At 40.2% G+C, this 54523-nt stretch overlaps 2 protein-coding genes across 2 annotated transcripts; both read left to right on the top strand.

Moving 5' to 3' along the window:
* The first annotated feature begins 11707 nt into the window (after window positions 1–11707).
* Window positions 11708–32667, top strand: LOC117299451 (gamma-aminobutyric acid type B receptor subunit 2-like). Its single transcript, XM_033782989.1, has 14 exons — window positions 11708–11769; window positions 16985–17176; window positions 17802–18035; window positions 18649–18793; window positions 20455–20611; window positions 22294–22429; window positions 22548–22655; window positions 22897–23019; window positions 23931–24041; window positions 26479–26703; window positions 27098–27262; window positions 29174–29315; window positions 31433–31517; window positions 31842–32667. Exons 1-14 carry the CDS (start codon window positions 11746–11748, stop codon window positions 32278–32280), a joined length of 2286 nt encoding a protein of 761 aa, XP_033638880.1. The 5' UTR covers window positions 11708–11745; the 3' UTR covers window positions 32281–32667.
* A 2737-nt stretch (window positions 32668–35404) lies between these two features.
* LOC117299062 (flap endonuclease GEN homolog 1-like) lies at window positions 35405–52939 on the top strand. Its single transcript, XM_033782464.1, has 10 exons — window positions 35405–35597; window positions 37007–37289; window positions 39745–39834; window positions 40968–41054; window positions 41716–41953; window positions 44073–44271; window positions 45408–45528; window positions 48294–48492; window positions 49724–49852; window positions 50766–52939. The coding sequence occupies exons 1-10, from the start codon at window positions 35443–35445 to the stop codon at window positions 52853–52855; spliced, it is 3591 nt and encodes a 1196-aa protein (XP_033638355.1). The 5' UTR covers window positions 35405–35442; the 3' UTR covers window positions 52856–52939.
* Window positions 52940–54523: the final 1584 nt, after the last annotated feature.

The raw sequence follows: 54523 nt of genomic DNA, 5'->3' as shown, positions 1-54523 counted from the left end.
TAAGCACTGTGATGGCTGCAACCAAATTTAATGTCAAACATAATGAAGGGCATTTTCGAAATAATTGGAAAACTTTAAACGGCTCTGCTATCGCGAAACACTGTTGACCAATCTGTCTGGCTAACATAGAGCATCCTGTGTCATGATTGGTCTCCTCCGAAGTGACGTGTTTGTCGACCCAGCTGAAATGAAAACATGACTTGTTCGATCTTCTGCTGATGCATCCATTGTTAAAATGTTTGGGGTTGAAATATTCCTCTAATAGGGAAAATTAATGTGCACATGAGGCCACATAAAAACAAATTGTTGATCGTCCTTTTTGTTTAAAGTTTTGTTGACATGCCAAATCACAATCACTATAAAACAGAGGGTTTGTGTTTTTTTGGTGTTTTCAATAGTTTTGTCAAACAAATTTAACTCCTAGTTGAAATTTTCTGTAAACTTTTTCAAACAACTAAGCACAGTGTAGCCCAAGTAAATATTTGAAGAATTGTTCTTGCTTTGCCAACATGAATAAAAACCCTCTTTAAAAATCTTTTCAAACCTGTACATTTTGATTTAAAAAAAAATGGGGTCGGGGGGTTTCACACGGTCGGGGACGATCAACAATTCTTTTACAATTTTTATTTGGCGTTACAGTGTTTTTAAAAACGTAGTCTCGTTTCAAGACAGTCATTATTGATAATGTAACAATACAAAACCCATTGCTGTAGTGTACAAATAATAATGCAGCCAGAACCGACTTAGTCCATTCGTGAAGACCCTTAATCTACCTTAATCCTCGGGACGCGAGGCAGGGATTTGTCGGTCCCCTTTTTATCTCCCAAAAAGCCATTCAGTATTGACCATTTCAATCTACGTGAGCCATGGGGATGAAATGGTACTTTTGCTCGTTGTAAAAATCTGAGTTATTTTTAGGCCAAGAAAGCAGACGTAACTGTCATTCTAAGGGCATCAGTTAGTTAATAATTAATTAACTGACATTTGTTGTATAACCTTTATGTCAGTTTATCAAGATCCGTCTGTAATTTGACGACTGAAGCTTGATTAATTGTACAATATGAGTCGCTTAATGTTTTTTTACCCTTATAAAGGAGTTTTAACTTCCTGCGAATGCAAATGCGATACGAATTTTGACATCACAACTCCGCGTCAGTTGACTTGTGCTCGACTACTGTAAAAAAAAATCGCTATAAAAAAAAAAACATGAGACGTCAACATTCGCATCGCATTCGCTTTCACAGGAAATATGAACCGGGCTTCTAAAACCAGACTAATAGAGTCATAATATTGTCTGACACAGTCTGTACACGTGCATAATGGTGTAGGTCTGCCTGAAATTTTGCGACTGGCAGATTCATTATTTGTATCATTGTGAACTAAGCTACATTATTTAAATCAAGCTTGATTGAGAATCACTCTAAAAACTAAATAGTTTAATCCAACACTTGCATGAGTTCGGTGAGTGACTACACTTTGAAAATGTTGGATCTAGCATTTTAAATGTTTGATCCAATGCAAAAAGGGTTATTTTAACATTATTTTCTCAAAAAATTCCCGTTGAATTGTTGGATCAGCTTTTTAAACGTTAAACTGGCACCTGGCCGAATACGTTAAACTGCTGGATGTAATATATAAAATGCTGGATTGAACACTTTCAAAGTGCAATCACTCACCGAACTCTTTAGTTTTTAGAGTGTGGGTTCCCCTGTCCTGTGTCATGACCGGGATTCGAACCGCTGCGCCACTTTTGTACGATTTTACACAAGCCGGAATACTTTGCTATCGTGAAGCTTAGACCTGGGCCCAATTTCATAGAGCTGCTAAGCACAAAAGTTTGCTTATGATGAAATTTATTCCCTGATTTAAACAAGATCACCAACCAAATGTCCACGTGATTTTCAAAATAAGCAAATAACAGCTGCTGGATACCAGTATCAAACAATATGCAACAATGGAAATTTGGTTGGTAGCCTATAATCCTGTTTTTATCAAGCATGAAATTTCATGCCTAGCAAATTTTGTGTGCTTAGCAGCTCTATGAAATTGGGCCCTAGTGGGACGATGAAAATAATCAGCTGGGACTCCTGGCATGGGGGTGTTTTCTATTTTCACAATTTGATCAAATCCACCTGGCTCACTCATGCTCCGGGAATTTTATTTTGTTCTATTTTTATCTTCTGGATTGTTCCAAACTCCTCATTTTTTCCCCCTTTTTTTTCTTTCTTTTTCTGCATTGTCTATTTTCTCTAAGTTGTCGTCATCAGTAACAGTAACATTTATTCCATTGCTTTTATTCATTACCATAATGTCGAAATTACCCAATTATACAGTAGCATGAGATATGAAATGTGAGTGTGTGCACAGTGATTCAACAGGACAAAGGAAGCAGACAAGCCAACATACGCCTTTCTTAATATTTATGCATGAGGTACGTCACAATGCTAATCCAAAACGAGGCGATGGGCGCAGTAACTGCAAGTAATGGGGAACGTGCGCCCATAGCCTCATTTTGGGTACGAATTATGACGTCATGCATAAATATTAAGAGAGGCGTATGAGGCAAGGCCAATACAACTACCACGTTACACCTTATTTATTAGTTCACGAATAAGGGTCAAGTAACTGAGCTCCAAGGTTTTTAACAAACACAAATTGCATTTTATCTATTTGTCGTTCGAGTCTTCTATATCCACGTTCGAATGCAGGTGCTGTAAATTGATTTATGTTCAGTTTGGAATATTATAGTTACAGCAAAATGAATGGTTTTGACCTTTTCATGGAAAGAGTGTGCCGGTATATATTTGACGTCTACAGCCTTCCGGCCCTTCGAGTGTCGAGCGGTTTTAAAGGAACACGTTGCCTTGGATAGGACGAGTTGGTCTTTGAAAAGCGTTTGAAATCGTTTGTTATGAACTACATAATGGTTGGAAGGATATTTTAAAAAGTAACAAATACTGTTCCACACAAGTATCACTCGAAATTGCACGGTTTTCCTGCTACGTCGCGAACTAACACGGTTTCATGCCCCCCCCCCCCAAAAAAAAGTGTTGACTCCACAAAATGGCCAAACGTGTTTCTTCGCGACGTAAAAGGAAAACCGTGCAATTTCGAGGCATGTTTGTGTGATGGGTTTATGATATTCTACTTTAAGAGTATATATCTAACCATTTGCATTTCACAACAAACTGTTTTTTAATACCAACTCGACCGATCCAAGGCAACGTATGCCTTTAAAGTGAGGGCATGTGTGCGTTCGTCCGTGCCGGTTCTTACTCACTCCGTACTAAGCCCTCGGACCCATTTTGTCACAATGAAAACAATAAAAGTCACATGTGACTGTCTCAGCTGAAAAACAATGTCTATATGCTGTTAAAACAGCAACAAAAACAGTCAGTGGAGTATGTTCACGTTTAAACCCTCAAACTGTTACTTATAGGCCTATAATGGGCAAATAACTCTGATATACGTTGTCAGAATAATAAGAAGGACTTATCTAAGTGTGTTGCTTACATGTTCAGGTTTAACCCTGATTTATGTGACCTATTTGCGCCATGTATGGATGGTGGTGGTTTAAGGTGCGAAGAGTTCACAAATCATAGTTGAACCTCATGGGGTTTTCAGGGATATAAATATGTGACATAAATGCTACCTAATGAGCCATCATGAGTCACAAACAATCTACTTAATGGGGTGAATCTGGGTTTAAACCTAGTTTGGGCCCCATGTCTTTATCCGGAAGGATAAGACAGGTACATCGTACAAAGGTCCAGTGATTCCATTGGATACAATGATATCTTTGGATAAACGTGAGCTTTCCATAGATTCCCAAACAGTACACTCTTATCACGTCCGCTATAGAGTTTGACTGCGTATCTCTATGTGGAATGAATGTAGTTCAATGGTGAAAATACACGCCGGTCCGGAGGAGTCTCTGGCGTTATTCACGCGCCTCGAGGTGTGACGTCTGTGCGGCACCTAAATGTAGCCAGAGCCCTAAATGTAGCCCCAAACATGTACCTAGATGTAGCCCGGATCTAAATGTAGCCCCAAACATGTTCCTAGATGTAGCCCGGACCTAAATGTAGCCCCAAACATGTACCTAGATGTAGCCCGGACCTTAAACGTGGGACAATCAAGGTGCAATGAGGTTACATGAGGTTAATCAAGATTGAAACCCCTCAGCTCCCGAGGTTCCATACACTTGCATATTGCCCCATTTGTACTAGTGCTGTTGCGGTGGAATCACACACATGTTGGTTGAATCCTTTAGGGGATGTAACCCCGTATGTAACCCTGACTGGGATGTAACATGTAACCCTGTGTAACATGTAACCCAATGTATGTGAGGTCAATCATGGTTGAACCTCCTCCAATCCTTGAGTTTCTATACCTCAAAGAGCTCCCACAAGTCATCGAACGAGTAGTGTCATCACGTATTTCTGATCACATTCATACTTTCAACCTGTCCGACGTGTTCCAGTCAGCATACAAGCCTTTCCATGGGACCGAGGCTGCACTAGTCTGTGTGAGCAACGATATTCTCTCTTCTATGGACAATGGTAACCTTACAGCACTAGTCCTGCTAGACCTGAGTGCTGCTTTTGACACTGTTGATCATAACATCCTTCTCTCTCGGCTCCAGAATCACCTTGGCATAGAGGACACAGCCCTAGCATGGTGCAAATCGTATCTCCACAATAGAACTCAGCATGTATGTATTGGCACTGCGATATCCGACCCTGTTGTTTTGAACTACTCTGTGCCACAGGGGTCGGTACTCGGCCCGCAGTGGTTTACGCTGTACACTTTACCGATTCGTGACATCATCCTCAAATTTAATCTGAATTACCATGTGTACGCAGACGACACTCAGCTATACATCACGTTTAAATCTTCTCAAGAAAACGCCAATGCATCTATTGCAAGACTTGAGAAATGCATCCAAGAGATTCGACGTTGGACACAACAAAACTTCCTGAAGTTAAATGATGATAAGACAGAGTTCCTTTTATTTGGGTCACGTCAACAGTTAACTAAGGTTTCAGTGCCATACATCTCCATCGGTGATGCTCGGATAGCTCCCTCGCTAAAAGCTCGGAACTTGGGGGTTATTTTTGATTCATCGATGACATTTCAGCCACACATCAACAATATTGTTCGTTTATCATCATATCACATCAGGAATATAGGTAAGATTCGCAAGTACTTGGATAAAAGTGCCACTGAAAAGGTCATTCACGCATTTGTTACTTCTCGTCTTGACAACGGCAATGCTCTTCTATACAGTCTACCTAACAACCAGATTTCCCGACTTCAACGGCTCCAAAATACTGCTGCCCGCATTGTGACACTGTCTAGAAAATCCTGTTCTATCACCCCCATTCTGAAACAACTACACTGGCTCCCTATCTCTCAACGAATCATCTTCAAGCTGATGCTCATTGTCCACAAAGCTCTAAATGGCAAGGCTCCCCACTATATTTCTGAACTGCTTCAAGTTTACACTCCATCAAGGAATCTTCGATCAAGTTCCATGCTTCTCCTCATTGAACCCAAGTCTCGACACTCATGGGGTGACAGGTCTTTTTCTTCAGCCGCGCCACGCATCTGGAACTCTCTACCACTTAATCTTCGATCTTGTGTTTGTACCGCAAAATTCAAGTCTCTTCTCAAAACTTATCTTATGTCACAGGTTTTCAATGACTAATTTTGTTGTGTCTGTTTTTCTTTGTGTTTTGTTTTTGTTTTTGTTTTGGTTTTACTGCGCCTTGAACACCCAGCAGGGTGGATATGTGCGCATTACAAGTCTTATTATTATTATTATTATTATTATGAATTCCAACACTTAGTAAACACTTGTTAAATTATGCATCCTCCCTTTTTACATGGTGCATGTTGTTGAGGAGAAGTTGCAAAATAAACATGAGTAAGATCAGGGTTCAAATTCTAGTAAACCCTGGAGTTTCCCAAGGTTCAAAAGGTGACATGAGGTTAGTCAGGGTTTAACCTCATGCAACCCTGAGGTTTTTCAAGGTACAAAACGGTTACATGAGGTCAATCAAGATCGAACCTCTCTACCATTGAGTTTCCATACATAAAGAGGTCTAATTAGTTTGAACACCATGCTCAGTTAGGCATAACCCCATTGTATTAGTGCTGTGCCGGGGGAATCACGCAATTAACATGTTGGTTGAAATTTGTATGTGATTCAAACCCTGTATGTAACACTGGAATGGATGTAACCAAGTATCCCTGTGTGGGATTTTTCCAAGGCACGTGAGGTCAATAATGGTTGAACCTCCTCAAATCCTTGAGTTTCCATACCTCAAAAGAGGTCCCATGAGTTTCAACACTTAGTAACCTCTTGCTAATGTGCATTCTCTCTTGCAACATCATGCATGTTGTTGAGGAGAAGTTGCCAAAAAGAGTATCAGGGTTGAAACTCTAGTATACCTCTGGATTTCCCAAGGTTACATTAGGTTAACCAGGGTTTAACCTCATGCAACCCTGATGTTTTCCAAGGTACACAGAGGTTACATGAGGTCAATCAATATTGAACCTCTCTACCATCGAGTTATATACACAAAGAATCCTGATGAGTTTCAACCTCAATTGTAACCTCTCATTGCGTTCTGCATTCATCCCTTAGCGCCCATCAAGCTGAACACCAAACAAAAATGTCACAGTGTCTTCACTTTAAAGCCACTTGACTATCTGACTCGACAGTATTGGCAATTTCTCGAAGTAATTTTAAGCATTTTGTTAAGCATCTGAGAGCACACAAAGTAATGCAAAAGGGTGTTTTTTATTTCATCATTCTCTTACAACTTCGAGGAACACCGGGCACACTAATGTGCAAAAATTCCCGTTTATTTTTTACTTTAGGCATGTTTTGATATACCAAATGAGAACAATGGTCTTTGACAATTACTACTAAACGTGTCCAGTGCCTTTAATGCTAACCTGCGCCAGTACAAACCACATCGTGGCCGTTCACTTGTTTTCACAAACGTCTGCCTCTATGCATCGACAGACCTTCTCGGTAATTTGACATCTTTTTTTTCATCAGCAATCCCTGTCATTTACATCGGTAATAACTCAATTACGGCGTACCACTCAAAATCATAAATTTGATTTTCCAATTGGTTACATGTAGTGAATCCGTCATCGTTCATTGATTGCGTATCTGTGTGTGGCCATATGCTTCAATAAGCTTTGCCTGAGGTTTTTAGTGGACAGATGCACAAAGCCGTGTAAATGAGAAATTGTCAGAGTGAAGTCTCTGATCAGCTTAGATAGCTTTAAAGGAAGGGTTCTTAGATTGGTTTATGCAATACTGATTTATAGGTACGATTTTCCACGGCGAAAACTGGGGCGTTAAAACTGACATATACATCTACATCTACATCTATGATAATTTTTGTCAAAACCTTTTCAGCATAAAGTACACGGTTTGTAGTTCCGTATACATTGGTAAGTAGTTCACTGCCTGCACCTCTTTGTGTACATAACTGGTTCAAAGTTGCTTGTACAATACACTGATGGGTGGGTGTTCAGAAGCTAACGTCCCCCGTCCCTGATTTTGGATAACAACTTTGGTTACTTGTTCACTATCTGCGCACTATTTTTTATTTCACACTTAAGTGGTTACTGGTTCACTGTTTGCACCTATTCATGTTATACTTAAAGTGGTTACTAGTACACTATTTTACGCTAAAGTTGCTTCTGATGGGTGGGTGCTCAGAAGGTAATGTCCTCCAAGCTCTGATGTAATTACATGCACATTAAGTTCAGACTCTGATATTGGATAACAACTTTGGTTACTAGTTCACTATTTGCACATTATTTTTTGTTTCACACTTAAGTGGTTACTAGTTCCCTGTTTGCATCTATTCATGTTATACTTAAAGTGGATACTAGTTCACTATTTGACGCCGAAGTTCCTTGTATGGGTGGGTGCTCAGAAGGTAGTGTCCTCCTAGCTCTAATGTAATTACATGCACATTAAGTTCAGACTCTGATATTGGATAACAACATTGATTACTAGTTCACTATTTGCACACTATTTTTTATTTCACACTTAAGTGGTTACTGGTTTACTGTTTGCACCTATTCATGTTATACTTAAAGTGGTTACTAGTTTACTGTTTGATGCTGAAGTTGCTTCTGATGTATGGGTGCTCAGAAGGTAATGTCCTCCAAGCTCTAGTGGTGTTATTACATGTATAGTAAGTCCATACTTTGGTGTTGAAAAACAAATACTAGTTCACTATTTGCACCTTTTTGTTTCATATTGGTTAAAGTTTACTAGTTCACTATTTGACGCTGAAGTTGCCTGTACGGGGTTGGGTGTTCAGAAGGGAATGTCCTGCAAGCTATGATGTAATTACATGCACATTAAGTCCAGACTTGGATATTGGATAACCACATCCAGACCCGATAGATTCTCTCAATGGCACCTTTATAATCTGAAGTCGATGCCAAGTGCACAATCAGGAACCGTTTCGTATATCACTAAAAGCTCTAGCCTGAGGGGCTGGTCATAACGCTTCTCGCCATACACCTGCCTCACTTTTCTCTGGAGATTCACCTCTGACATTGGCTGGTTTCAGTCATGGCTGCGCATGGTTTAGTGTGTACAAGCATGTATACCAGCTATGTTACTCCACCAATGGGTTGTAAACAAAATTCTATACCGCAGACCGTTTCGTATAATCACTAAAGAAAGCCTGTAGCCTGAGGGGCTGAAATTAATGCATTGAGGCATGTGTAATCTCGCCAAGCACCGGCCTCACTATTTTTTGGAGATTCACATTAAATTGACACTGGCTGGTGCCACTCACGGCTGCGCGTGGTTTAGTGTGTATACAAGCACGTGTATTATACCAGTTTTGTTTAAATGTATGGGTGCGTTCGTTTAGCTTCCCTGGGTCTACCCCACGGTGCTCACTCGGGTGAACGACCACTCACCGCTCTCGTAGTGACGCCGTTTACCTGGGGCCAGCCCCCAAGTGACCCACTCCACAAGCAGGGCACTGGGGGCTGACCTGGGTGAGCCCCTGGAATGACGTCAAAAGCTATTCGAACGCACCGGGGCAGACCGGGGATGACCCAGTGAAGCTAAACGAACGCACCATACAATTCCCCCAATGGGATGTGACCTTTCTATACCGCAGACAATCACAGGGGCAGGGGACCAGACTTTATGTAATAAAGCACGAATTGCACCACAATTGCTGGTTCCACTCAAAGCTGCGCATGGTTTAATGTGTACAAGCATGTATACCAGCTATTAACTCCACCAATGGGATCTAAAACCTTTCTACACCGCAGACGGGATATCGACGGGGGAACAGACTGCATTTATAAACATGTCTATATCCCAGACATGCATAGGAGTCCAGACTGCATGTAATAAAGCACCAATTATTGCATGTTCAATCGCCGTCTCGTCAACTTAAGCACATCGGCGGAAACAGTCTTCACAAGGAAGTGCGATGGAAGGGAAAATCGTTGACGAGAACACTCGGGTTGTACAACTCATTTTGAACTGCGAGCACGCGCGAGTGTCTTCGACCGGGATGAAAGGCGACTCTGCTACGGGCACTCGAGCCCCTCTGAGCCGGTAGGGTTGGGCCTCGAGAGTGTCGCCAACGACACGGAAGTGCGCAATGCGATCGGGCAGACGAAATGCACTGGTGTTTTATAACAGCTTTTCAACATCGGTTATTTACACAGGGTAGTTGGTGGTTTTACAGGTGTTGAGCTGTTACAGCCATGTATTCAGGCTAAAAGATATGTAGATAGCTTTCTTTCCATTGCTTGCTTGCAAAGCACGGTTTGTGTTTTAGACTATCGTCCCACACAGGCAGTGGACACTATTGGCAATTACTCAAAACTAATTGTTAGCATAAAACTTACTTGGTACCAAGCAAGGGAGAGCTGTTGAAAGTATAAAACATTGTGAGAAACAGCCCCATCTGAAGTAACGTTGTTTTCGAGAGAGGATTAATTTTCCACTTAAATATTTTAATTGGATTTCGTAACCTCAGAATGAGATTTTAATGATGTATTTTGTGCATATGTTGAGATACATCAAGTGAGCATGGTCATACACAATTACAAAAGGTCCAGTGCCTTTAAACGTGCGCTTTCCTTACGAGGCTTTTAAATCGGGCAGACAGCCCGAGCCTGTGCATTTGTTTCGAAAAGGCTTCAAACACACAGGGACGGTAATTGTGACTGGAACTTAAAGCCATGGACACTTTCGATAAACAGTAATGTTCAAGGCCTACACTTTGTGTATCACAACTTATATATAAAATAACAAACCTGTGAAAATTTAGTCGGAAAATAACGGGAAAACCCATACGCGCGTTTCGCTGTGTCATGACATGTGTTAGAATGTTTTGTCAAAAAGTAACGCATTTCATGGAAAAAAATATTTCAAGAGATGTCTTCACCATTACCTGTTGTCAACCGTGTAAGTCATTTGTAAATCTGTGTTTTTTTTATTTTATTTGTTTTCCCCGAAAGTGTATAATGGCTTTAAATGTAGCACCAACACAAGAACCTGGATGTCAATTTTTGACCCGAGCTATATTTAGGGCGATTTTTAAGTCAAGGGTTGGAGGTCCCATTAGACCCGGTGTGGCGGTTTCAACTTTCCGCTGTGTTCAGTTTTCCGAATGACCAAATACGGTAGCACTACGTCATGCGATGCCTGCGCTCAACAAGCGAAAGTAGTCCATTTTTAGTGCCGTATTGAGTCATCCGCTACCCTCCGGTAGCTGTCATGGCGGCGTTCACGAGTCGAGTACAACTAGCGGCAAACGCGCGTGGATCGTATGAGTTGTTTTTTATGCAAGCAGAGTGTGACCTGCCTAAAGTTGTACCCATGAATACATGTAAAGATGGGGCAACAGATTATGTGACTACACAGAAAAGAATCGTAATGAACAATTTGGGGTCACTGCTCAGAGAACTAAATTACTCGCCAGGGTACTCGCGGCGGTATCTGACAGGTCACCCGGAAAACTGAACTCGCCGGAAAGCTAAAACCGTTCGAACAACGTGTTGATATGTCCGACTACGTCACCCGGAAAACTGAACACGGCGGAAGACTGAAACCGCCACACCGGGCTAGACCTATAATTAGAGGGATTGGGATCGATTTAGACCCTGTCTACATTTTAAGTCTATTCCTTTGAAGCAAATTCGTGGTTTCAGAAGAGCTTTAAAGGCAGTGGACACTATTTGGTAATTACTCAAAATAGTTATTAGCTCAAAAACTTAGGTAACGAGTAATGGGGAGGGGATGGTAGTATAAAGCATTGTGAGAAACGGCTCCCTTCGAAGTAACGTAGTTTTGGAGAAAGAAGTAATTTTCCACGAATTTGATTTCGAGACCTCAAGTTTAGAACTTGAGGTCTCGAAATCAAGCATCTGAAAGCACGCAACTTCGTGTGACAAGGGTGTTTTTTTCTTTCATAGTTATCTCGCAACTCCAACGACCGATCGAGCTCAAATTTTCACAGGTTTGTTATTTTATGCATATGTTGAGATACACCAAGTGAGAAGACTGGTCTTTGACAATTACCAATAGTGCCCACTGTCTTTAAGATAAATTGTACTTTGTTTTTCTCAAGACTCAATCAAGTTTCTTGATATTTTGTTTCATTTCATTAATCATTTTTACAGGATGACAAGGCAAGAATAATAGTGGGATTCTTTGATGAGAACATGGCAAGAAAGGTCATTTGTCGGGTGAGTATACGGTGCAGGATTTCCTCTCCTTCCCTTTTTCGCTCGACCCCAGCGGGCAGGGCCCAATTTTTTTTAGAGCTGCTAAGCACAACAATTTGCTTAGCATGAAATGTTTGCCTTTGTATAAAAACAGAAATACCTAACACTTAGGTTGTATGAAGTGTCAATCAACCTTGTAGGTCAAATCGGCCAAATATAAGGTATGTTTCCGTTGGGCTTGTTTTCTTCAAATTCTGTTGAAACTCTAAACTCCGCAAAGTAGCCTGAAGTCAAGTTTATTCCTGTCACGTGATCTGAGTATGGCAAAAATTCGAACCCACACTCTGCTGATCAGAAACACCAGATTTGAATTCGGTGCTCTTAACCGCTCGGCCATTACATGGTGACTATTCTTGAAAGATAGGCAATACTTGCAGCTCTATATTATGTTCGCATTTGGCAATTGGCGAAATGGAAAACAAAGTCTCTGCTTCGTGCTATTAAGTACCGGATCTGGAAAAGGAACAAAACAAGTTACAAGTAAACACTGCAACAAACAGCTAGCAGAAAATCTGCACTTTGCCTTTTAGCAGCCGATTTTTTTTTATTTATTTTTTGGTACTCAATTTGTGTGTGTTTTTTAAACTGTTGTCTGTGTTTATCCTGCATTTTATTTATTTTTTTTTTTTTTTATGTACAGCGCTTTGAAACAGTGTTAAAGCACTTGATTTAAGCAGAGCCATGAAGTTGGGCCCATCGTTCAGCCACCCTTGGGGTGAATGACTTCCGGCTAAAGGTCCAAAGACACGACAATACAGCCGAAAATATAAAAAAAAACATCCCTTGGCACCGTTTTCTCTCTGGAAACAACCGCTCTGTAAAACGTTCGCCGACTCAGTCTTTGTCAAAGAATTGAATGAAGTATTCTCTCCGGGCGCTTTTTTTCATCTTCCGTACAGCATAGAATGTCCATCCTTACAAAGAAATTTTTAGTTTTTTTTTTAAAAGGATTTCCCTTTTTTTTTTTAATCAATTTAGAAAAACAAGTTTCCCCATTAAGAAACACTACGAAAGCGGGAATTGGGATGAACATCAAAAAAAAAAACCTGCTCCCGGGCACAGAATGACTAAAAATGGCTGACAATTAATTCCCCATGCGGCTGCCGCGCTGTCTCTATTTTCTTAGAGAGCGTAATGTCGTCAGTCTTCACGACGCTTAGACTTGACTCAAGTCCCAATCCCGTGCCATCGCCACAAAACTATTCTGATGCTCTGCATTTCCCCAACCTGTTTCATTCTCGGGATCACAATAGCTAGATTTTGACGGCGGGTATAATTATGCTTATGGACCCCTCGCACATGGGACTTGAGTCAAGTCTAAACGGCGCTCGGCTGTCATGGCTAATTTTCTTGAAGGCACTACGTGGACACTTTTGGTGAATACTCAAAATAGTTGTTAGCATAACAACTAACTTGGTACGAGCAATGGAGAGCTGTTGATAGTATAAAACATTGTGAGAAACGGCTCCCCCCCAAAAAAAACGTAGTTTTTGCGAAAGAAGTTATTTCCCACTCAAATATTTAAAGACCTAAACCTGACACGTTGTAGGCAACTGAAAGCACACGATGTGCAAGCAGAGTATTATTTTTTCTCTTGCAATTTCAATGGGCAAATTGAACCGACATTTTTAACAGTTAATTTGTACTTTTAAAGGCAGTGGATACTATTGGTAATTACTAAAAATATTGTTTAGCATAAAACCTTTCTTGGTAACGAGTAATGGGGAGAGGTTGATGGTATAACACATTGTTAGACGGCTCCCTCTGAAGTGCCATAGTTTTTTTCCCCTGTAATTTTCCCTGAATTTGATTTCGAGACCTCAGATTTAGAACTTGAGGTCTCGAAATCAACCATCTAAACGCACACAACTTCGTGTGACATGGGTGTTTTTTTTCTTCTTTCATTATTATCTCCCAAGTTCGAAGACCGATTGAGCTCAAATTTTCACAGGTTTGTTATTGTATGCATATGTTGAGATACACCAACTGTGAAGGCTAGTCTTTGACAATTACCAATAGTGTCCACTGCCTTTAAGCATGTTTATAGATAAAGGTAGATTAATTGATCCACACAAACTTGCCTCAAAAACGCATGGTTTTCCGTATGCGTTGTGCTGACACGGCTTGCCAATTTTGTGAAAATGGCCGACCGTGTTATAATTCGCCAATAACCACGCCATAGAATATTATGTTCTACTTATAAAACATAATGTATTTCAACCATAAGCATCTCATAAAAACTGTTCCGAACGCTTTTCATAGACCAACTCACTTGATCCAAGCCAACGTGTAGCCTACCTTTAATTTGGATACAACCTAAAAACACATTTTAGAGCCTGCGGTTTAGCATGAAGTTCGTTGACCGGTTGGGTGTCTTATAATGCAAATATCCATCACACCCAAGTTATATATAAATACTGTCCAGTTAAACACAGGCCCACCTGGACGTTACGTACCATACAAATTAGCATAATTTGATTACATGAATAAATTAACTGTAATGAGTGTCTGCGCGGGGGCCTAATGTGTTTTTAATGAGGTTTTTATATAGTTAGGGCCGCTATATTCCCGCACAACCCGAGGCCGTTTCAAAGGAAATGTGTCAATATGTAGCGAGATTATTTTGCAATCCCGGAAATCTTTCATGAGCATTTTAAAATAAAACTCCGTTTCAGTTGACCTGAAAACAATTAAAAAGATCGTCTTATTTATAATTAATGCGCCTTCTTCACATTTCGTTTATGAGGCCGATAAACGTTTATGGCATGCAATTTTGTTGCATGGGTTTTCGTGTTACTGCTGCCAGCTTGTCAATAACATGGGGCCAAGTTCATGCGCTGCTTAAAGGAATACGTTGCCTTGGATTGGTCGAGTTGGTCTTTGAAAAGCGTTTGAAACCGTTTTTTTTTTTTTTATAAAATGTATATGGTTGGGAAGATGTTGTAAAAGTAGTATACAATGATCCACACAAACATGCCTCGAAATTGCACGGTTTTCCTTTTACCTCGTCGACTAACACGGTCGGCCATTTATGGGAGTCAAATTTTTGACTCCCATAAATGGCCGACCGTGTTAATTCGCACAGTAAAAGGAAAACCATACAATTTCGAAGCAAACTTGTGTGGATCATTGTATTCTACTTTTAAAACATCTTTCCAACCATATGCATTTTATACAAAACGGTTTCAAGCGCTTTTTATAGACCAACTCGTCCGATCCAAGGCAACGTGTTCCTTTAACGTCAAGCAAATTTTCGTGTTTACTGTAGCAGAAAATATTGTGCTAAGGTGTAAGTGTATTTCACGGGTTAGCAATAAAATAGGCGGCCATTATTGTGCGCTCACCGTGGATTTGTAATAGATTTTTAATTTGCATTGGGGATAAAGAAGATTCATTTAGGTTTTTGCATTTCCGGGATTTGCAATGTGACGTCATTCATTTTCGTGCAGTATGTATTGGAAGGTTAGCATGCCTTTTCGTGTTATTACGATTAGCAGCGCTATGAAGTGGAAATCGCACTTTAAGCACAAAATCGGCCGTTATACGCGGCACTATGAGATTGGGCCCAGTGCGCTCACTTGGTGTGTCATACAATTTTGTTTAACTGATATTTTCTAAAAAACTACAGCACCTATGCAACTATTTTTAAGGGACGCTTTCTACTATCATTATCTTCAAACGGTGTAAAGTTAAAGGTAAATCTGTGACAATGTGTTTTGTGTTGCAAAAAGTACCCACATCCTTTAATTGAAACCGGAGTGCATATAAACCCTTTCAGAGACCCATTTGATGTGTAACGTTCAATAGAGTCCACACAGTCAGTGACTTTTAACTCCACTCAATGGGAGACTTTCTGGGACGATAGAGGGCAGCAGACTTACCGGGTAAATCCATTGTTCTCAGAATTATGCGCATGTTCAGAACTACGTAAACAATGGAAATTTACCCGGTAGGTCTGCTGCCACCTAGCGTTGGAAAGTCTCCTATTCCTTTTTTCCTTATTCAAATCTCGCGAGTCGGATGAAGCTCAATTTTATCTAAAAATGCTTCGCTGGGGAGTGTTGACCTGAAAGCAGACTCAAATCACGAGAGAGACTGCGAGACTGACGGAAAGCTATAAATACACCTACGTCTCCATAATGCGAGTTACTAGTTCCTTATTTCATCGATTCGCAATGGCCGATTCAGTTAATTCTGGAGTGACCTCGGGATTCTGTATTCCATAGTGCGTTGCTGTTTTTGTCTCGTCGTCTTGCCCTGGGCAGTTCAAATCTTAGATACATGGGGAGAACCAAATCGAGAAGTTGGCCTAGATAAGTTTTCTGTTGAAAGGGAACAATTATAGGTGAAATTAACTCACTTTTTATAATGCAGGCCTAAGGCATATACATGGGTTTTGTTCTCTTCTTATCTTAGTGGTGGTCAACAAATGCTTGAAGGAGGACAGACAGATCGAAAGAAAGAAAGAAAGCGCGCGTACGCGAAAGTGCGCGAAGTTGCAATGAAACCATAGAGCTATATATATATATTGACTAGAGCGCTAACTTGCTCTGCGTTTTGAAGCTACCCTGGGCGCAGACATGTTTGATGTGTTGCGTGAATTCGGAATTTTAAGAGAACACACATTGCCCATTCGGCGTGTGCGTATACGTACGCAGCTGTCCACTCGCGTACGTCCGCGCTATGAAAACCGTAACTTCGACTTGACTGCCGTACTAAAAAAAGTAAACGCGCCTTTTAATCATGACGCACATGACGCTCGCAGTTTGTGCGCTGATCAGCAGATTGTGCGTTCACATTTACTGCATTTTTTGCTTCGATGGCACAAAAAAAAAAAACAGGCGCACGATCATGCAAATAGCCGTACAATTGCCGTACAAAATTTCAAGCTTTTGTATTGGTTTGTACATAAACATGGATGCGCCCACACGGCTTCAAAACCTTAGTGCGTGTATAACGGGGTGTTAGCGCTCTAGTCAATAGCTCTATGAATGAAAATTACAGGGATAATAAGCGTGCGATACAGTGCAACGCGCAAGGTTTACACAATGTATGCTGATTTAGTGGCCACTTATTCGCTATTATTCAAAGCCAGTCTTGACCGGGTTTTGACCAATCAGAGACTTGAAACCGTCCAAGGTATTATTTATTAATAATTGTTTTAATAATTTCACAGGCGTTCAACCAAGGTATGTACGGCAAGACGCACGTATGGCTTCTACCTGGGTGGTTCTCTGCCGATTGGTGGCGCACTGTAGATAAATCAGACGGCTGTTCGCAGGCGGATTTACAGCTGGCACTGCAAGGTTTCTTATCGACGGATATTCTTCCTTTGAGTGGCTCTGAAGATGAGACAATATCGGGATATGTAAGTTTTGAAGAAGGAGAAACTGAAGAAGATTTGTCGTAGGTTCTGTAGTGGGAAATTTCTTTGGTTTTGGATTGTGTTTTTTGTGGGTATTTACTAAATTTTAGTTCTGCAGTCTCTTACTTAGTCTTATGTTTATGTTGTGCGCAATCTTTGAAGATGTACTTTTGACGAATTCGCGCAAGGTACCATTTGGCAAACCTTGTTTCTTTGCGTGACTAGGGAATTTGCGCAGGAGTAGCTCGGACGCAACTTTTGAACATCGCGCGATCTCTGTTTTTGGGGGAAATCTTCACCACTTGTCATGACCATGAATTTAATTAAAGAATTTTGTTTGTTGAATTGAAGAAAATTTACCTGAATTTAAGTAAAAAACTACGACCGAAATAACAGTGTCACACAGATGCTGAAAAAACCTCCATCCAATGGAAATCTCTTCACGAACGCCGGCCCCAACAAAAATACCGGGTCAATAATAACAAAGCTGATGTTTGAATCAAGGCCAGTTTTAATTTCCCTCGTGTGGGATAATAATTTATCTCATCTTATCTTGTCACTGAAAAGGTTTTAAGGGAAAGCTCTGACAGGTATTGTTTTGTTTTCTTTCTTTGTTCATTATTTGTAGACGCCGAAAGAGTACGAAGAGCTATACAACGCAAACCGTGGTGATGAATATTCAACGTTTCACGGCTATGCGTACGACGGGGTCTGGGTCATGGCCAAGGCGTTCGACAGCGTTTTGGAAACCCTACGAGCAAGAGGAGACCTGGACAGGTTTTGGAATTTTGACTACACTGATGACGGTCTGCTTGAAATGTTCACCAAAGCAATGAATGAGACCAACTTCAGGGGTGTTACGGTTAGTATTAGGAAAGCAGCGTCCAACGAATCCTTTATAATGCTTATTTATACCAGTGCCTTTAAAGGCACTGGACACTATTGGTAATTACTCAAAATAATAAATTGGCATAAAACCTTTCTTGGTGACAGGTAACGGGGAGAGGTTGATGGTATAAAACATTGTGAGAAATGGCTCCCTCTGAAGTGCCATAGTTTTCGAGAAAGAAGTAATTTTCCACGAATTTGATTTCGAGACCTCAGATTTAGAACTTGAGGTCTCGAAATCAACCATCTAAACGCACACAACTTCATGTGACAAGGGTTATTTTTCTTTCATTATTATCTCGCAACTTCGATGACCGATTGAGCTCAAATTTTCACAGGTTTGTTATTTTATGCATATTATGTTGAGATACACCAACTGTGGAGGCTAGTCTTTGACAATTACCAATAGTGTCCACTGCCTTTAAAGGCACTGTACCATTTGGTTATTGTCAAAGACCAGTCTTCTCACTTGGCTTTGTCTTTTGAGTGCAAAAGCATCGCTGCATTTTTGAACATTCAGAATATTTTAAGCGATGTGTACTTAACATTTTGCGCATAATGTAACTGCCAATTCACATCATTTACAGGGAAGTGTTCAGTTTCGTGAAGGGGAGAGGCTTGGTTCGACCGTTCATAAACAGCTACAGGGAGATGTAGAGATGAAAGTTGCTGAGTACTACGCCGTGACAGACTCGCTAAACCTATCTTCCGGGAGTGGCTTCAAATGGGCAGGTGAACTTAATAAATGAAATTTCTATGAAACACAGCCAAATGCTCGCGTAATTTTTGTATACTGAGTACTCTCCTTATGCCATGAGAATTAAAGTTTTAGGTTTGCGTCCGGGCCTTTTTGAAATGACATGAGTTTTTTTTTTTTTTTTTCATTATTCATTATTTTGCACACGAAGATTCGCAATCTTGAAATTGCGCAAACTGGAGCTCGATACACAAATTTGCCTATTCTGCATAGCGCAAATTAAAAATTACGTAGAATATTTGTGCTCAAATTTGGTGATTGCGCTCGACAGATGAATGACAGCAGATGCGTGTTTTACTGCAAATAAAACGATCGCGATCGCACGCAGGGTCTCGGCGCGGAATGTCTGCCTTGTAGGCCTATAGTACTTCTACTAAAATGCGTAAATATAACCTTTTAACCCTTGTTCGATGATTTGAACTTGAACATTTGTGATGCAGAGTCGTTTTTGTGAAAATAATGAAATTTTGTGAAAATAATGAAATTTTCCGGCGGGAGCTTTCAGAGCATGCGGGCGGTGGACGCAAATCTATCATTTTCATTCTCATGGCCGTAGTTTGTGAAAACTGACTACAGGCAAATCACTAGGATGCCATGGGATTTGAACCCATAGCCCTTGCATTGCCATAAGGCAGATGTCTCACCACTAGACCACCAAGTTAGCCCGGTGGCTAGAGGCAGTTGAAATTGTATGTGTAAGCAGCAAGTACCTTGGGGTACCGCAACGGTTTTACTTTAGCACTTTACATACATGTGATTTCTGTTTTTTTTTTTCTTTTCTGATTTCTGCCAAAACATGCCAAAACATATAGGATTCGAACTGCCTCTAGCTACCGGGCAACCTCGGTAGTTTAGTTGGTAGGACACTGCTCTAGAATTGCAAGGGTCGTGGGTTCGAATCCCACCCGAGTAACATGCCTGTGATATTTTTTTACAGGACTCGGGAAAGTACTGAGTATACAGTGCTAACACACATCGGTGTATGGGTAAAAACCAAAATTAATATTCTTTATCCCCGATGCAAATTTAACATCTATTATATCGTTGCGGTACCCGCTGCCAAAACATAGGATTCGAACTGCCTCTAGCTACCGGGCAACCTCGGTAGTTTAGTTGGTAAGACACTGCTCTAGAATTGCAAGGGTCGTGGGTTCTAAGCTTGGGCAATATCACGATATTATCGAATAATATCGCGATATTAACTTGGAAACGATTTCGGTATCGGTTCGATTTGGTTTTAACCGATATCGATGAAGTATCGCAATATCGCGATATATTTTCTAGCTGAGACATCTTGCACCCCATAGGTTTGGAGTAAAACCATAAGAATAGATCATTATAACACCTCTCTTATGCTATGACGGTCTCTTCTACAACTTTCACTGGGAGTTTGAAGACTGATGATGTCAAATTTTATTAATCGCGATTATATCGAATATCGCGATATATTATCGGCGATGTATCGTGAATAAAATAATTTGATATCGCCCAAGCTTAATGGGTTTGAATCCCTCGCGATGAACATGCCTGTGATATTTTTTCACAGGACTCGGGGGAAAGTACTGACTTTACAGTGCTAACACACATCGGTGTATGAGTAAAAACCAATGATTTCTGTTTGTTTTTGTGGTGCCAGTTGGTGGAGATAAAATACCTCGAGACACCCAGGTAACGAAGACAGAGTTACTGACAGTATCGTTGGCTCTATTTGGTGTCATGTCTTCCATCGCTGTAGCAGGCATCATCATGGCCCATGGATTCCTCTTCTTTAATATGAGATACAGAAACCAAAGGTAAAGCAATAACTGGTGTGTCGTGGCTGAGCAGTCAAACCTAAGCCCAATTTCATGTCTCTGCTTCCTGTAAGCAAAGAATGCAGAAGCAGGGATGTCTGTGCTTACACGTACATGATTAGCAGGTAATTTTGGCTTGCGCGCTTGCTTACACAGCTAGCGCAGAAATTCAGTGCTTGCATGATTCCAGAGAATGGTGATTATTTGTGCAGAGTTTGGCTGTAAAGCAGTAAAGCAGAGCCATGAAATAGGGCCCCTGACTCAAGTTCTGGGCCCGCTTTGCTGGAAAGGTTCATTAAGGGGCAGTCATCAACCCTACTGGTTTGTGTAGGATTCTATAAACCCAATTGATTGGAAAAGGAATTACATAAAGATACCAGGTGTTAGTTGCCAGAAAACAACGATGTAAGTCAAGGCTTTTTTATTTAATGGAGCTTTCACTTATTGCAGTTTCATGGCTCTGCTTACTGCCAAACTCTGAAGCTTGCGATCACAGTTCTTCGCTGTTGGTCATTTGTTCCGTTGCAAACGAATCATGGCTCATGGGTTCCTCTTCGTTAATACGAGATACAGAAACCAAAGGTATAACAATAAAGGGTGTGTCGTGAAAGAAGGATCAAGCACACCAGACACAAATTCTGGTGTTTCTGATCAGCAGAGTGTGACTTTGGCTTTTGGTACCGAAAACGCATTTTAGTTAATAGGTTGTTCAGTTTTAACCAAATCATGTAAAACCCTTCATCATCAAACAGGCCTAATCTTGCCTTGAATGACCACTTAGAAATCACTTTCTATATTATAGTATCATTATTTATTTGACCAATACAAACAAACCAAAGTTACAATAGCACAAGAAAGAACATTAACAGAAAAACAGTTTTAAAAAAAAGCAAGAAATAAGAAAAATAAATACAAAATTATATAAAGTAAGAAACGTCGGAGCATGCAGGAAGGGAGCAAGATGGGAAGGACAACCAGAAGGGATAAAAACCAAGGACAAATCATGCGGGTCAGGGGTAACAAAAGTAAACCAAATTACTGTTGCTCAGAAGCATGCTGCCCCGCGCATGACCAACAACACAATGAACTCAGAAACAACAATAGGGAAGGGAAACCAAACAGAGGATCGTTCACGACCTGCATGCAAACAAATTGAGCATCTAATACACTGTGATTTAAAGACACTGGACATTATTAGTAATTGTCAAAGACCAGTCTTCTCACTTGGTGTATCTAGACATAAACATAAAATAACTAACCTGTGAAAATTTGACCTCAATTGTTCGTCGAAGTTGCGATATATGAATGAAATAAAAAACACCCTTGTCACACGAAGTTGTGTGCTTTCAGATGCTTGATTTGGGGACCTAAAAATCTAATTCTGAGGTCTCAAAATCAAATTCGTGGAAAATTACTTCTTTCTTTAAAACTACGTTACTTCAGTGGGAGCCGTTTCTCACAATGTTTTATACTATCAACAGCTCTCCATTGCTTGTTGCCAAGTAAGTTTTTATGCTAAGAATTATTTTGAGTAATTACTAATAGTGTCCACTGCCTTTGAAATGTTTTAACAAATAAATTTATTTTGTTAGGCAACAACTTTCATTTTACAATTTTAGACTGTTGTATCTTTCTCCGCGGTATTTTCATATTTTCTTTCCCTTATTTCCCCATTTCCCAAGGTACATCAAGATGTCGAGTCCATTCCTGAACAATCTGATCATCATGGGCGGTATACTGACCTATGTCAGCGTTGTACTTCTTGGTATAGATCATGGTGTCTCGCTGAGTGAACAAGCCTACACCGTCATCTGCACGGTTCGTATAGTCTAATCTAACAGTTTCTTCGGTAACAGACCAAGTGCTTTATAAGAAGCCAATATAATTGTTATTATTATTAAAAACTATTTCTATTCTCTCCTGTTTGTTGATGCAGTCGCGAGCATGGATTCTCTGCCTTGGCTTCACCCTGGCCTTTGGTGCGATGTTCAGCAAGACTTGGAGAGTGCATCGGATCTTCACGAATATCAAGATGAAGAAAAAGGTAAACTTTCAAGTTTGTTTGTGACTTTCTGCTTTTCCTTTTTAAATTTGGTTATGAGAGGTCGCCTATTATCAGCCTTTTTGAGGTAAGGCGGACACTTTAGGAGTGAACAATGTTTGTACAGTATGAGACAGATTGGCTGTTGCCAGCTTGGTGTTTACATCCCATGTGGGAGTTTGCCACATTCCCTTGGCGGGAAGATTATCTAAACAAACATAATTTGTGTTTCTTGTCTTAACAGGTGATTAAAGATGGCCAGCTGATTGCCATCGTTGGCTTCATGGCTGTGATTGATTTAGTGATACTCATCGTATGGCAGATTGTAGATCCAATGAAACCAGCTACCATCGAACTCAGTCCCAGGGTAAGGTTCATCCACACATTAAGCTATCATGGGGGGGTCGAACATTAACATTAGTTTAAACAGTTACTTACAAATGTATAGTAGAATATAACACCTAGATCGGCCAAGCGTACACACGTGCCCCATAAGCCGTACACACACATTCCTGGTTCTTCATGGACGCGCTAAAACGTGATGTGCTGGTTTTAACGCGCTGGAGATGAACATGGGAGATAGGCCTTAAACCACTATGGACGTGCTAAAAGTCACTTGCTGGTTTGCATGAACGTTGGAGAAAGGCTAATGGCTAGTCAAAGATGATCGTGAGTTCATGGATGTGACTGAATTGGCGATACTCATCGTATAGCAGATAGTTTGTTACGATTTTTGTTTCTTACCAGTTCTGTAACGTTCCTTTAAAGGGAAGGTACACGCTTGGAAATGACTCAAAACAAATACTAACTTGAATACTGACTTGGTAACAGCATTGGAGAGCTGTTGATAGTATAAAACATTGTGGAAAACGGCTCCCTCTGAAAAAGCATAGATTTTGAGAAAGAGGTAATTTCTCACTAAAATAATAAAAGACCAGAAGTCTTTTGATCAGAGCTGAAAGCATACAAATTCATCCGGCAACGGTGTTTTTTTCTCTCATCATTTTCTTGCAACTTCAATGACCAATTTAGCTCAAATTTTCACAGGCTTGTTATTTTATGCCTATGTTGGGATACACCAAGTGACAAGACTGGTCTTCAATTACCAAACGTGTACCTTCCCTTTAATGACAGTAAAAGTCTACTGGCACTGTACATGTACTACAGCGCTAGACACTCGTCACAAAGAACATATCTACTCTTCAAAGTAGTATTACCGCGAACCGAATACGTACAACTATTCTTAATCATTTCTACTTCATGTCTCTTTGTCAATAGATGGATACGTCTGGTCGTGATATCATGATCATACCGGTGATTGAAACCTGCGTTAGTTCCCAGATGACCATCTGGCTTGCTGCAATATACATCTACAAGGGAGTTCTTATGGTAATAATAGCTTTAAATAGATGTTAAATTTGCATCGAGGATAAAGAATATTCGTTGTGGTGTTTACCCATAATTATATACTGAACACCGATGTGTATCAGAACACATTAACACCCATCATTTGCTCTCTTCATTGGCTTCCAATTCACCAAGGAATCCACTTCAAAATTCTTCTTCTTGTGTTCATAATTTGGCTCCGGTATATCTCCAAGACCTCATAGCCCTTCGTTCTTCTTCACTTTCATCAGCTACCCGAGGCCGTCGCTCTTCTTCAATCGTTCATTTCCCGCTTTCCCCGAGACCCCACACCATGACACGCTATGGCGATCGGGCCTTTTCAGTCATAGCTCCAACACTTTGGAACAAGCTACCCACCCACATTCAAGCAGCTCCTTTATTGGACACTTTCAAATCTCAACTTGTCAATCTGGTTATAGCGCTTAGAAACATCCGTATTTAGCGCTGTTTAAATGTTGTAATTATTATTATTATAATAATAATAATAATAATAATAATATACAGCACTTATAGAGCGCACAGAATCTGACAAAGAAAATGCCATTCAAGGGCGCCGGTTCGGAAAGTCAAGAGTCCATGATTAAGATAATTGTTTGAAGAGGTGTGTTTTGAGCTGCCGTTTGAAGATTGAGGGCAAGCGGCAGTGAGTTCCAAAGACGAGGTGCACTGCTGTAGAAAGCTCCGTCTCCATAGCTAGCGAGGCGGGATATGGGTACGCGGAGTGTGAGAGCCGATGACCGTAGACCAGGCCTGACATTACGAAGATGTAGCATGTCCCGGATGTAGATAGGGACGAGTTGATGAAGAGCCTTAAACGTGAGAAGGATGATTTTGAACCGAATTCTGAAATGTACGGGGAGCCAGTGAAGTTGATGAAGTATTATACTCAGTACTTACCCGAGTTCTGTGAAGGAAAACAATCACAGTCACATTACTTGGGTAAATTTCGTATTAAAACTATATTTTTTTAATAATGGGGTGTGGTCAGGGCCATTAAGTCTTCTTTTCAAAACATTTTGTCTTTAATGAAAAGAACTGTTCAACGTTCTTTCATTCCATTCAATTTCAAGACCCTTTTGAGGGACAAGAAAGGCTCCAGCAGAATCTAAAAGGTCTTGACCTCCTCCAGGAAAGTCACTTATACATTTAGTCCCAAGAGGAACTTTAGTTTGCAAATAGATAATAGTTTTTCTAAATGGTCGTTAATTTTCAATATTCCTTTCAACTGCACAATAGACACTAGACTAAGATGGTTCCAGTATAGACGATGTGACCTCTGACGTCACTCGAAAACCATAACATGATTCGCGCGCATACCGCTGGGCAATGTGTTTTGGCAACCAGCTAGAAAGTGTATGCAATCTTATCGTGATTACACGTCCTTTTGCCCGGCGAAACATGACGTATACAGTGTTTTTTCAGCGGTTTTAATGTAAACATAGGTCACACTGTCTATAGACTTATTCATAGAATTCTAGGCACAAACAGTTTTCTTTTCAAAATCAACAGGCTGGACTCTAATTTATGTACTTTTTTAATAACCAGGAGGAGACTCTTATCCATTTGTTTTGCTCATGTGCCGCTACAATTTCTTTTTGGACAGCAGTTGCTTCATGGATTAATTATAAAACTAAGCTTAACATCATCCTTGACCATGAAGTGTTTTTATTTGGCAAAACAGACTTTAAGTCTGGCAAAACAGACTTTAAGGACACTGGACATTGGTAATTGTCAAAGACTAGTCTTCTCACTTGGTGTATCTCAACACATGCATAAAATAACAAACCTGTAAAAATTTTTACCTCAATTGGTCCTCAGAGTTGCGAGATAATAATGACAAAAAAATACTCTTGTCACACGAAGTTGTGTGCGTTTAGATGGTTGATTTCAATACCTCAAGTTCTAAATCTGAGGTCTCGAAATCAAATTCGTGGAAATTTCTTCTTCTCAAAAACTAAGTCACTTCAGAGGGAGCCGTTTCTCACAATGTTTTATACCATCAACCTCTCCCCATTACTGGTTACCTAGAAAGGTTTTATTCCAATAATTATTTTGAGTAGTTACTAATAGTGTCCACTGCCTTTAAGTGTAAAGCTACAAACCTTATTTTATTAATATGCCGTTTTCATATCTACAAAAAGTGAACCTAACCACTGTGACTCGAAAGCCTATTAATCCAATCTTAAAATCATTATCGTCAAACGGTGTAAGTTTAATGTAAATCTGTGGACATTGTGTTTTGTGTTACAAAAAAATACCCAAGTCCTTTAAGGACACAGTTACTGTGACTGGGACTCGATCCCACACTCTGCTGATCAGAAAACACCAGAGTTTGAAGCCAGTGCTCTTAACCGCTAGGCCATGACACGGCGTAGCAAGTTTAGCATCTATTAAATCTGTATTGTGTTTTTTTCTCCAGATATTCGGTTTGTTTTTGGCCTGGGAGACTCGTCACGTCAGTATACCTGCCCTGAATGACAGCAAGTACATCGGTAGTAGCGTCTATAACGTGGCCATCATGTGCGTATTGGGCGTGGCGCTGTCGTCGGTCATCACTGAGGATCCAAACGCGTCTTACGGTCTGGTGTCGGTCTTCATACTATTCTGCTCCACGGTTACTCTATGTCTTGTTTTTGTGCCAAAGGTAAGGGTTCCCATAGACTGGTCTTCTGTCTTTATCCGCAAGGATACAATAATAACAATAATAATAATACAAATTTATACCGCGCTTAATACTACGTTTCTAAGCGCATGGTGCTGGTGTCCTGGTGAAGACTATAGTAAACCAGGGCAACAGCACCAAAATACAAAGAACAATATACATGTATTAGCAAATATAGCAAACAAAAGCAGAAATAAACATGAGAAATAAACACAACAGAAAATAACAGCTGCAGAATGGGGTAACTACAAAGATTTATTCAACATAGTTTTAAATGTCTGTAAGGAAGAAGCATTTTGAGTTTTGGGAGGGAGAGTGTTCCACAAATATTTGTCATAACATTTCTTCTAATGATCACTGGTTGTTTGTTGTCTAGGTGATTGAAATGCGAGGCAACCCTAATGTTAATGAGAGGGTGCGTGTCATGGGAACCATGGACAAGGCTAGGACTGCATCCACCTCCATTCATACTTTCGACACGGACCAGAAGTTCAAAGTGTTATGCACAGAGAAAAGAGATCTCAAGTCAAAGTTGGAAGAGGTTCGTCATTTTTTCACTGACAAAATTTTCTAATAAAATAAATTAGGAGAACAATTGGGAAAGCAGGTATTGAAGGCATGTTTCATCATTTTCAATGTCAAAATTTTCTTATATATTGCAAAATCAAAGCATTCAGTGGCAGTGTCATGGCCGAGCGGTTAAGAGCACCGGATTCAGGCATTGGTGTTTGATCAGCAGGGTGTGAGTACGGATCCCGGTCGTGACACGTGCTACATAAAATTGGGGAGGTAGTGCTTTCTGCTCTGCTGGCTAGGCTTCAAATTGATGATACCCAAGCCTACACTCGTATGGACTGAAAAGGGTAACCCTGTTTCAGCCCTAGGAGTAGGTGGCAACGGCCTCTGGAGAAAACATATGGCCCACACCTTGAAGTGGACTTCAGGCCTTGCGTGTCAGGCGACTTGCATAACAGAAAATACAGGCCTTACACGGATGTAGTTCATTCCTTGCCTGATGCTTCACGGAGGCAACCAAGGCGATTGCCTCCATGCCCCCTGGCCATTGCCTCGGTGCCCTTAAAATGTAGAAGTTTACAGTTTCCTCATTGTGCCCTTACATGCCTGCTTCATGAACACATGCGTCCTTCGCAATTCAGCTCTTAGCTGCGAGTAAGGATGATTAGCCCCCCAAATTGTTGTTATTATTGTTATTAACTATTTGTATTGTTTGTGTGTTTTAAGTTTACTCTTGAAAAAAGAACTGTGGTTTTCTCTCTTTGAGAAGTACTTTTTTTTAACCAACCACTTTTTTTTTATTTTTACGATTTACTACTGAGCAAGGGGCTTCGCTAGTCTGGAAACCAATGTCCAATGCCTTCTATTCAACCCTTTTGGACTAGTCACCTATGTTTAAATCTCAAGTATGCCCTGCCGTCTTTATTGATGACCAAGACAGGGTATGAAGGGCAGTTGACATATTTTTATGACATGGTTGTCAGTCAAAGCTGCTAGCTGAGGGGTGAAATGTAACTAAACATTATTCAAGAGCGATATACATAGCTTTGGATTCAAGAAAATAAATCTTTTAATTCATTATTTATCAATAATCCAGTTGAACTTGCGGTTTGGTGAAGATATTATTGTTGTTGTCATATAGGTTAATCATGCCAACCGGAACAGTTTACGTAGTGTTTCCCCAAAGACAAAAAAAGAATGTTGATCGATTTGCTTTTTTATACTGGTAGTTGGCTTAGCCGCCACACTTACCTACTTACTCGTCTATGTTTTCTAATTTGTATTGTTTGTTTAATTGCTGTCCCTTTGTTTACTTCACATACATGTTCTGCTTCATAGTTATATTTACATTGTTTAACCATGGTTAAACCTTTGTGTTGTTATCTACCGTAGCGGTTGGTACTTATTTATTCGTCTATTAGTTAGTGCTGTTATCCTGTTTTGTTCTGTAATCTTGTAACGGGCACATCCGCCACATGCCTCGGCTTTTAGGACGATGCCTCCATGTGATGTGAATGTGGAAATAAACGTTTTATTAAGATTCCGATGTTATTTTTGTATGTAGAAATTGTAACGGCTTTATTTTCTGTCTTACACCTGTCAATTTTGTCCTGTTAGTTTTGTCCTGTAGTTTTAATGTCTGTCTGTTTTTGGGGTTTGTCTGTTCATAGGCTGGGGAACAAAAGCTGTGCTTCTCCCCGGACCTAGATGTTGCCTTTTGTTTATTGTTTCATCTTTTAATTTTTTTTTATTTTGTCCATTTTACTCTGTATTATACACTATTTGCAACATTGAATAAACGTTTATATCTATCTATCTATCTATCTATTTATATAGTTATTGTTATTCTCATGTTAGTCTAGCGCTCCACCAAAGGACAAATACCGTATGTCTAGTTATTGTTGTTCTCTTATCAGTCTCTGCTTCTTCTTCTCAGCAAAACCAAACAATTAAAGAGCTGGAGAAGAAGTTGTTTTCCATCGCACCTGAGGAGGCTCCGCTTCTAATATTGGACGATGACGGCAAATCATCTGGAATTGATACGCCAAACTCTACCTGTCATTCTACAAAATCCAAAGGTAAACAACACTTCTCTGAAAAGATACCTAGATACCCTAATACAGTGTAGCTTTGAAGTAAACCACATTTTGGGGTGCGTTCGATTAGCTTCCCTGGGTCGACCCGGTCTGCCCCCGGTACGCTCGAAAAGCTTTTCATGGGGCTCACCCGGGTCAGTCCTCAGTGCCCTGCTTGCCTGAAGTGAATGACGTCACCGCGAGAGGACGAGGTGATTGTTCGATTAGCTCTCGTCAGGGGCTCACCAGCAATGAGCACCGCGGGGTCGATAGGGGGAAGCTAATTGAACGCACCCTTGGTAGTGTGATGGTTAAGATGAGTCAGGGTTTATTGAAAAACTGTTTGTGATTTCTAAAACCGCAATAAACTGGATAAAAACAAGGGAATATTGAGACCAAAACTATAATGCTGACACTTTATGAAACTTTTGTTTCACAATAATTAAGTCTTAAACTCAAGGTTCACAAGAACAAAAACTTCACACTATAGACCTTATGCATCTTGACGTCATCCAGCCGCCATCTAAGAGGTAAAATGGTGATGAAACGATCAAAACAAACAAGTTTGTACGCGGTGCACGGGAATGGCAAATAAACAACCTCCTTTTGACCTCTAGGCAAGAGAGCGCTCTTCTGAAATGAAGTCATGTCAACTCCGCCCTCTGTTGACAAAACACTGTACTCGTCATGTTCCGCCGGGCAAAAAGATGCGTAGTCGTGGTAAGATTGCGTGTACTTTCTAGCTGGCTGCCAAAACACAAAGGTTTTGCCAGGCGGTGTGCGCCCGAATCATGTTGTGGGTTTCGAGTGATGTCAGGGGTCACACTGCTATAGGAAAAATAGTTTAAACAAGTCTTGTCATAACACCAAGTTCCAAATTCTCTTGCTCACTTTCAAAACTCGTAATGGTAACTATCCTACTTATGTATATATATCAGATCTTTAAAGGCAGTGGACACTATTGGTAATTAGTCAAAATAATTATTAGCATGAAACCTTACTTGGTAACGAGTAATGGGGAGAGGTTGGTAGTATAAAACATTGTGAGAAACAGCTCCCTCTGAAGTGGAGTAGTTTTCGAGAAAGAAGTAATTTTTTACGAATTTGATTTCGAGACCTCAAGTTTAGAATTTGAGGTCCCGAAATCAAGCATCTGAAAGCACACAACTTCGTGTGACAAGGGTGTTTTGTTCATTCATAGTTATCTCGCAACTCCGACGACCAATCAAGCTTAAATTTTCACAGGTTTCTTATTTTATGCATATGTTGAGATACAGCAAGTGAGAAGCATTGTCTTTCACAATAACCAATAGTGTCCTCTGGCTTTAAAGGTCGGGTCATACACTAGATTATTTTTGTCAATATTATACCCATTTATAGGAAAAATTATGAATAAAAGATATCCAGCATATCCAAAAGATATGTGAAATTTCAGGTGAAAACAGCGTTCACTTGCTGAGAACACGACATCACCAAAATATTTTCAAGTGTACATCAAATCCATCCACAATTTGTGAGGTGACAGTGGTCCAATAACATCTCTGGCCACATGTATGGTGTTTTTTAATTAGCTTGTGTTTAATTAAGGGAATCAATGTGTGGTGAAGAGGTTTTCAACTAGTGGTTTAATCCCAAGAGGCCTGGTTCTTGATAATTTTACCGAGACGAAGTCGAGGTAAAATTATCAAGAACCAGGCCACGGCAGGTTTAAACCACTAGTTGAAAACCGATTCGACACACTTTGATTCCCATTCAAAAAACATCAACACTTTTTGTCAAAAAGTAAAATAAATGCAAACATTATAATTGTTCGATAGTTTCTTTCAACACAACACCCCTCCAGCTATGAAATGGTAAGGCCCTCCTTATAAGGGAATGCTGTGTGCGTCGCGTGTATCACGTGATGTGGCACAACTGTCCCGGCTGTTGCTCTCGACTAATAGGAATGAAGAAACTGTCGTATAAGCACAGAAGCAAGCTCGCGTGTCACGCCCATGTTTCAACACTTTTTACTGGTCGTAAACAAAGGTTTATACACACCCATGTGACGCGCTCTCCACCAATAGGAATAGCGAAACTGTCTGAGGTATTTATGAATTTTTTATATTTTTTGTTCTCAGGTACAGAGACTTCTAGAGTGTTAGGTTCCCCGGGCAGTGTTCGATTCTGTGTTACTGAACCAACATCCAGTGATCAATCTCAGAAGTAAATATAATACTGTTTATAAAAGAATAAAAAATAAAAAATTGCAAGTTTAAAACAAATCCCCCATCCCTAAAAAATAATAACTAAAGGTATATGTAGTTACTCTTGAAGACGATCGGAGCATACTGATCGAAACATTGTGTTGTCAACCTTTAGTTCTTTTCAGAACCAACACAAAAGAGATTTGCACATGGTGCTCATGTGCAAAACTTCACCAAATGTTTTTTACTTTTTCTGTATCAATTCTCTATACCTGGCATGATATTTCATACTACCATAATTTACCGTAAATTACAATAATTATTGTGCAATTTACTATTACAGAAACAGCACACCAAGCAAGAGCAGATGGGAGGCGGAGGAATACGACGATGACGCCGGTGACAAATCCCGCCTTTTCACAGCCTTCGGCGGCGTCTACATCGGCCCCCCAGTCATCCCTACCAAGCCTCCAAGCCCGCCGCCAACCGTAGCAAGTATCCCTGTCTCGATCAGCGGACCAATTCCACAAATGAACAACCACGCCGTCAACGTGATGATTGAACCAATATTTAAGAGCAGTTCTAGTCTTGATCGCATCGCTCAGATACACCGACCGTTCAGCGATTCCAACAGCGACATCACGACCATTGAAGCGCAAATGGACGATTCAAACAACAATAGCCCTCCGGTGACGGGACCCATCGGGAACAACTGCTCCTATGCGATCCCCAGTAATGAAGAAACATCGTTTGTATCTCTAACGAGGAATCTCTTAGATTAGTTTTCTTTGATCCTAAAAAAAATTAAGAACAAAAGTTGTATACATTTTTCTAAGTAGATAAATATTAATTAATAAGGTTTTAAGCGAATAGCAAAATATCAAGAGAGGGCACTGTTGAACCCACACCAAGATATATAGGCGATGCGTGTGCACGCTGTGCATGGCAACATGTACATGTGTGTACATACATGTACATGTGTGTGTACCGCGGTAGCAAATGCCCCAACTGCGTACCCACAACACATTGCGGTTCTGAATCGCGATAAATATTATGGAAGAATAGTCTTGGTCAAATTACCTAGGACTGTTTTCAGACCTGGAATTTCATCTTTGAACATTTTAAAAAGGCAAGGCAACTTTCATTTTGCAAAGTGCACTTCCATTGGAAAATCTTCAAAGTCAATGAGAAACTTTTGAAGGGGCACCAAGGCTAAGGTCAGGGGCAACGGAGGCCATGGTCTCTGTGACCTGCTTGTAATTCTAGACCTGCTCTTTGCTTATGTCGTAGAAAATGGTTGCTTGGTCAACGTCATGAGGCTTGCTGTTTGCTCAAACATTTGCTTAGCAGAGAGAAGAGTATTTCTTGACAGAATTTTGGGTTAACTATCAGTGAAGTTTCCATGTAATGTTATTCTTGAATAGTTCCCTGTCAACTTTTTATAGACTATTCAACTTGTGAAGAAATTCATTCCGCTCAAGAAGAACTGAAGAAAATTGGCTTCTGCGTGCTGCCACATTTTGTCACAAAGACACTGGGAGTAGTTACCTATAAACTTGATACTTACTACAGTGTAGGCGATTTCCCTTGTGTAGCATAACATACAAAACTATTTGGGTGAAAATGTGGTCCCCATGTTTAATAAACAAAAGCTGTTTTGCGGGCAGAACAACAAATTATTATTCAAAGAGAAATTATGATGAGGTGTTGAGTTGTGTCAAAGAAATTTGGATGATTTTTTTTTTTTTTTAAACCATGGCTTAGCCCTGTATTTCCAAATTTCTGGCTATTTTTATGGCTAGGATTGTTAAAGGCAGTGGACACTATTTGTAATTACTCAAAATAATTCAAAACAAACAAATACGTATGATCTTAACTTGCCCATGTCCTAAAATTAATTCTAAGTTAAGAAGAGTTTGGTGAAATCTACAACAAGTCCAATCCATGGTATTGAAACGGGCCATAAATTCTTTATAACCCAGGCTGAACCATATGTATGAATATATCTGTATATATTGTGATTCTATGATAATAATTGATTCATTATTATATTTAGCATACATAAATATTACCAGAAATGTTTTAAGGAATACGCTGCCTTGGATCGGACGATTTGGTCTGTAAAAAGCGTTTGTAACCGTTTGTTATAAAATGCATATGATTGGAAAGATGTTTTAAAAGTAGAATACAATGGGATCCACACAAATTTGCATCGATATTGTGTGGTTTTCCTTTTACTTTGCAGACTGACACGGGCTATTATCATTAATCATAAATTATATTAGTTGACGAGGTGAAAGGAAAACCGTGCAATTTCGAGGCATGTTTGTGTGAATCATATTGTATTCTACTTTTACGAACATCTTTCTAAATAACCATTTGCATTATATAACAATCGTTTACAAACGCTTTTCAAAGACCAACTTGACCGATCCAAGGCAGCGTTTTCCTTTTATGATTTTTAAATTAGTGATTAATCAGAGTGTAATTCTATGGAGGCTATACTATGCTCTTAATCTGCTTTTAATAATAAAAGAATAATTATAAAATACCTACGACGGTATTTATGAAAGTGTTTCTTTTGTGCATTGTTTGTTTGTAATGTTTGTTGGGGTGTTTGTTTGGAGTTTGTTTAGTGTTTTTTTTAGTACTGATCGTTACTTTTTTTTATTAGGCTGTTTCTTGGCAAAGTGTTTACTTAAAAGCCATTATACACTTTCGGAACAGAGAAAAAAAGTTCACAGATTTACAAATAACTTACAGGGTTTACAGAAGGTAATGGTGAAAGACTTTTCTTGAAATATTATTCCATGAAATGCTTTACTTTTTGAAGTACGGATTTATTTTAAACACATATCATGACACGGCGAAACGTGCTATGCGGAAACAAGGGTGGGTTTTCCCGTTAATCATTTTATATATAAGTTGTGATACACGAACTGTGGGCCTTTGGACATAACTTTTTAACCGAAAGTGTCCAATGGCATTACAATAGTTCTGAGATATTTGGGAGCCTTCCCATTAAGTTCTAAGTGCATGGACAATGAACATGAGCTTGAAGATGACTCTTTGAGATGGTGAGGGAGCCAGTTAAGTTGCTTTGTAAGCTTTAAAAACAGAATAATTAAGAGGCTATGAACACTTTGGGCCAAAGTTTCATGGAGTTTATATTGTCGTCACAAAACAAAAGTGGGAATAAACATAATGGACTAAATTTGAGCCTGCTTGCGGACACCAACAATTATTGTCAAATGCAAAACTCAAGTTATAAGGTAAAGGGCAATTGCTATAAATTGACATGTTCTGTTCGCCAATTTTTACAAAGCCTAGGGGCTGTAAGCAGATAAACTTGCTAAGCACATACAAATTTTACTTGGCCGTTTTTTTTCCTTCTAATTATAGGGGGGATGTGATTTTGCATAATTAAAAAGAGATTTGCTAGAGACTGCTTTTGACACTTTGTCACTGGGTCCTGGAAAGAAAATGGATACAGGGTAATGAAATGCTGACAACCTTTAAATTATTTTCACTCATCATTGCTAGTTTAGATGAGGAAAGTATTAAGAAAGTGCAATTTGCTAATCATGATTACACTTGTGGTAGCCCTTCCACAGAGTAGAGAGAGAGGAAACAAACATGAGTTGCGCCCTCAACGTTACAAAGTGAAGTTTCTCAACTCAGAAAAAATAAATAGTCAATATTTTTTTTCACTGTTTGAGTTTATTAAAAATATAAATTATTTTAGAAACTATTTAGCTATTTAAACTCACTCAACAATTTACAAACAATGAATGTATTTAGTTAAATTATTTATTAACACTTTATTTAAAGATACTATTCTAAACAAAGTTGTACAAATATAAAGTGTTGACTTTGCTAAAGATCAGATTCAAAGATGGCGGCGATTTTAAAAGTCAAGGTTGTGTGAAACTGGGAAGATAAACATGGGAGTAAATTGTTTATGGGGCATTATTGCTCCAGTGAAAACCCACAAATCTCTTAAACTACTGAAGGGGCAGACACTTGCAGTTGACCTAGCTATTTGGATATGTGAGAGCGCGTCAGTCCTTCAGGGAGTGGTTGTAAAACCGCATCTTCGGTAAGTTAAACAAAATAAATTATACGATCTACGATAACAAATACACGACACACACATACATACATGCCCATCCATTTTGCTTTTTTTTTTCAGTGAATTTACACTTACATGTCCAATCAATCAATACGCACTTGCCAGTGTCACTACTGACTGACTGTCTTACTAATAAATAATGCTACTCTAAGTCTAGTTTCTTCATGATTGTCATGATTATGATTGTATTTTGTAAATTGTTATGTATTGAAAATGAACACGTTGCCTTGGAATTGGATCGGTCGAGTTGGTCTTTGAAAGCGTTTGCAACCGTTGGATAACTTTCTGGTGCCACCACTTTGTCACTCATTTTTACAAAAAGGGATATCTCATTGAGGTAAATTAGAATTAGAATATTATCAGATTATAGATACTATATATATTATTTCAAATCGAATGAAAAAGTGGTGGCGCCATACGGAAATTTTTCCCATGCCTCAATCATGTGTCAATCAAATTGCACGGTTTTCCTTTTTAGTCTCGTCGACTAACACTCACAGTAACACGGTCGGCCATTTATGGGAGTCAAATTTTCGACTCCCATTCCTTATTATTAAGTTAATGGCTGACCGTGTTAGTTCGCACAGTAAAGGAAAACCACGCAATTTCGAGGCATGTTTGTGTGAATCATTGACTGTATTCTACTTTTACACATCTTTCTACCCATATCCCCCATATGCATTTTATAACAAACGGTTACAAACGCTTTTCAAAGACCAACTCGACCGATCCAAGGCAACGTCTTCCTTTCATTTTTTTAAACATCAGTCATCAGTGGCAGTGCTCAGTCAGTGGATCTATGATTGAATGAGGGAGTAAACGTCAAACGAAACGCTTTAGCTATTTTATTTGTTTAATTGCTTTTTTTTTCTGCCAATACCAAGTGCAATTGCAAGTAAATTTCCCAAAACAAACAACATGCATGATGATGACCAGCATGACCAGTCAGTCACTGTGCAGTGTTTTGGGGGGATTTTTTTTGTTCACAGTGAAAAAGTGCTCAAATTTATCTTTACTGAACTGAAGACCGGGATATTAATTAATGATTTCCAAATCTATAATCTGTCATTGTTATTTTTTAGTTTGTTGAAGGGGGAGGGAGGTTCGGTAGAAAAGTTTATCTCCCGAAAAACTTCAAAGGGTTCAAACTGGCTCTACATGTACATGGAGCTACCGATGAATCTTGGTAGTCTAGTTGGTAAGACACCTAGAATTGCAAGGGTCGTGGGTGTAAACCTACATTGTACCCAAGAATATGCCTACGTTTTTGTTTTCTTCTTAAGACTCGGGAGAAAGTACTGTGTATACAGGTTGCCAACACACACCAGTGTATGGGTAAAAACTATTAATAATATATAAACTATGATCTGTTGCAGGAATCTTTTTTTCCGAGTCACAAATTTGACCCAGATGGGCATCAACCTCATCTTTGTCCTGGACGGGGAACCGCCGGAACTCAAATGGGAGGAGATGGCAAGACGTAATGAGGTCCGCTTTGGAGAAGGCGGAGAAACAAAGAGAGGTCGTGGAGGTCGTTGGGGTCATCATCGTCGTGGCAGAGCAGGAAGAGGAAGGGGAGGGGCAACAGAACAAGGGGGCACTGTTCAAGTAAAGAAGAAGAAGTCGGGCAGATCACGTTTCAAGTTTGTCCTGAATGAGGTAAGTTTTATAATTGGTCACCCTGTTGGGCGCAATCTTTTAAGGAGTCTGATGCATTTTTTATTGTCGCGTCCATCCTCTGGACTATCACGCGAACTGCGCAATTCATAGCTATTAGAACAGTGCGTAATCTATTTCTAATAGATTTCTAAGCGCACGCGTAATCTTCTTATAAGCCCGCGCGCGTACACACAACAACGTTGTTCGTTTATTATCATATCACATCATGAATATAGGTAAGATTCCCAAGTACTTGGACAAAAGTGCCACTGAAAAGGTCATTCAGCCATTTGTTACTTCTCGTCTGACAACGGCAATGCTCTTCTCTACAGTCTTCCTAACAACCAGATTTCCCGACTTCAACTAAGCTTGGGCGATATCGATTTATTTTATTCACGATATATCGCCGACAATATATCGCGATATTCGATATAATCGCGATTAATGAAATTTGACATCATCAGTCTTCAAACTTCAAGTGAAAGTTGTAGAAGAGACAGTCATAGCTTAAGAGAGGTGTTCTAATGACCTATTCTTCTGGTTTTACTCTAAACCTATGGGGTGCAAGATGTCTCAGCTAGCAAATACATCGCGATGTTTAATTGATATTGCGATATATCGCGATTATCGCGATTATCGCGATTATCGTGATAGGCCTATATCGCGATATATCGCGATATAACGATATTTCGATTAAAACCAAATCCATCCGATATCGAAATCGTTTCCAAATTAATATCGCGATATTCGATAATATCGTGATATCGCCCAAGCTTAACTTCAACAGCTCCAAAATACTGCTGCGCGCATTGTGACACTGTCTAGAAAATCCTGTCCTATCACCCCCATTCTGAAACAACTACACTGGTTTCCTATCTCTCAATGAATCATCTTCAAGCTGATGCTCATTGTCCACAAAGCTCTTAACGGCAAGGCTCCCCACTATATTTCTGAACTGCTTCAAGTTTACACTCCATCAAGGAATCTTCGATCAAGTTCCATGCTTCTCCTCATTGAACCCAAGTCTCGACACTCATGGGGTGACAGGTCTTTTTCTTCAGCCGCGCCACGCATCTGGAACTCTCTACCACTTAATAGGTTTTCAATGACTGTTGTGTCTGTTTTTCTTTGTGTTGTGTTTTGTTTTTGGTTTTACTGCGTCTTGAACACCCAGCAGGGTGGATATGTGCGCATTACAAGTCTTATTATTAGTTATTATTAACCCACGCGCATCAAACAGATTCTTCACAAAGTTTTTGAAAAAATACTTTCAAACCTCAAAATTTTAAGTGTCAAAGTGTCTGTAATTGTATTTTTTTATTACTTTTTTCAACAAAAGAGATTTATTAATGAATGGGATGAAAAGAGTAGTGACTCGTTCTTGAACGTCCGTTTTAAAACCTTGCAGGATCATTGCCGCGCAACGACCCTGCAGGTTTTAAACGGCCGTTAAAAAACTTGACGCTACCCTTTAGTTCCCTTATTTACACAATCTTTCACAATCGATGTTTTTGGTCTAATGCCTTTTAAATGATATTATGTTTTTCTTTTTTCTATGGAAATTGACAGTGCAGTACCCTGCCTTCAAGCCAGAGGGGAACCTGAGGCAGTTTTTTCCTTCTATTGAAGCATTTCAAAGGCACTAAAGCAAATACATGTACCACAGGGCCCAACTTCATAGAGCTGCTAAGCACGAATATTTGCTTTAATAATAACAAGTTCTTATATAGCGCATTTCACAATAAACCGTATCAATGCGCTTTACATTAGTCCCCTGGTCATTGGGGCCAATAAACATCCCTTTAATCTTTCTCAGCTCCCATTGGGGAGTGTACAGCCCCAAGCTGCCGTGGCGCTCCGAAAGCTTTTCATTCACAATATCAACCTCTACCCTCGCAGGTACCCATTTATACCCCTGGGTGAAGAGAAGCAATTATAGTAAGGATCTTGCTCAAGGACACAAGTGTCACGACCGGGATTCGAACCCACACTCCGGTGAATTAGCACCAGAACTTGAATTCGATGCTCTTAACCACTCGGCCGTGACACTCTACATGAAATTTGCATGAAATTTCTTCCGTGATAAAAACCGGATTACCTACCACACTACCATTTGTTGCATTGCTTGTTACTGGTACTCAGCTGTTTGCTTACCCTGAAAATTACGTTGAAATTTGGTTGGTAATCCTGTTTTTATCAAAGAAGAAATTTCATGCTAAGCAAATTTTTGTGCTTAGCAGCTCTATGAAATAGGGCACAAATTGGGGGCATGTAGGCAATCGCCTTTGTTGCCTCTGGGAAGTAACCAGCCTGGCGACCCAGAAAAAATTGAAACTACTACTAGGGCAACAACGGCCTTGTTACTTTGTTCAAACAATCATTTACACAATCTTTTCCTTTTCATGTTTTTGGTCTTACCATATGAATGTCTTCTTTTTCCTATGGAATTTGACAGTGCAAAGAAATGTTGGATCACTTGGGTATACCCTGCCTGCAAGCCAGAGGGGAAGCCGAGGCAATGTGCGCCTTGCTCAATAAACAAGGGGTAAGATTTCTTAAAGATGCTCTGTCAGATTTGTGGCCGATTTGACCCAAAAATTTTGATTTACAATTAAATAGGTATTTTGATGGGGGTCGAGAAAGTTACAAGCTTTCATTTGAGCCATTGCTCGAAAAAGTCCGCCAATTATTAGCAGCAGTGAAATAAAGTGCTCAAAATTAGTTTTTGTTGGGATCCCGACAATATATCACGTGACCAGTTCTTATGTGTTTTATAAGAAACGTTTTAAATTTTTGTCATGGTTCCTGACCATTAAAAGTAAAAGTTAAACTTTTTTTCGTTAGAGCGGGTGATACTCTTTGAAACACCATTCACTCCAAAAAAAATCAATTGTTTAATGTTTGGGGCCAAAAATCTGACATAGCATCTTTAACATAGTGCTAGATAGCTCAGTTAGTAGAGCATTGACACATTAATCCGGAGGTCGTTGGTTCGATTCCACTCTAGTCAATTCTTTGTTCAACCCCTTAAAATCATTTAAAAATTTACCAAGTCAGTTTCCCTTGTGGTTTATAACTGATATCAGAAACAAAAAGTTGCATCACCTTTAATATGGTGATCCCCTGGGTGCTGCTTCCCTGGTTGTATCTTTATATTTGGGTGTGATCCCTGGCTACACGGCTGTTTGCGGTTGAATGGCTTCTGACTCATCATCATTCGCCGTAGACTTGCGTCCGTGGCCGCCTCGTCCTCAGGTTGTAATGGGGGCGCACTCCTGGAGTTGCCGCCATCACCTGGTGTCTTTTAATCGCTTCTCGTCTCAGTTCTTTGACGCTTCTTCCACTCCACTTTGTGACATTGTCTTTCCGGCGCAGCTTAGGGCGGCCTCTCTGGCATCCCCAAACAAAGATATTGACAAAATAGGGACACCGCCAACATAGGGCTAGAAAAGTTAGTTGGTAGAGCGCCGGCACGTTAATCTGGAGGAGGTCGTTGGTTCGAGACCCACTCTTGTCAATTCTTTGTTCAACCCATATAAACAATTAATAAAGGCATGTTCCTGTTGGACTTTTTCTTCCGATGCCGCGCAGCCAACCAGAATACAGAACAAGCAAGAGGTTATAATTATTATTATTGTTGTAATTATTACTGTGTTATTTATTGCTGCTTTATTTCAGATAGCTGATGCCTGCTTAACGGAAGATGGTGATGTGTTTTTGTATGGAGCTAGAACTGTTTACAAGAACTTCAGTCTGCAAACAAATGTAAGGATATTTTAAAAATTTATATTCAACAAGGCAGATGAGGAGACTCTATTTTGAATAATTCATTAGAAAAAGAGCGGCTCATGAAATTAAATGATTATGGTACAATCATTAGCTAAATGAGTCGTTTGACTTCCTGATTGAAAGCAGATTCAACTCAACTATAAACCCCTTTTTCTCAGCTTTCTCAAGAAGATAATCAAAGCCATACTGATCAAAATGTCGAGTTGAAACCAAAGGTTCTTTTCAGAACCACCCCAACTCATAAAGAGATGGTCATTATAATATGGTGATATTACCGCAAACCTTTCCATACCCTTTTTCTCAGTTTCCTTCGGTCACATCACGTGGTGTCTCTTCTTTCACAGCATTTGAACAAAAATTTGTATCAAAATGAGGTCTGAAACAACATGTAGCACTGAGCAGCGAAACATCGGCCTAATAAGTTGGGCCTTAGGCCTATCCCATTGGTTTTTCCTTTTCCGACATATTCCGATATATGTAAACCAACGTTGAGGCAACGCTGCGCAAAGTAGACATTAATACAAAATTGAAGGAGGGGCATAGAAGTTTTTGATTTTTCTGAAAAAAAATTTCATAAAAATAATGTTTTGGTTGAATTTATAATATTCCCCTCACCCCAACACCAATTATGTTGTAGGACCCCCAGATTGAATGTTACTCCACAGACGACATCGAGACCAAGTTAGGCCTTGACAACGACAAACTCATAGCTCTGTCTTTGCTGCTTGGATGTGACTACATACCTGACGGGGTACCGGGTATCGGCAAGTACCAGGCGATTAGATTGCTGAATAACATCGAGAGCGGAGTGAACGTTTTGGAGAGATTTCAAGACTGGTCTGTCGGACGGATACCTAGAGATTGCATACTACAAGGTAATTCACTTAGGGTGCGTTCGTTTAGCTTCCCTGGGTCGACCCCAGTCTGCCCCCGGTGCGTTCAAGAAGCATTGACGTCATTCCCTAGATTGCTTACTACAAGGTAATTCACTTAGGGTGCGTTCGTTTAGCTTCCCTGGGTCGACCCCAGTCTGCCCCCGGTGCGTTCAAGAAGCATTGACGTCATTCCCTAGATTGCTTACTACAAGGTAATTCACTTAGGGTGCGTTCGTTTAGCTTCCCTGGGTCGACCCCAGTCTGCCCCTGGTGCGTTCAAGAAGCATTGACGTCATTCCCTAGATTGCTTACTACAAGGTAATTCACTTAGGGTGCGTTCGTTTAGCTTCCCTGGGTCGACCCCAGTCTGCCCCCGGTGCGTTCAAGAAGCATTGACGTCATTCCCTAGATTGCTTTACTACAAGGTATTTTGCAAAATCATTACCCCATCATTTGTGGAATGTCGTGGCCGAGCGGATAAGAGCACCGAATTCAAGCTCTGGTGTTTCTGTTGAGCAGAGTGTGGGTTCGAATCCCGGTCGTGACACTTATGTCCCTGAGCAAGACACTTTACTGCAATTGCTTCTCTCCACCAAGGGATGAATGGGTACCTGTGAGGGCAGTGATGGTTCGTGCAATTGGATTAGCTTAGTGCGCTACATATTTGGCGGCACTGGCTGTATACTGCCAATGTGTGGATTGAAGGATTGAGGCACTGATATCTGATTTTGTTTCATAAGTAAAATATATTTTCATAAAAATTGTGAGCGTAACAACTGGTTCATTAAGCAGGACTGTTGTAGTAGTGGCAGCATGATTATCTGAGTAATTGAAAAACAGTAGTCATGACTCGACTAGGCAATCGATAGTCGGGACTACGACACTAGTCGCGACTATTGTCTATAGTCGCCCATGTCTAATAGACCTTGTGCATTGACTTCATCTAGCTGCCATCTTAGAGGTAAAACGATGTCGAAACAATCAAAACCAGTGAGGGTGCCCTACTGGTCATCAGAGCTCTGGTCGTTCTGGTCTTCAGAGTATGGGTTTGAATCCCAGTCGTTCAGTGCACGAGTGACTTAACCATTATAGTGTTGCGGCTTTACACCTGGCGTAAACACTTTCGGATGGGATGTTCAAGCTGTTGGTCCAGTGTATTGTCCAGTGCTGTTTCCAGTGTGTTGATTGAAGGATTGAGGCACTGATGTCGGATTGTGTTTCATACATGTAAGTATAATTTAAGTTGCTGTGAATAGTCGTGAACAACACAACTGGTTCACCAAGCAGGAAGTTGCAACTGTTTTTGTGGTAGTCGCGGCAGCACGATCAACTGTGGGGGTTGAGAAACAATAGTCACAACTCGGCTAAACAATCAATAGTCGCGACTAGGACACTAGTCGCACTAAAGTAGTCGTCCAGGCCTATAGCCCTTAATGCATTGACTTCATCCATCTAAGAGGTAAATCGATGACGAAACAATCAAAACGCAGTGAGGGCGCCCTACTGGTATGACATAATGTGCACAAGGTCTATTGAGTAGATATTTCACTTGTCCCCCAGGCATACATGTACATGTAGCAAGAAGCCACTTTTATTATGTCTCTGTAGAGTTGAAAAACAATAGTCGCGACTCGACTAGGCAATCAATAGTTGGGACTACGACACCAGTCGCCCAGGCCTTTTGAGTAGTAAATTACATTAATCGCCCAGGCCTAAAGCCACTGAACACGTTTGGTAATTGTCAAACACCAGTCTTCTCACTTGGTGTATCCCAACAAAGCATGAAGTAACAAGCCTTTAACAATTTGGGCTCAATTGGTCATCAAAGTTGCAAACAAATTATGAAGGGAAAACACCCTTGTTGGACGAATTTGGGTGTTTTCAGACAGGAATAAAAGACTTCTGGCTAGAATTTTTTTTTAAATAGTGAGAAATTACCTCTTTCTCAAAATCTACGCTACTTCAGAGGGAGCAGTTTCTCACAATGTTTTATACTATCAACAGCTCTCCAATGCTCATTACGCAGTTAGTTTTTAAGTAATATTTGTTTTGAGTAATTACCAAACATGTACCTTCCCTTTAATAAGAAACCACTCTTTGTATGTCACCCCCTTTGCAGAAGTTCCAACCAAGGTGTCACACTGTACAAGGTGCACCCATGCAGGCCCTCAGAAGGACCACAGGGTGTATGGCTGTGCGATGTGTAACAGCGATATCGCTTGCCATCCAAAGTCATCATCGACACCCAAATGCACCTGCAGCTGGCACGTCATAACCAAGGAGGCGGGAAAATCATCACTGGAGCGAGACCTCATGAAGTAAGTATTCCAGGGGTGGATTTCACGAAGAGGTATAAAGGGACTTGTTGCCTTGGACCGGGCGATTTGGTCTATAAAAATCGTTTGAAAACCGTTTGCTATGAAATGTATATAATGGTTGAAAAAATGTTTTAAAAGTAGAATATAATGATCCACACAAATATGCCTCGAAATTGCACTACTTTCCTTTTAGTTCGCGAACTAACAGGGTCAGCCATTTTGTGGAGTCAAAAATTTGACTCTCAAAATGGCATGCCGTGTTACTCACGATGTATAAGGAAAACCTTAGGATTTCAAGACATTTTTGTGTGGATCATTTTAGGCAAAATTTGTTCTGGGCAGGTGGCCCGCCGTGCACTCCCCATCGTGGCTAAAACACTGTCCATCGCGATTATATCCTCCAGCATGTCCAGGGATGGCAGTTTTCTGGCTATTGCTGGTATAGCGGCTTTTTCATACTTTCCCTAAATTTTTCCGGTGCTCCGTGTTTCATCACGCCAGAAAAAAAATAATTGAAAAAAAGATTTTCGACGCTCCGTATTTCATCTGGCCAGAGAAAATATATTAAAAAATGGCTGTTTAGTTGGTACAACTGTAGAATACAGGGCCACTCCAGGCTCATCTGGCCATAGAAAATATATTAAAAAAATGGCTGTTTAGTTGGTACAACTGTAGAATACAGGGCCACTCCAGGCATGCCAGGGTTAGGATTAGGGGTAGATTTAGGGTTAGGCCATTAGGGTTAGGCCATTAGGGTTAGGCCATTAGGGTTAGGCCATTAGGGTTAGGCCATTAGGGTTAGGCCATTAGGGTTAGGCCATTAGGGTTAGGCCATTAGGGTTAGGCCATTAGGGTTAGGCCATTAGGGTTAGGCCATTAGGGTTAGGCCATTAGGGTTAGGCCATTAGGGTTAGGCCATTAGGGTTAGGCCATTAGGGTTAGGCCATTAGGGTTAGGCCATTAGGGTTAGGCCATTAGGGTTAGGGCTGTCGCCGAGTGTGGCCCTGTATTCTATAGTTACTCCGTTTAATTTGTTAATTTTTTTTAGGGGGGGGGTGGGCAGTTACCCCCTTTCCTTCGCTCTGAAGGAAAGAGTCGCAGGCATCCCTGATCCTCTTCTGTTTTCTTACCTCAAGGAAGGCATGTGCTGACGCTAACTTTCCCAGTAAACCAATCATAGAGGAATATCGATCGGTGAAGGACAGGTGCCCAGCTAAGAGACTAAAGTGGAGACGACCCAAACTTCTCTACACAGAGGTAGGTAGCTCCAAAGGCCATTGTTAGGACAAAAATGCAGAAAAAAGCAAGCAGTAACTAACCCGAGGTTACTCCGGGAAACCCCAGAACACCTCACAAGGGTTAACCTTGAAATACTGCCTGGTTAAAGGGTCTATGTACTTTTTGCATGACAAAAAACACAATGTCCTTTGATTTGCATGACAAAAAACACAATGTCCTTTGATTTGCATGACAAAAAACACAATGTCCTTTGATTTGCATGACAAAAAACACAATGTCCTTTGATTTGCATGACAAAAAACACAGTGTCCTTTGATTTGCATGACAAAAAACACAATGTCCTTTGATTTGCATGACAAAAAACACAATGTCCTTTGATTTGCATGACAAAAAACACAATGTCCTTTGATTTGCATGACAAAAAACACAATGTCCTTTGATTTGCATGACAAAAAACACAATGTCCTTTGATTTGCATGACAAAAAACACAATGTCCCTTGATTTGCATGACAAAAAACACAATGTCCTTTGATTTGCATGACAAAAAACACAATGTCCTTTGATTTGCATGACAAAAAACACAATGTCCTTTGATTTGCATGACAAAAAACACAATGTCCTTTGATTTGCATGACAAAAAACACAATGTCCTTTGATTTGCATGACAAAAAACACAATGTCCTTTGATTTGCATGACAAAAAACACAATGTCCTTTGATTTGCATGACAAAAAACACAATGTCCTTTGATTTGCATGACAAAAAACACAATGTCCTCTGATTTGCATGACAAAAAACACAATGTCCTCTGATTTGCATGACAAAAAACACATTGTCCTCTGATTTGCATGACAAAAAACACAATGTCCTCTGATTTGCATGACAAAAAACACAATGTCCTCTGATTTGCATGACAAAAAACACAATGTCCTTTGATTTGCATGACAAAAAACACAATGTCCTTTGATTTGCATGACAAAAAACACAATGTCCTTTGATTTGCATGACAAAAAACACAATGTCCTTTGATTTGCATGACAAAAAACACAATGTCCTTTGATTTGCATGACAAAAAACACAATGTCATTTGATTTGCATGACAAAAAACACAATGTCCTTTGATTTGCATGACAAAAAACACAATGTCCTTTGATTTGCATGACAAAAAACACAATGTCCTTTGATTTGCATGACAAAAAACACAATGTCCTTTGATTTGCATGACAAAAAACACAATGTCCTCTGATTTGCATGACAAAAAACACAATGTCCTCTGATTTGCATGACAAAAAACACAATGTCCTCTGATTTGCATGACAAAAAACACAATGTCCTCTGATTTGCATGACAAAAAACACAATGTCCTTTGATTTGCATGACAAAAAACACAATGTCCTTTGATTTGCATGACAAAAAACACAATGTCCTTTGATTTGCATGACAAAAAACACAATGTCCTTTGATTTGCATGACAAAAAACACAATGTCCTTTGATTTGCATGACAAAAAACACAATGTCCTTTGATTTGCATGACAAAAAACACAATGTCCTTTGATTTGCATGACAAAAAACACAATGTCCTCTGATTTTCATTAAACTTACACAGTTTGAAGATAATGATAGTAGAAAGCTTTCCTGAAAATATTACTTGCTGAGGTGCTGTAGTTTTTGAGAAATGAGTAAAACAAAGTCATAAAAATAATTTTCGTCTCAGTGATCTTGAGACGAGAAATTTTTTGCACGTAAAAACGTATTTTCATGACATTGTTGTACTCATTTTTCAAAAACTACAGCACCTCAGCAAGGAATATTTTCAGGGAGCTTTCTACTATCATTTTCTTCAAACGGTGTAAGTTTAATGTGAATCGGTGGACATTGTGTTTTGTGTTACAAAAAGTACCCAAATCCTTTAATTTGGCAATCATGGCCTTTTTATGCTTCAAATGAATCTTAGAACAGTTAGTATCCCTCTGAAGATGCAGTAAATTGCTCAGTTACCTGGGCTCAATTTCAAAGAGCTGCTTAAGCATAAAATTTTGCTTTTAAGCAAAAATAGCCTTGCTTAGTAAAATTAGATTACCGGCCAAAAATCCACTCAATTCTTATGCTAAGTTAACAGCAGCTAAATACCAGTCACAAGCAATGTATATGCCATGACTTTTTTGCCAGTAACATGTGTAGAATAAGCAAGCTATTTTCGTGCTTTAGCAATTTCTTTTGCTTTGAAGCAGCTCTGTGAAATTGGCCCCAGGTGTAATAAAATAAAAAAAAATAAAAAAAAAAAGTGAATAAAAAAAATATATAAAAATGATGGACAGTGTACGGATCATTATATTCAACTTTTAATACCTCTTGCGTACAATGTTTATTTTATAACAAATGCTTCAAAAACTTCTTTTTCTTTAATACCCTGAGTCACGTACATGTAAATTGATTGATTAAAACACAGGACACCTTTGGTAATTTTCATAGACAAAACACCCTTTAATCACAGGAAGTTGTGTGCTTTCAGATGCTTGACTTCAGGACCTCAAAACCTAATTCTGAGGTCTTAAAATTCAATTCAAATATTTTACTTACTTCTTTCTCAAAAACTACCAAGGAGTGAGCTGTTTCTTACAATGTTTTATACTATTAACAGCTCTCCATTACTCGTTACGGGGTAAGGTTTTATGCTAATAACTATGTTGAGTAATTACCAATAGTGTCCAGTGCCTTTAATACGTTTTTTTTTTTCGAATTGGTGGATTGAATGATTGTTTGGTTGATTGGTTGATTACAGAAATTCATCGCAGCTAAGATGGAGTGGCCGGTAGAGTACACCATTGAGAAGGTTCTTCCTCTGGTCACTCTGTGGGACCTGAGGGCCATAGCATCCGGCCATCCCGCTGACCCCGCCCTCCACCTCACCCCAGCTGCTGTGGTCAAGAGACGAACCAGACAGGGCGTGGCATGCGTTGAGATTCACTGGCATAAACAAGGTACCAGCCGTCAATTTCACAGAACTCTTTCTAACTTATGATTATTTTTAGGAGTTTAACGACAAGTTAAGTTCTGTATTCATAGATGTTAGGACTCATTTAACCCACCCTGAGTTTGGACGAGTTATGTTCTAACTCCAGATAGGATTAATTCTAGCATTCATTTTAAGTCGCTATAGGGTTTTCGCAGTTAGACCATCCATGTTGAGGCCACTCAACCTGGTAAGGCTGTCGATCCAGCAGATTTTGGGTCTTCGAATCCCGCGGCGTTGTCCAAGAAAAACTGCTAAACAAATATATTTGCTAGTCGAAAATTAATAGTGCACCAGCCGCAACAATGTCAACATATTGAATGTTGGTTGGTAACCTGTTTTTGCTAAGCAAGACCTGTCTGTGCCTAATAGCAGAACGAGACAGGGCAGAGTATGTGTATATGTTCACTGGCATAAACAACTAAACAAGGTTCCAGGGCCCAATTTAAGTAAGCTGTTATTAGGAAATATTTCGGGAATTCACTGAGTATACAGCGCACAACTCGCATCGACGTATAAGGGTAAAAACAAAATGAGCATTCAGGAAACTCTGTTAACAAATTGTTTTGCTAAGCGAATGAGTGGGGCACTGGCTGCAGCAATGTAAACTTTATGGAATGTTTGCTGGTAATCCGTACATATTGCACCACAGCACCTTGGAAACCATTACATGGTGCTAGGTAAAGGACTGTATAGTTATACATGTACATGTATATATATATATATATAATTCAAGACATAGCCCCCACATACCTTGCAGGAAAAGTACTACAGAGTGTGGGTTTGAATCCCGGTCGTGACGCTTGTGTCCCTGAGCAAGACTCTTAACTATATTTGCTTCTCTCCACCCAGGGGTAAATGGGTACCTGTGAGGGCACAGATGGTTCTTGTGATTGGTTTAGCCGAGAAGCGCATATATTGCGCACAGGCTGTATACTCCCCAGGGAGCTGAGATGGTTTGATGAATGATTTAAGGCCCAGTGACCAGTGGTAATAATTTCGGAAGCGCTTTGAGACACCCCTCTGGTGTGAAAAGCGCTATATAAAAACGGTCTATTATTATTATGATTAAATGTTGAAGCGCTTTGAGCATCACTGAGTGACGGATATGAGCGCTATTTAAGAAGCCACTATTATTGTAGACTGCTTTTTAAATGTAAAACAACGCTCAGACATGCCTTGTGCATTTTCTTGCGCAGCTGGGCTACCTTCCATGGAGCAGGAGTATCTGACCACTATTGAGAAAGAGGAACTCTTTACCAAAGCCTTCCCAGACATAATGAGAGCCTTCGAGGAGGAAAAGCTGGCGGCCAAACCCAATAAGAAAGGTCAGTTTATCAATACAGGCATCAGAGGTAGTTTTATCATTTGTTGTCATTGCATCATTTGTACAGAGTGACAAACCTCTCAGTCATAATGTTGAATCTCCCTTCTTCATATTTTCATACTTATCAAACGAATTTTCAACTAGTATCTCTAGTCATCCTCAGAACGAGGTACCACCAGTTGATTGGTGGCCCTATATCCTGCTACATCCACCGGATGGTGGTTTGGCCAATTATGTCCTCCCCTGGGGTGAAACTATGGGTGTGAGAGAGTCCCATATGTGTGATAGTTCATACCCTCCCTCATCTCTGACGAGAGTTGATTGTCGTCTCCTTATCCATAGACTTTCCCGAATCCACCGTCTCAACAGCGCCACCAACCGACTGGTGGTGCTTCGTTCTGAGGACGACTAGTATCACTAGTCGTCCTCAGAACGAGGCACCACCATTAGGTTGGTGGCGCTGTTTAAACGTAAACGAAAATTACGAGAGTAACGGCTGTGTTGTGTAGAAAATTTGTTTGATAAATTGATATTATACCAATTTGATGGACCTCTTTCATGATTTTCATTTTTTCGGGGTGCCAAGTCGGACACTATTTAGTTTAAACTGCCCTTTACCAAGGGATCACACTTGAGTGTACAATACAACCTGGAAAGAGGCAGCAGAGGAATCACCTCTTTATCCCCATATGGGAAATTAAAATGCTGTGATGGAGGTTGATTCAAAGAGGGCGCTCTCAGAAGAAATTAGTACACAGCTCACGGTAAGGGGGACACTGACAGAGTCTCCTGCCACAATTAAATGTACATGTAATAGTTCAGAAGTCACAGGTTCAAGTTAATTTTTTAATAATATGTTCAACTCCGAAAATTAAATGAATCAAAGAATTGTTTAATTTTTATTTTTATTTTAGGTAAGAGGAATAATGCCCAACCAAGTCAATGCCTCGTCTCAGGCAGTGGCGATCGAAGTGAGAGTCCTTCAGCAAACGTTGACGAGATTGATGCACTTTCATCAGCTGTCTCCGATTTAAGCTTAGTGCAACGTTCAACCTCGCCAGATGATACTGAAGCAAGACTTTCCTCCAGGATAGAGGAGTCATCATGTCTTAAAAGCTTTGCTCCGATACCCGAGGTCTTGGAAGAAGGGGAGAAATCAGACGAACTTAATCCGCTCAAATGCAACGATGATGCAAAGCGCTCAAAGTCAATGTCAGATGTAACGTTCACTTCAGCACTGAGTGTACGAGTCGCTTTAAGACTGAAGAAGGCTTCTGAGGAAATGCAAAAGAAAACAGACTCTAATTTATTTTTTGATGAAGAGGATGACTTTCCACAAACGACAAAGGACTCTCCAAATTCATCTTTGTGTGAAGTCTTTATGGATGACGACCCCTTAACAGATCAGAAGAAAGATCACCACAACTCTGTAAATTCCTCGAAACCAGAAGAAACTAAATCGACTTACCAAACAGAGTCTCTTAAAAAAGTCGAAGGGAAGCCACATAAGAAAAAACGTCATCAAAAGAAACTTCGCTCGGCCTCTTCATCGGCTGCTTTGCCAAGCTCTGCGGCCGAGGGAAGGAGAAAAATACTTGCCTTAAGTGAACGGAAGCGGCTCAAAACACTTCTCGCCTCACTGGATGATTCTACCTTTTCAGTGGATGAAGAGTGCCCTCAAGATATGCGTCGACCACTGTCTTCGCTTCAAGGCTCTGTTGCAAATTTTAATCTTGGTTTCGAGATGACCAAGATGCTTTCTGAAGACGACAGCATGCTTCTTGATCTTAATGAGATGGATGTCTCGAACAGGTCTGAGGTAAAGGCTACCACTAGAGATTCTAATACAGAAGCTAATGTGGACAGTTCAGGAGATGACGGCTTCAGTAACTTCGTACATGTCGACAGATCCAGCCCAGACCTCCAAATCTACGAATCCTCGGATTCTTTATCTGGAGAATCTCTAGGAAAACCATATTCAGCATGTGACAGCAACGACGACCCAAACTTCAGTCTCAAGTTTGAATTTACCAAGATGCTTGATGAGAATGATAGCCTCCTTCCCTCGGAGGAAGCAGATTTATCGGTTAACAGGACAGAAACTAGACTTACGGCAGATGATGAGTCAAAGTCTTGTGAAAGCCTCGTGGAGGAAACAGATTTGTCAGTTGACGGGAGGACAGATACTAGACTTACGGCAGATGATGAGTGCATGTCTGGTGATAAGTCAGAGCCACTGCAGCGATTCACCAGCACTGGCCAGGGTTTCACGGATGATGAAGTGAACACCAAGACTGAGAACAAAGATCCTTGGGAAGCGAAGAGCAAAGAAGAAAGTTTTTCAGATCAGAAGTCTTCTTGCTGCTTGATAGTGCAGAAACATCCTACAGATACAAGAGATGATTATGAAGACCTTACAAGGTCTGTTGCAAGTAGTCTTGATGGACCTATGGATGTGATCAGAGGGGATGGATTGCAGGTTGTTGAAGCGGAAGGGTATACCAACAAGGAATCCAGTTTGCTCATACCTAAAGACTGTACAAATCAGGACAATGTCTACAATTCGCCTGGTGATATTTCTAGGCAGACTTCATCTGAATATTTATACCAGACTTTTGCCCCTCCACCCCCTGATATTGACACCCCTACTCTGTGTGATGAATCACCCATTGGAAGTTTCAGCCAATCAAATGGTTCTGTGTATAGAGAACCTCCAATCAGAGAGGCTGTCTTACCCAGTCTGTCCAACACGGCATCTCAATTGAAAACGAACTTAACAGCCAATCACCTCTCAGCAACTCCTCGCAGCAGCCAATCACAGACCCTGTCTCATGACTATGAGAATAGTCCTGTCTCGCTAATGGACAGATTAAGAATCAAACATGGCGGACGAGATAACAAAGGAGTGTTATCAGCCGTGACTTCCATGAAAAGTGGAGTGGATATTGGGAACAAACTTAGAGGAGACAGAAAAGTCCTTCGTGAGCTATTTGATAACAATTAAGATGGCATTAAGAAACTTAAAGGGAAGGTACACGTTTGGTAATTACTCAAAACAAAATATATCAACTTAAAAACTGACTTGGTTACGAGCATTGGAGAGCAGTTGATAGTATAAAACATGGTGGGAAACGACTCCCTCTAAAGTAACGTGGTTTTTGAGGAGGAGGTATTTTCTCACTAAAATAATAAACTAGAAGTCTTTTATTCCTATCTGAAAGCACACAAATGCGTCTAACAAGGGACTTAGCAGAAGAAGGAAGAGTGCGAGAGGGGGCATAAGGTACAAGGAGATTTGCAATTTAAGACGGAGTTAAGCCGATCTGAGATTTAAATGCAATAAGTAGAATTTCTTGAGCAGGTTTCTGCTCAACGTTCAATCAGTGTGCTGTGGCGTCTGGATCTGCATTGTCTGGTTGGCTGGGTTTTTCCCTGAATAGGTCTGTTGGGGCATGGCAAATCCAGCAAGAAACCGACTCTTTTAACAGCCACCGCTATTAATTTGCAAAATATATTTTTTAAAGACACTGGACACTATTGGTACATGTCAAAGACCAGTCTTCTCACTTGGTGTATCTCAACATAATATGAAAACAAAATAACAAACCTGTGAAAATTTGAACTCAATTGGTCATCGAAGTTGTGAGATAATAATGGAAGAAAAAACACCCTTGTCACACGAAGTTCTTTCAGATGCTTGATTTCGGGACCTAGAAATCTAATTATGAGGTCTCGAAATCAAATTAAAATATTTTTGTGGAAAATAACTTATTTCTCGAAAACTACATGATGGTATAAAAAAAAGTTATGTTACTTCAGAGAGAGCCGTTTCTCACAATGTTTTATACTGTCAACAGCTCTCCATTGCTCGTTACCAAGTAAATACATGTAACTTCCTCCATGCTCAAAGTTGCCTGCTATTAAAGCTGCCTTATTTGACAAGTCAGTCTACGACAGTTGTTTTTTCTTCAAATTGTCAAACCCAACCTTCATGCTGTCGCCAAGAAAATGATGATTCGTGGCACAATAATACCCCCTGCTTATCCTTGCTGGCATGGTGTGAAACGTTGCCATGGTTCCCATTGTTTATTCGACCGAGCTGTTGCTAAAAATTAAAGAAAATAATTAAGTTGGCGACAGCCTCGAGGACCGGTATCTCCCTCACCGTAAATTGTTGGTGCTAGAAAATGACAGGTTTTTCAACCTATAAATTAGAGGCATGGGGGGGGGGGGGCTACTGCCAAGCTAAACGTTGACGCTATACATTATCACAAAAGTTAGAAAGCGTGGCTCAATAACGCCCCGCTCTCCCTTCTCTGCATGGCTTGGAATGTTGCCATGGTTTCCATTGTCACTGCTGCTGGAAAGTGGCAGCTTTTTCAACCTGTAAATTACTATAGGCTAACTGTCGAGTCAAACTCGGTGCTGTCACTAAGAAAGTACAGTGCCAAGCTCAACAAAACCAAAGCTCTTTCTTTTTAGCGTGACCGGAAACTTAACAATAGTTCCCGTTGTTGTTCAAAAGAGCTCTAGCTCAGAAATAATTGAAAATAATTAGGTTTGCAACAGCAACAGACCGGCAGACCTGTCACCAAGAAAGTTAGAAAACGTGGATCAATATTCACCCCCGCTCTCCATTCTCTGCGTGGCTTGAAACGTTGCCATGGTTTCC

This window comes from Asterias rubens, chromosome 14 (genome assembly GCF_902459465.1).
Source record: "Asterias rubens chromosome 14, eAstRub1.3, whole genome shotgun sequence".
In the NCBI taxonomy this organism is placed as follows: Eukaryota; Metazoa; Echinodermata; class Asteroidea; order Forcipulatida; family Asteriidae; genus Asterias; species Asterias rubens.
This window is presented reverse-complemented; position numbering and strand designations above follow the sequence as displayed.

Coding starts and splice junctions, on each gene's coding strand:
- LOC117299451 (XM_033782989.1), top strand. CDS start 11,746: ATGGCAAGAAAGGTCATTTGTCGG. Junction 20,612..22,293: donor ATGAGATACAGAAACCAAAG/GTAAAGCAATAA, acceptor CCATTTCCCAAG/GTACATCAAGATGTCGAGTC. Junction 22,656..22,896: donor ATATCAAGATGAAGAAAAAG/GTAAACTTTCAA, acceptor TTGTCTTAACAG/GTGATTAAAGATGGCCAGCT.
- LOC117299062 (XM_033782464.1), top strand. CDS start 35,443: ATGGGAGTAAATTGTTTATGGGGCATTATTGCTCCAGTGAAAACCCAC. Junction 39,835..40,967: donor CCTTGCTCAATAAACAAGGG/GTAAGATTTCTT, acceptor GCTTTATTTCAG/ATAGCTGATGCCTGCTTAAC. Junction 41,055..41,715: donor ACTTCAGTCTGCAAACAAAT/GTAAGGATATTT, acceptor ATTATGTTGTAG/GACCCCCAGATTGAATGTTA.